This window comes from Panthera onca, chromosome B1 (assembly GCF_046562875.1).
Source record: "Panthera onca isolate mPanOnc1 chromosome B1, mPanOnc1 haplotype 2, whole genome shotgun sequence".
Classification (NCBI taxonomy): domain Eukaryota; kingdom Metazoa; phylum Chordata; class Mammalia; order Carnivora; family Felidae; genus Panthera; species Panthera onca.
This window is the reverse complement of record NC_138342.1, coordinates 24,592,624-24,664,712: the sequence shown is the minus strand read 5'-3', so window position 1 is coordinate 24,664,712 and position 72,089 is coordinate 24,592,624. Positions and strand designations below refer to the sequence as shown.

Below are 72,089 nucleotides of genomic sequence, written 5' to 3'. Positions count from 1 at the left end.
ATCCACAAACAAAGCTGATCCAAACACACCTAAAAGCTTATCATTACTAAATTGATTAGCAGTTTTTTAATTTAAATTTTGTGTAGGCTAGCACAATAGATGGTTTAGGAATGACAGGTGTATCAAATTTATAAAGTCCCATAAATTTATAAATTTATGTTTACCCTATCTCCTAATCTGCTCTCCCTGCTAGACTTTCCTATTGAAATACCTGTCACTGCCATTGGCTGTGGGCCAAGGTAAAATAAAACAAAACAAAAACTAAAACAAAAACAAACTTGAAGTCTGTCTTGATTCTGTGCTATCTCCTCCACTCCCCACACCTAGTGACCAATAAATCTTATTATAGATATAAAAATATGTACAAAAATATCTGACCACCTTTTACCACTATGGTATATTTACTATGATAAATATACCATAATTGCAAAGGTAAATATAATGCACAAAATTGTATGTCATACATGTGTATTCAATGATAGTTGAATTTTCTGCTATTCAGGTTAGCATTGGTAATCATTTCTTATTTTGTAGAGCCAAATATAGTGATATAAGTTGCTATTAATTAATAGGAAAGACAAGGGATATATAATGAAGCAGTAAAAGGAAATAAAGGAAATAAGGAAGGGTGCCAGATAAAATTAAAAATGGGCAAACAAAAGAAAAGAAAGACTATAGCCAACATTGTATATGTCCCATGGCTTCAATGATTTTCTGCTTTTACGGATAAACAAAAATTGCTTCCTGGTGGAATGAGGGAATGGAGAGAGCAAACAGACATCATCCCAAACCTGACATTCATTCATTCATTCATTCATTCATTCATTTTTTATTTATTTCCAAGCCTGACTTTCAAAGTGGACATCTGATTTGGTTAAGATGTGTTGTCTCCAAGTTATAACGTATCTGAATAATTTTGGCTTAAACAAGTAGGCACTTGCATGGTTTCCTTTAACGGAAATTCTAGAAGTAGGAAACATCACAAAGGATGCTTCAGTGATATAATGACTTTACGGTTGTTCTGCCCAGGATGCTGGCTATTCTCAGGTTCGTAAGATGTCACCAGAGTTTCAATATTGAATACCATCTGAACATCTGAAACAACAGCATCTGAAGCAGCAACAACATCTGAAACTTTAACAACAACATCTGAAAGCATCTAGAGAGAAGTATGAGAAGATCTCTTTTCTTGCTACCTTCTCTTTTCACCAGGAGGGATATTGTTTCTAAAAGCCAAAGTATTTTCCTCTCATGGCTTCTTCTAAACCAATCACTGGCACACTAAGCAATTTTGAGTATACTTCACTCTGTATTTTTGGGTCATCTTCCCTGACCACATTGGCAGTCCTTATTATAATATTTGGGGCTTTCTTAGCAGGAAAGCGGGGTGACGGACAGGCTGTTGGGAGATAAAGTGTTTTTATTTGTTTTTGCTATTGTTTTCCATACATGCTTTTAATAGCTCTAAACAAGGCCTGTATTACTTGTGGCCTTCACAAAATGGTCTAGTTCTAATCACCTCCCTTCTCATTTTTACACTATCTTCCCCAGCCCTCTCTCCTCGCAGGGACTCGGGGTGGGAAGATAAAGCCCCTTCTCTGGACGGGTTTTACTGCTGGTTTTTGTATAAATAAATCTGATGACCACACACGGAAACTCATTTTTGGACTCATTATGTGGCAGTACACTTAATGCATTTTATGACTTTTTATTACTGTAAATGGTGGATTTTGTTGGTCAGCACAAAGCGAAGAACAAGAAGTGTGTACAAATCACTTATAATGCATTTTGTGGGGAAAAACAATGTCCTGCTCTTTAGCCATAGGTTTACCAATCATTTCCCTTATGAAATAATTTTGGGCAAATATGAGGCCTTCTTTACCTTATTTGTCCAAAAGTGATACTTGCCACTTCCTCCAAAGAATTTCATTAGCATTTAAAGAGACGATGCATGTATGCATGTATCTCCATATATACACATATGCAAATGAGCTCTCTAGTGGTCTATAGTGAGTCCTACACTATTACATATGCTGTATTACTGTTGTGATGTTTTATCAACGTAAGTTAAGCTTTTACATATCTTAACATCTCTGAGACTGGGATGTTTCTTTTACTTGATGATCTCTTACAATAGTTCTTGCGTCTTAAAATTTTTTTTTTAACGTTTATTTATTTTTGAGACAGAGAGAGACAGAGCATGAACAGGGGAGGGGCAGAGAGAGAGGGAGACACAGAATCGGAAGCAGGCTCCAGGCTCTGAGCCATCAGCCCAGAGCCCGACGCAGGGCTCGAACCCACCGACCGCGAGATCGTGACCTGAGCTGAAGTCGGACGCTTAACCGACTGCGCCACCCAGGCGCCCCAGTCCTTGCTTCTTAAAAGTTATCGGTGTCTGGGGCACCTGGGTGGCTCAGTCGGTTAAGCATCTGACTTTGATCTCATGGTTCGTGGGTTCGAGCCCCGCATCAGGCTCTGTACTGACAGCTCAGAGCCTGGAGCCTACTTCAGATTCTGTGTCTCCCTGTCTCTCTGACCCTCTACCACTTATGCTCTGTCTCTCCTTGTCTTTCAAAAATAAATAAATGTCATGAGCACTGGTTGTATGGAAACCAATTTGACAATAAGTTATATGAAAAAATAAAATTAAAAAAATAAAACAAAGAAATAAATGTTTAAAAAATTAAAAAAAAACTTCTTTAAAAGTTATTGATGTCATTTGTTATCACCGGTGTATGAATAAACTAGGTTGTTATTTCTAAGGTTACAAGTGGACGTCTACAACTGTTTCAAGTTTCATGAAACAAAACACTTGAAGACCATTTGAGAAAGAAATAGGAGCTCTCCATGCTATCTGAAAATACAACATTGATGCTTTTTGCTAAAATACATAAAATGTCAGCATCAAAACTAGCAGAATTAATGTCATCATAGTACAAGAAAACGTGGAGACACCTTTCCGATGGAGTTGAGAGCTGTATTGTGAGAAGAAAACCTGAACATAGACCATTCTTCATCAGAAAGTGTTATTTAAAATATATGAGCTTTGAATGCACAGATTTAGAAATACTTTAACCGATGTGCTTTTCTTCTATTTTTCTTTGTATGTACATGTGAATAATATATGGTACCACTAAGTACATCCAAAGAATTCTTTCAACAAATATATATATTTTTAAAAAAACTCGTGGGATTTCTTCATTAACTTTTTTTGAAATGATTTTTTATTTGTTTAAAACAATTTATAGGAAATAACTATTGAATTATTGAATACCAAGAATGGTTATAAGCCTTGAATATATCATAGAGAACAAGACAGAGAATAGAAAATGCATACTCTTGTGCAACGTACAATCTAAGAAGGGACATAGACAATAGAAAAATGGGTATGTAATATAGTTACTAGAAGCTAAAAATGTAATGACAAAATATGAGAGCATGTGGAAAAAAAACTGATGAAAATAAATGTTCTAAAAATGTGGTTTTGGGGCACCTGGGTGTCTCAGTCCACTAAGTGTCTGTCTTTGGGTCAGATCATGATATCACGGTTCATGAGTTCTAGTCTCACATCAGGCTCCCTGTTGTCAGCACAGAACCCACTTCAGACCCTCTGTCTCCTTCTCTCTCTGCCTCTCCTCCACTTTCTCGCTCTCTCTCAAAAATAAACAGTAAAAAAAAAAAATGTAGTTTGGGAAGATCTCTCTGAAGAGGAGACATTTATACCAAGAACTTAAATAAAGATGCATATTTACATGAGTGTTGAAATTCAGATTTACCAGACTTTTTAAGCCCAAGAATCCCGTCTTAATTTTTTCTTAGTTAATTAGTAAGTGTATGGATTTTGTCACATTTATACTATTTTTAAATACGCTCATCTTTTACAATCTTTGATTTACAAACTAAAATATCAACAGTGAAAATCTTTCTGAAATTCTTACGCTGACGTCAAATTTTAGAAAGACTGAGGCAGTTGAAATTTAAGTTAACACAGTGGTAAGTTGCTGGTAATGTTGGTGTACTTCCCTAATATTTTACATTAATTGGAGTTTGTGCTAAAATTGTCCATAACATATGTACAAAAAATGATGTATTTCTAGATATGCTATTTCCTTTTTAAGGAGTATGTTTTACTGTGTGTGTGTGTGGGGGGGGGAGCTAAATTATTAAATATCAGGGCTATTGTCAGTTATTAGAATTGTGTATATTATTAAAATTATATATATTATTAATAATAAAAAAGTTGTCTATAAAAGTAAAACATTTGCTATAAATTTTTGTTTTTATTAAATCACAATAATTTATTAAATAAATAATACAACAGCTAGATATGTTATTACCTATATATGTTATTATAACTATATAACCAATGACTGTATAATTTATTATTAATTATATTTTTAAATTTTGAATTTTTTTCTGTTTTCTTTTTTTATATATATAATTTATTGTCATGTTAGCTAACATACAGTGTATTTACAGTGTGCTCTTGATTTTGGGGGTAGATTCCCGTGATTCATCACTTACATACAACACCCAGTGCTCATCCCAACAAGTGCCCTCCTCAATGCCCATCACCCTTTTCCCCCCTCCACGACTCCCCATCAACCTTTACTTTGTTCTCTGTATTTAAGAGTCTCTTATGGTATGTCTCCCTCTGTGTTTGAAACTATTTTTTCCCCTTCCCTTCCCTAATGGTCTTCTGTTAAGTTTCTCAAGTTCCACATATGAGTGAAAACATATGATACCTGTCTTTCTCTGGCTGACTTATTTCACTTAACATAATATCCTCCCGTTCCATCCACGTTGTTGCAAAGGATTTCATTCTTTCTCATTGTCAAGTAGCATTCCATTCTATATATAAAGCGCATCGTCTTTATCCGTTCATCAGTTTAAAATTTTTCATTTTTAAATAATTTTTTTATTTTTATTTTTAATGTTTATTTTAGAGACAGAGAGTGTGCAAATGCAAGTGGGGGAGGAACAGAGATGGGGGGGCAGAGGATCTGAAGTGGGTTCTGTGCTGACAGCAGAGAGCCTGATACAAGGCTCGAACTCATGAACTAAGAGATCATGACTTGAGCTGAAGTCAGACACTTAACTGACTTAGCCACTCAGGTGCCCCTAACTAATTTTCTAATGTGTTCAAAAGTTTTATTGTTTGAAACATTGAAAGATTATCATTGAATATATAAAAAAGGCAAATAAGGGTAAACAAAATAACAGATTCTTAAGTACTAGGTAGTATACAAATTGCATGCTGTGATCGTAACCCCAGGGTTTCAGAGATACGGGGATATATTACAGAATGACAGACATAGTTTTAGTACATATGTTTAGGATTTTATTTTAAGTGTTGATATTTTATGGATTCAACTACAATCTCATTCATATCTTATCATTTCATGAACAATACAGATGACTTATAATTAACCAAGTATGTTATTGTAATATAATCTCTATCAATATTTCAACAGTATTTTTTATAGAAGTGGAAAAAAACACTCCTAAAATTTATATGGAACCACAGAAGAGCCTCATTATCAAATAAAAACATAATTTTAAACTACATGAAATAACAATGACTATTATATGACTACCATCAATTCAGAATTCCCTGTCATCACATATTAAAGAGTATTTCTAAAAATTACATCAGTACAATGATTTTTAAAACAGAACAGCTCATGTTCAGCTCTTAAAATCACGTTTATATGAGCATATTACATTATTGTACAGTTTCCAGTTAAATGATTGTTTCTTCCTTTCCTTCTAGTTTGTCAGTCAGGGATATATTTGAAATGTATAGCTTAAACCATCAAGAGTTCTTCAAATGAGCAGCCCATTTAAACCAAAACATACAAACAGAAATAATTATAATGGGCCTCTGTTTTAAGAGAAAATCCATACAAAATGTATGAAATTATTTAATTCTAAAGATATCTTTATAATTTTGGCACTTCGAAAGTCAAATAAGGGTTCAATTTTGAATTTCTCATATGCCCTTGGTTAAGCTACTTAAACTATGTTCATGTAACTAAGATAACAATTATAATAGATAACAAGCAGTCCTCCTTCTAATGATTGTTAGTTTGTGTTGGCATTGTTTAAAAAGCAGTATTGTGTTAATATTTCTAAATAACCCAAAGGAATGCCAAATAAATGCAAGCTCTTCCATTTATCACTATGTTTTCTCTCTCATAAGGGATAAGTTCTCTGTGAAAACAAAATTCTTTTTAAAACTACTATATAATTGCAGTATTATTGAAAAGCCTCATATTGATTCTAGATACCTGTGATTGTAAATCAATGTGATACATGCTTTGGGAGCAGGAAAATATGCATAGCTCCCCTTCAGGTCCTGAGGGTGATTATAATTGTGAAAATGACAAAAGACGAAACTCATTGTCCTGGATGAACATACCAGTAATTTGCTGTGTGACAATCTGTTTTTGAACCACTTGTGTGGGATATTGTGACTGAATGGTATTGCATTTCTACATGAGCGGAATTTTATTAACTTATTCTCCAACCCCCATATTCACAACAAATGGCAGAGAAAATATTGAATCAATCAGTGGTTATTGATTATCTCATTTATATTGCATTAATGGGTTTCACAAAAACACGTAATTCTGATACTCTTTGCAATTAAATCTTGATAAATGCTCTATCCTTGGCCACACTCCGGAAAAAAAAAAATTATTGTGAGAGAAGTCATTGGTATTTCCTCGTATGAGCTTTGCTTTGCAACTTGTAGCTTAAATGCCAATGTTTGTATTTTGATGCCAGTTTATTAGCTATAAGGTCTTAGGTAATGTTCTAAACTTTAAGTTTCATAATGTGTAAAATGGCTAACTTATTTGTCCTCAACTAGCCAAATATGTGCTCGTGGATTTTTCATCTTTATGTCAGAATTAGAGAATCTTTCCTTTCAATTTAATTAAAATTAATTTAAAAAATAGAAAGGTTAATTTTAGGTTTATCAAAATTTCTATAATTAATAAGTTATTAAAAAGTGGGTAATTTGGGGGAAAGGTAAAATAGTTGTTTTATCTGGATTATTTATCTCTGTTCAAGAAATGTGCCATTAACCTTTTAAAATACTAGCAAAATTTGGGGCGTCTGGTGGCACAGCTGGGTAAGCGTCCGATTTTGGCTCAGGTCATGATCTAGTGATCTGCAAATTCAAGCCTTGCAACAGGCTCTGTGCTGACAGCTTAGATCCTGAAGCTTGCTTCAAATTCTGTCTCCCTCTGTCTCTGTACCTCCCCACTCACACTCTCTCTGTCTCTCCCTGCCGCTCTCAAAAATAAATAAACATTAAAGATTTTTTTAAAATAACAGCAAAATTTTAGAACACCCAAAAGTAAACCCATGCTTATATGATCAACTAATCTACAACAAAAGCAAGAAAAGACAACACTGGACAGCTATATGCAAAAGAATGAAACAGGACAATTTACACCATACACACACACACACACACACACACAACTCAAAATGAATTAAAGACATAAATGAGAGATATGAAAACACAAAACTCCCAGGAGACAACATAGGCAGTAATCTCTTAGACATTGGCCTTAGAAACATTCTTCTAAGATATGTTCCTTAGGCAAAGGAAACAAACACAAAAATAAACTAGAGGGAATCTATCAAATAAAAGCTTTTACATAGCAAAGGAAATGATCAATAAAACAAAAAGGGAACCAACTAAATGGGAGATATTTCAAGTGTCATATCCAATTAAGGGTTAATATCCAAAATATATAAATAACTTATATAACTCAACAGCAAACCCACAATCATATTGAAAAATGAGCAGTATACCTCAACAGACATTTTTCCAAAGAAGATATACAGATGGCTAACAGACACATGAAAAGATGCTCAATACCACTGATCATCAGGGAAATGCAAATCAAAACTGCAATGAGATATCACCTTACACTTATCAGAATGGTTAGAATAAAAAAAAAACAAGAAATAACAAGTGTTGGTGAGAAGGTGGAGAAAAAAGAACACTCGTGTGCTGTTGGTGGAAATGTAAATTCTTACAGCCACTGTGGAAAACAATACAGTTTCCTTAAAAAAAAAATAGAAATACTATATTATCTAGTAATTTAACTTCCAGGTATTCACCCAAAGAAAATGAAAACACTAACTGGAAAAGATCTATGCACCTGTATGTTTCTTGCAGCAATATTTACACTAGCTAAGTCATGGAAGCAACTCAAGTGACCATTGATAGATGCATGGATAAAGAGGTGGTGTATATATATAATGAAATATCACTCAGCTATAAAAAAAAAAAAAAAGATGAGTTCTTGCTCTTTCTGACAACATGGTTAAACCTAGAGGGTATTTTGCTAAGTGAAATAACTCAGAGAAAGACAAATACCATATGATTTCACTCATTTGTGGATTCTAAAAGAAATAGAAGAATAAACAAACAAACAATAAGCAGCAACAGATCCACGAATGCAGACACCAAACTGTTGATTGCCAGAAGGGAGTAGGCTGGGGGAAATGGGAAAAAAATGTTTGAAAAGGAGTGGGAGATACAGGCTTCCAGTTTTGAAAGGAATGTCACGGAAGAAAAGGTACAGCATAGGGAATATAATCAATGGCATTGTAATAGCATTGTAAGGTGACAGAGTATAGCATAACTCTGGTGAGTATAGCATCACATAAAGACTTGTTGAATCACCATTTGTACACATGAGATAATGCAGCATTGCATATCAACTGTACTTCAATTAAAAACGAAAAATAAAAGGATTAGAAAATTTTTTAATTTTTGCTTGAAAGACTGAACTGAAATTCAGTAGGTTGCTCCATAAGTTAAGTGTTCAACTCTTGATTTCAGTGCAGGTCGCGATCTCACGGTTCATGTGATTGAGCCCCACATCAGTCTCCATGCTGACAGTGTGGAGCCTGCTTGGGATTCTCTCTCTCTCTCTCTCTCTCTCTCTCTCTCTCTCTCTGTCTTTCAAAATAAATAAATAAACATTTAAAGAAGGAAATAAGAAGAAACTGTGGTCATAATTGAAATTATATGTTGAGAAGTGAAGATAATGATCACTTTTAAGTACTAATATTAAGAAATTTTGGTGATGAAAATAATATAAACGTATAGTATGAAATTCTAAACAAAATGCTAATAGTTTTAATGATTTCATCCTGTTAAGCCTTCCTAATAATCCTATGAAGTATTACCATTATAAATCCAATTTTGCAAGCAAAGATAAGGACACTGAGAAGTTAACTTACCTGTCCAAGGTCATACTACTTATCAGTGACAAACATAGTATTATAACCTAGGGATCCTGCCTTTTTACGCTATGTTGATACATCCTTTTTGTGTATGTCAATGTTTCTCTAGACATCTAAACATCATAACTCCCTCTGCTTTTTAGTCTATATACTGCTTTTAGCCTCTCATTTTTTGAATATTCATGAACCAGAGTTTAGTTCTAAGATACTATATTCTCACTTTCCACCGAGTTCCCTTTTTACTCTTAGGCATAGTAATGTGCTCCAAAGGACAACGGTCTCTTGTAGATTAAGATATTTCTACCACCTATTATTCCGTGGCTTCTGGAGAAGACTTCTTGCCCATGGGATCACATCTTATGAGATTGAATTCTGAAGTCACCACTTAAGGTAATACAGGCAGACTTAAATTTGCATATCACTGGGCCTAAGCCTATTGGAACTATGCAATATTTCTGCTCTGCTTTAAGTAAAATCTGATATAAATCAAACCCTTCTCAAGCTTCATTCCAGAAAAATTTGAAAGGCTTGGTGTATGAAGTTTTTCTCTTTAATGCAGCATGCTTGTAAGTAGCCTGGGAACGTGTCTGATGCTAAGCTCTTTTCCAAGGCAGGGATAACTTCTTTGATGAGGAAATTCATTTTACAAAAGCATAAAGCCATAAAAAATGCACTTTATAACATGTTACCGTTAATAACTATAACTATAGAATGTTTAAAGCTTTTCCTAAATGTTTTCCTCTGCGGAATGTGGATAAATTGTGCATAACATCTCTTTCTTAGGAACCAACAGGATGAATTTTCATTCTTTAATTTACTAGTGCCTGCCATCTAATTATCCCCACTAACATACATACTCTACTTTCTCCTTCACAAGACAGTAAGGATGAATCGTCTGTATCTAGAGATAATAGATCATGGAATAATAGCCCTGTTTCAAAAAAAATCAATAATCACTTAGGCTCACACATATGGATATATGCAACACAGTCTTGAATACATAATGTGTTTCAAAAATAGGATGCAGCTAGTATAGTATCCATATGTAAAAGAGAGGTTTTTATATAAGTTTATAAATATATGAAGTGGATGCTTTGTGTGTGTGTGTGTGTGTGTGTGTGAAAATAAGTAAATGTATTTATATATATACATATATATGTACTTTGTGATGTTCCAGAGGGTAGACTTATTACCTACATTTTTTAGACATGTTATAGGTACAAGATACAAAATAAACGTATTTCAATAACATCAGTCCGAACATCATATTCCCAAGTGTAGAAAGAAAAGCTTACTAATTTGTTTACATTCATCTTTTATGTCGCTGAAAAAGCTGCCACATAGTGTTAGATATTGATGAAATTTGGTCCATTGTGATAGACCACAGACACATGGTCTTACTTTCATTACTAAAATATTCCCAGTATCCTGGTCACTCTTCAGATTGTCACCATAATAGTCTACCACAAGCAAATACTGAGAACTTACTTCACTGTGCATTGTTAACTGCAGAATAATTAGTTGAAGGGTTTTGTGATTTACATGAAGTCTGTGATCCCTATGGTTTTATATACTATGTGCACAATCACAAAGCAGCCTTAGGAAATATAGGTAGGAAATGCTAAATAAAAACAAATATGTTTGGATAAGTACTAGAACCATATAAAATATATATCCAAGTAGCTTTTCATATAGGAACACTTTATGGAAGAATGAGAAGAGATTTAAAAGATTTTGAAAGATTGGAAAAGTTTGGTGGGTGCGAATTAGATGTACTTTAAAAGGCAGAAGGGAGATTGATTTGGATATGGATCAAACATCTATTTCATTATATGATTCAAAAGGCTTTTCAGCATTGCTTCCTCCATGGCTGATTAAATTATGTATGAGAACACCAGTATCCTGTAACTCTGGTCAATTCACTGAGGAACCTCATTTTAATTCTACCATTAGCTTACGTATGAGTTATCAGTATTCAGCAACATAGCCAATCACCTATAAGAGTTATTGTGGATTATATATTAAGTAAATAAGGAACACAGAGGATAGCATACAAGATGAGTTGTGTAAAACCTATTTCAAAATTATCCTACTTGAGCGACAAAGGAACTGGGCAGTTTTATGCCTGGGATTTTCATCTCAGGCTCATAGAAATTGCTCAAAGCACACTGAAAATTTTAAAGGCTAAGGGAGAGTTACTGACAACATCGTCTCCAAAATATAAAATGGGAAATGAGCAAAGCATAGCATTAGTATGATATTTAATTACAATTATCAAAAGTGGAAAAGATTCCAAAAACATTTGGGGGTGGTGATGAGTTTGTTAATGAAGGTTCCTTGTCCCCATTTTGTATTTTCATTTAAGTGGGTGTTGTGTTCTTGTAATGGTTATGTTTGCTTTTTAGTAAGAAAGAAATCTATTTCTCATCCAGTGATTAGTGTTTCTCATTATCATCTGGTACTGTACTTCATTCATCAGCAGATGGATATTTGTTGATCTCATATTATGCATCAGGTACTATTAAGGGTACTGGGATACAACCATGAACATTTCAGGAAAAAACATATCATTAGAGACAAGAGCTATGAAGAAACTAAAAAGGGAGATGTAATAGAAAGTGACATAAATGGTCAGAAAAGCCCTCTTGGAAGAGTTGGCATTAATGTGACCTTTACAGGATTAAAAGAAGGAGCACCCCAAGCAAAGGTTTGGTAAAAATCTCATCCCAGGAAAGGAAATGGCATTCTCTTAGCAAGTTTTCTAGCTTGAACAAGGACAATGTCATTGGTAGCACTGGATAACAGTGTGAAGGTATCTGGTCACCACTGCAGATACCGAATCAAATATCTGGAAATGGACAGTATCTGCATTTTTCAAGAAGCTTTCAATGTAATTTTCACCTATGCTGAAAATCTAAAACAACCTGGATGATTCATTGAAATTTTCTAAAAACATTTCTATTTTATATAATAGAGCACAATGATAGTACTTTAAAAATAGGTGTAACATGAGAAAACTTAGGTTATTGATAATTTGATCATTTTTTACACTATGTTTTTATGGAAAGAGTTAGAATGTGTTTAGTACAAGAATAGTTTACTAAAATGGTCAAAACTTATTGTGATTTCTTATGAAGTATACAAATTTTGTTTAGATGAAAAATGTATAACATTTTTGCTTTATGGGTCATGGAATACACATTTTTTGAAGAAGAAAATTGAACCACTATTTAAAGTGTTCACCACAGTTTTCATAATATGAAAATGCCAAAGCAATCAAACCTAAAAACCCAAATTTCTAACCATTTCTGTTATAAAGAGCTTTTACCTGCCAATGCCATGAATCATATATAATATTCGGTTCAAATAATGAAGAGTAACACAGGCAATAGCCATTTTGTTTTGACTACAAAGAGGGTTGACACCTTTCTTTGTTTGGTGGAGAGTTAAAAAAAAAGTCAGATGAGATTCAAAGTATTTTCCTATATTTTCCTTTGTTGTCCAGCCTCCTGGGCTGGGTATCATTGTACCTCTTTCTGCCAGCTGTAACGCACAACACAAAATACTATTTAAAGTTTAGGAAATTTTGTATTTTATGTATATATTATATGTACATGAATTATATATATATTATATGTACATATATATGCATATATATTATATATATATATATATATATATATATTCAAGATTTGAAAATGAATAAACATCATATATAAGAGTGAGACCTCACTGATGAGATATTTCATGTGTTTCCATCTGTACACTCTATAGTTAGCCAAGCAGCCATGATGATTCTGCCCTGGCTTCAGTCAGACAATAAGCTTAAAGGTAACATACAGCCCCATCTTCTTTATTCCTATGCTTCTAGTTCTGCCTGAAGTTACTTTGCACTTTCAAAATATCCCTTTCCTGGTTTATGGATCTGTAGTAATTTGGGGGAAAGAAGTAGGCACAATTTAAGATTACCAGACTCTTAATTTAGAAGCTGATCCATTATCTCAGGAGAACTTGGAACACTTTTCAGGGTATAGATAGGAAAAAGATAAAACAAGCTTTTTGAGCACTGAATCTTAGTCTAGTATTTTTATGCGTCTCCATTCTTTTTATTTCATGTTTTCTTATGAAGAGGCTTAATTGGCACTCACTCTTGCTTATGTCTACACTCCCCCATAATTCCTGAAAGGCAAAAATTATATTTTTGGTAATTAGGGATCAGGTCATGGGCATTCATACTTAATCCATTTTCTTCCTTTCTTCAGATTATGACTGACTGTAGACAGGACCCAGTTCTTGGTCATGAAGTTCAATTAATTTAATTTAAAAAGTAAATTAATTTAATTATAAAAGCAAAGTTCTCACCCTCCCCCCGCCCCTGAGATGTGTCTGTCATTATCCATGTTTGCCTATCATCAGACACATATTGTCTCACTTGGTACCACAAAGCCCATTGATACTACACATTAAAAAAAAATACTTTGATTCTGTGTTTTCCATAATAAAGATTCCATTTGCACTTACTTTTTTTTTCCTGAATCTTGAGTGTTTCTCAGTTAAATTTTGTGGGAAATAGAAGTGACTTTTATTGGGCTGTTTCAAATCCCAAATACAGATGATATTAAAAATGTCTTTCTGAAAGACTCAAATAAATAAAATCAGAAATTAAAGAGGAGAAATTACAACTGGAAGCACAGAAATACAAAAGATTATTAGAAATTAATGCCAACAAGCTGGGCAAAATAATACAGATAAACAAATTTCTAGGAACCTACAATCTTTCAAACCTGAATCTATTTCTATAGAAAATTTGAATAGAACAATTACTGGTAACTAAACTAAATAACTATTTTAAAAACTATCAAAAAATAAAGGTTCAGAACTACGTGGATTAACAGATAAATTTTACCAAACATTTAAAAAAAGTTAATACCTATTCTTCTCAAACTAGTAAAAAAATAAATAAAATAAAGAAAGAAAAAAGAAAAGAAAATGAAGAGGAAGAAAGCTTCCAAATACATTCTACAAAGCCAGCATTACCCTGATACCAAAACCAGATAAAGACAGTACAAAAAAAGAAAACTATAAGCCAATATCACTGATGAACATAGATGCAAAATTCTCAATGAAATATTAGCAAACTGAATTCAACAATACATTAAAAAAAATTGACCACAATCAAGGGGAATTTATTCCAGAGATGCAAGAATGGTCCAATATTCACAAATCAATCAACATGTTGATTTCGATCTTATTGATATACCACATTAACAAAATGAAGGACAAAAAATTATAAAATCATATCAACAGATGCGTAAAAAGCATTTGACAAAATTTAACAACAATTCATTGTAAAAACTCTCAATGAAGTGGGAATATACCTCAAGATAATAAAGGCCCTGCATGAAAACCTACAGTTAACATCACATTCAATGATGAAAAACTGAGAGCTTTTTCTTCAAGATGAGTACAAAACAAGAATGTTCACTCTCATCACTTTTATTCAACAGTACTGGAAGTCCTAGTCATAGCAATCAGTCAAAAAAAGAAAGAAAGAAAGAAAGAAAGAAAGAAAGAAAGAAAGAAAGAAAGAAGACACATCCATATAGGCAAGGAAGAAGATAAATCATCATCATTTGCAGATGATATGATATGATATACAGAAAATTCTAAAGACTCCACCAAAACAAGTAGAAGTAATAAACAAATTTAGTAAAGTTGTAGGATAGAAAACTGATACTCAGAAATTGGTACTGCTTGTATACACTGATAACAAAGTAGCAGAAAGAAAACTTAAAAACAATTTCATGTACTATTTCACATCATAAATAAATAAATAAATAAATACCTTGAAATAAACTTAACCAAAGAGGTTAAAAAATACACTCTGAAGACTGTAAAACATTGATGAAAGAAACTGAAGACAACAGAAATAAATGGAATAATATTCCATGCTCATGAATTGGAAGAATTAATATTATTAAAAAGTCCAAAGCAACCAAAGACATCTACAGATTTGATGCAATTTCTATCAATATACCAAATGCATTTTTCACAGACTTAGAACAAATAAAATTGAAACTTATATGGAACCATAAAGGACTGTGAATAACCAAAGAGATCTTGAGAAAGAACACCAAACCTGGAAATAATGCAATTTCAGATATCAAGATATACTCCAAAGCTGTAGTAATCAAAAAAATATGGTATGGCACAAAGGTAGACACATAGATCATAGAACAAAACAGAAAAACCAGAAGTAAACCCACATTTGTACAGTCAGTTAATCTTCAAGGGGCAAGAACAGACGAAAACAAAGCTTCTTCAATAAATGGTGCTGACAACACTGGACAGCTACATGTGAAAGAATGAAACTGAGCCACTTTCTTACACTATACACACAGAAAAAAACTCAAAATAAAGTAAAGACCTAAATGTGAGATATGAAACATAAAACTCCCAGAAGAAAACATAGGCAGTATCTCTTAGACATTGGCCTTTGCAAACCTTTTCTCGGTATGTTCCTTAGGCAAAGAAAACAAACACAGAAATAAACTAGTAGGACTATATCAAAATAAAAAGCTTTTGCACAGCAAAGAAAACCATCAACAAAACAAAAAGGAAATCAGCTGAGTAGAAGATATTTGAAATGATATATCTAATTAAGGTTTAATTTCCAAAATATATAAATAACTTACATAACTCAACACCAAATTCACAATCATATCGGAAAATGGCAGAGCACCTCAACAGACATTTTTCCAGAGAAGACTACAGATGGTCAACAGACACATGAAAAGATGTTCAGTACCACTGATCATCAGGAAAATGCAAATCAAAACCAAAGTGAGATATCACTTTACACCTGTTAGAATGGCTAGAATAAAAAACAAAAACAAAAACAAGAAATAACAAGATGGGGAAGTGGAGAAAAGGGAACATTTGTGCACTGTTGGTGGAAATGTAAATTCTTACGGTCATTGTGGAAAACAGTGTGGAGTTTCTTCAAAAAATTAAACATAGAAATACTATATGATTTAGTAATTTCACTACTGGGCATTTATCTGAAGAAAATGAAAACACCAGTTGGAAAAGATATAAATACCTCAATGTTTCTTCCAGCAATATTTATGTTAGTCTCAAGTCATGGAAGGAACCCAAGTGACCATCAATAGATGAATGGACAAAAAAAAAAAAAAAAAAAAAAATATATATATATATATATTACATATATATGACATATATATGACATATATACGTGTATACATATATTACATATATATTACATATATATTACATATATATTACATATATATTACATATATGTGTAATATATACACACATATATATATATATATATATATATATATATATATATAAAGATATGCATATATGGGCGCCTGGGTGGCTCAGTCGGTTAAGCGTCCGACTTCAACTCAGGTCACGATCTCGCGGTCCGTGAGTTCGAGCCCTGCGTCGGGCTCTGGGCTGATGGCTCAGAGCCTGGAGCCTGTTTCACATTCTGTGTCTCCCTCTCTCTCTGCCCCTCCCCCGTTCATGCTCTGTCTCTCTCTGTCTCAAAAATAAGTAAACGTTAAAAAATTTTGAAAATAAAATAAAATAAAATAAAGATATGCAAATAATGAAATATTAGTCAGCCATTAAAAAGGATGAATTCTTGCTTTTTGTGACAACATTGATGGACCTAAAGGGCGTCATGCTAAATAAAATAAGGCAGACAGACAAACAAACAAAACAAATGAATAAACAAAAACGTAGAAAGAAGAAGCATACCTGTAAGTATAGATAACAAACTGTTGGTTTGCAGAGGGAAGCGGGTTGCAGGGACGAGCAAAATGGGTGCAAGGGAATGTCAGATGCAATTATGGAATGAAAAAGTCATGGGAATGAAAGGTAGAGCCTGGGAAACATAGTCAATAATATTGTCACTGCACTGTAGGGTGACAGATGCTAACTACACTTGCGGTGAGCGTAGCATAGTGTATAGAGATGTTGAATCACTCTGTTGTGTATCTGAAAGTGATGCAACATTGTGTATTAACTATACTCAAATAAAAGAAACTTAACACAAGAAGTTCTTTGGGTTCAAAGTTGTACCTAGAAGAATCCCAGTTGACCTGGCTCTCATCTGGGAGTATGGTTTAACTGTTAATTTGGTTAAGCTTACATTAGGGAGTGGAGGGAAAGAACATTAAGACGTGAAAGCATCTTTGTTTGAGACGACTCAAGCCTTTTGGATTAAGGTATAAAAATATGAGTAAAAGATAGATTTTCTTGACATTAACTCTCTTGATCCATCGATTTCAATAGATGCAAGTATTGCCACTCCCACAGCACAGGATCTTGCGTCTTCTTTCTTCTAAACCATGACAATAAGCTATGGCACCATCATCACTTGGTTATTGGACTTGCTCAGAAATCTTGATGTATTTTTTAAAAATGTATTTTAATGTTTCCTTATTTTTGAGAGAGAGACAGAGCTTGAGTGGGGGAGTGGCAGAGGGAGACACAGAATCTGAAGCAGGCTCCAGGCTCTAAGCCGTCAGCACAGAGCTCAAAGTGGGGCTCGAACCCACAGACGGTGAGATCACGACATGCGCTGAAGTTGGACGCCCAACTGACCGAGCCCCCGAGGCGCCCCCAGAAATCTTGATGTTTTTGTTTCTTAGTTTGTTTTTGTTTGTTTGTTTTCTGATTTAACAACTGGTATCCAAAGAGCTTTCTATCCCACTCATTTGGACCCTTTCCTCCCTACTGTATGCCACAGGCCAAATCTTTTCAAATGTGATTTTACACAGGTGGAAATTAAGGGCTGCCACTTTGACAACTTTGGCTACTGTGTTGGTGGCATATCGACAACAGAACTTCCCAGCCTGGCTTTTCATTTAGCTTCTCCTTAGAAGAATTTGTGGGGGTGTTGTTGCTGTTGTTGTTGTTGTTGTTGCGTTTTTTGTTTGTTTTTGGTTGGTTGGTTGTTTTGTTTTGGTATGAACATAATATATAAAGGGATGGTATAGGTAAATCAGCCTCAACTAAAGAAATAATTTTACAACTTTTTAAATGCTCCAATCTACAATCTCCTTTCACTCTTACATTTGAAACTCAAAACGATGTAGCGCATTAGGGAGGACATGGTCTCTTCTTCCAATTTGGCAGATAAGAAAAGGGAGATTGGAATCATGAATCAGACATATTTGGTTTCAATTTCTGGCTACGTAATTTACTAACAGTATGAATTTCAGTGAGTTACTCCGTATCTCTATTTAGAAAATGTTTTGAGCAGTTAAATACAACACGGAAGCTAAAGCTGTTAGCACCATTTAGCAATCAGTAATTACTTAAGAAATAGTAGTTATTTTGCTTTCAATTTAACTCCAACATTTCTCTACTTTATCAAGATGGACACTAATTCTCAGTCATTCAAATATTTTAGAATTTCTGTATGTTGGCGAGTGCATTAATAAACATTCCTGTAATTTCACTTTTAAACCCTGAGCCATATGTTTTGCATAAACTCTGTTCCTTACATAATAACAAAGATATGCCAACACCATTCATCAAACATAGTTAGAAAAGGCAGAAAGGGAAAATGGCACTGAATATTTTCATGTAATTTTTGTGAACCACAGATGTTTAAGTAGAGTTGTATTAATAATTTCATCATTCATAATAAATTAATTTATTGGAGGTTACCACCGCCAACTGTTTTATAGATCAAAGTGTTAAGCTGTATTTAATAAATCATTTTCATTGTCTGAGAATATGTAAAAAATTTAGCTGTCATATCAATCTATATTGAAGATCCACAAGGAAGTTTCGATGAAACATAACTCCCTAAATATACTAAGAAATTTCATATATCAGAAAACAGCCTTTCAAAATATATGTACCATGTTATTAGATAACATATTTAAAATAAATTTCATCTTTTTCACTTTATGAATCTGATCAAGTTTGTCCAAATATTGGCCAAGAGAAGAACCATGGTTAATTGTCTTATTCCAACCTCCAGCTCCTGCTAAAGTTTTGGTTTATTTTCTTTGAAGATCTCTGTTGAAGATACATTTTCTTTTCAACAATTTTTTTCCCTTCTCTTTATATAGTCTCTTCTATTTTATGTTTATGGTTTTCTTATTATCCTTGCAAGAATATTATGAGCCAATTATTCAGATTGGGTTTATAACCAAGTAACTTAAAAATTTATACTTGAGTCTGACTAGACACAAATCTAAAACCCAGAAATGCTGCTAAATAATTGATTCTGTCTTAAGTGACTTGTTCGAATTGTGATTGTTGATTTTGTTGGAAGTTTCAATTAGATCTCCTCTTAGATAATATGTAGCTATTCCGGTAGTTTCTTCTCTCTCCCTCCTAATTTTTAAAATGGTTTTCTAAACAAATAATTCGCTAAGTTTTTTCTATCTATCGATTCCTTCCCTTATCCTACCCTCCCCCATTTCCATCTATTATGGGCTAAACCACGTCTTCCTAAAATTCCTATGAAGTCCTAACCCCTAACGTCACTGTATTTGTAGATAGGACCTTAAGGGAGGTAACTAAGTTAAATGAAGTCATAAGTGTGAAACCTTAAACCCACAGGACTTCTGTCCTTATAAGAGGAAAAGAGACCAAGTCTCCCTCTTCATGCATGCACAAAGAGTCCACGTGAGAACACAGGGGGATGGTGGCCATCTACAAGCCATACACCGTGACCTCACCAGAAAGCAGTCTGTTGGCCTCTTTATCTTAGACTCCCAGCACCCAGAACTGTGTCTGATATTTAGGCCATCCAGTCTGTAGTGTGCTATTACAGCTCGTTCTGTTGCACCCAGTTTCATTTTCACTCCATTACTAGACCAGGTGCATTCTTAAAAAAAAAGTTTATTTATTTTGAGAGAGAAGGAGAGAGACAGAGCACAAGTAGGGGAGAGACAGAGAGAGAGAAGGAGACAGAATCCCACGCCGGCTTGCACTGTCCGCACAGAACCTGACACACAGCTTGATCTCTCACGAACCCCGAGATCATGACCTGAGCCAAAGTCAAGAGTCAGATGCTTAACTTACTGAGCCACCCAGGCACCCCAAGACTAGGTGCATTCTTAATAGGTTCTCATCTCTCATACTATTTTAGATTTCTGTTGCCCTGACTGGATTAGGAGTTTCCTTAATTTAGACACTGCTTACTGTCAACTCAACACCCTTTAAAATCAATCAAAGGGAATGGTGTATGGTAGGATACGAGAAATGCTTGCTGAAGCACATTTTTGGAGACAGATTATCGAAGACTGGCCACCATAAAGGTGTCAAATAATTTTACATTTTCAATTTAATATGAATTGAAATTCCACAGTGCTTTTGTATGTGATAACATTGTGGGTATATCTTCTTCAGTGGAAGAAAATATCTATCAATTAGGGTGTTAAGTATAGAATGATGTATCAACTTGATGGACATTTATGCAGACGCCGAAAATCATGGTTACGAACTCAGGGAGGCATTATGGGATAGTTATAATCAAATCTAGGTAAACTGTGTGTAACATGATGGAAAATTATAACAAAACGTGAAATGAAAAAGCCAGGAAATGAATTTGCTCATGTACTATGATTACAAGTATTTACAGATGAAAGCATATGAGAATATTTAGAGAAAATAGTTGTAACATGGCTAATATGATTATTTTACCCATTTTCCAAATTTCTTCTGTTTTTTTCTTATTTTCATTATTACAATACTAAATTTATATTCAAAAATACAAGGAAGCATTTAATACCATAGACACATATATTGAAAGAGTCCACACAAAAGGGCAAAATAGCATGGTAGCTAAACATATGGGTAAGGGCAAACTGTGTTCACATGTCAGTTTTAAAATTACTAACTTGGGGACCTTGGGAAAAAGAAGTAATTTACATGCGCGAAGGCTTAGTTTCCTTATCTTTCAAATGGAATGAATATTAACAATAATGTCCACCAAAACACTTAAAATCCAGAAATACAGTAAGTGCTCTTAAAGGCTAGCTAATAATTTCCAAAAGAAAGTAAGCTCTGTGAGGTTACGGGCTTGCTTAATTCATTACTGTAGATGAGGATCTGGCATTTAGTAGTTTTATAATAAGCATTTATTAATGAATGAATGAGTGAAAGAGAGAATATAATAAGCTAATAGAAAACTTAGGAAGGGTGAGGAAAACAGCAGAACTATATATAATGAAACGGATTTTTTTTCTTAATAAATTTCAATATTTGGAAAATGTCTAGGCAGTTTAACTATAATAACACTTTATATTTCCTAAAGAAGATTAATACAATTCTCCTACCTGTATAAGGTGTTTCCTGAATAAAATAGATACTTTATTGCAGAAACTACTTTGACCCATACCTTGTAGTAATTTACCATGTTTCTGTTCAAAATTATTTCCTTGTGGATAGTTAGCTCAAGCTCCAGCAGAATCAGCCACAGTAAATAAGTAAAATAAAATTACCATAAGAATGGTGAATAACATTTGATAGGGTCCTTCAATATTTTTGGATGAGAAAAAGCAGAAATTGCCCAACGTTCAGAATGCCTCTGCTGAAAAAGCTGTGTTCACAGCTTTCAGAATTCATCTTGCTACTTCTGCTCAGTGATGTCACTAAAATTCACTGATACCCCCCTTTCCACATACACACATTTTTTTTTCAACCTCACGTTGTATTCTATTCTCGGTTTGCTGTCTTAAAAACACAACTGAAATACATCCCAGGGTATTGATTATCTCTGTGATTTAAGTTAAAAAAATATAAAGGACTTGGAAGGCAATAAACAAAGTGGTAGGCAGTTTTTTCTATCACTTTTTCTATGAGTAGCACAGCAGCTATGTAAAGATGTTTTAGGATAAAAGGAAACCTGAATGAGCCATCTAGTGAATTGATAATAAACTTCCTTCCCATGCACATAGGGGAGTATAGCACTGACTTAGATGTGTTCTGGGAGCTAAAGCACTCACCCATTCTTTGTTTGAGAAATAAGGGTGAATGAAGTGAATCAGAGATTCTCCCTACTCCAACCTGTACAAATGTGTTTATCTATTGATTCAAAAGGTTAGTCATTCCAAAATATGTATGTACGTATGTATTCATTGAGCATTTACTCTGTACCAAAGGGCTGGGAGATTTGTCTTCTAACAACTTACATTCTAATTGGTGGAGAGGCACTCTAAATAAAAGACTGTGAGTCATGTAATTTCAGAACATGAAGAAATGCTAATAAAGAAATAATGGGGCAGTGGGATAGTGAGTATCTTAAGGAGATTTTCATGGTTACTTTAAAAACGAGTTTTTTGAATGGCTTCTCTTAGGGTAACATTTTTAACCCAAAAGGTTACTCATGAACAGTCAGCCATGACCATAAGGGAAGAAGAACATTGGAGGCTTGGAGGAAATATTTCACAAATTTCCAAAAAGGTCAGTGGCTTGAAATTTTCAAAGGATTAAAGAAAGCAAGAGAGCAAGGGAAAGAAAGAGGAAAGAAGAAAAGGAAAGCAAAGCAAAGAAAAGCAAAGAAAAGAAATAAAGAAAAGGGAGAGGAGGGGAGGAGAGGAGAGGAGAGGAGAGGAGAGGAGAGGAGAGGAGAGGAGAGAAGAGAAGAGGAGAGGAGAGGAGAGGAGAGGAGAGGAGAAGAGAAGAGAAGAGAAGAGAAAAAAGAAAAGAAAAGAAAAGAAAAGGAAAGAAAAAAAAAAAGAAAAGAAAAATGTTAGTGAGGCTGAAGAAACAGGGAAGGGCTGTATGGGGAAAGGGTAGACAGAGTATAACATGGACTCAAATTGTCCATGAAAATAAAAGGTCTGAATGTTCTTCTAATTTCACTTGGTGGCCAGTAGAGCATTTTCTCCAAGGCAGTGATAATTATCTGCTTGATAATTTCTCTACATGTACACACTATTCAATATCTTACATCTTAAGGAAAAGTTTATCATGGTGTCTGGACACATGAGCACTAAGCCCCATCCCGGGGTCAGAGAAAGATGTAGAAGGAATCAATGTGGGAACTGAATTTTGAGAGATTTAATGAGATAAAAGAGAGGAAAGGAGGTAGCTCTCTGGTCCAAAAGAAGAAGAGGAAAAAAAAAAACACTGAACATGGGGTTCTTGTCACAGAGACATAGATTTTAACAGTTTGTATTCATCTAATCTCTGCACTGAAGTGGTATCTTCCTAAGTCAGTGACCAATCCTTTTATCTTTTTACCATGACACTTGGCCTACTTTAACCATTGTCCCTGTAATCGAGAGGGTGTGAAACAATCTTTTATTTACTTTCTAGGAGTATTTATAACATGTTTGGCAAAACAGAATGTACACAGAGGTGAAAAATTAATGTTAACTAGTTTATTCTTAAACATTGCATTAAAAATGTACCAAATCGGAGCTATAACAAATCGGAACTATAATTTAATGTTTTCTGAGTTCAGATGCTATTGTATTAATTTCAGAGATGTGTCAACACATATCAAGTATTCTTGATAGCTCGATGCCTTGCAACTCTTGGCTTGGTTTCCTTTCTCATGTTATGAAGGGAATTATTAAATAGTTACTATGTGAGTCATAAAAGTATAGTTCGTCTTTGTTATCAGTAATACTGATTACGCTTTTGATTGTTTTTTTTTTCCTTTGGTGAGACAACTTTACATTAACATTCTTTAACTCTTGATTTTGCCAAAAAGTATGCAAATATAAATAAAAAGAAACTGAAACTCACTGGTGTCCCTGTAGCTTTAAGCAACCTAGCCACATATGCTTAAAGAAAACACCCAAGAAACTGATAGTTTTAAATGTATCTACTAGACATATATTGTATTTACTACAAATATAAAAAATCTTCATGTATCCTATAGCTAGCATAGAGAGGTGTTCACCAATTTACAGAAAAATATTAGTGTGTATTTGTAAGTCACCTCCCATTTACTGGACTGTTGTGCTGTTTGGGAAAGATTCATTTTTCAACAAAATAAAATTCGACATCGACATTGATAGGTAGCTGTTATAATGTCTCCATTACCAATGAAGAAAAGGAGTATCAATGAGGCTAAGCCAACTCCTTTCAGTCAGTAGGGTAGGACCAGACCTGAGCTCAAGACCAGCTAATCATGCTGTGCTCCAATCTAAACCTCGGCTACTTTCAGAGCATGCTTGAAGATTCAGGAACAGAATCTGGGTTTCTTTTATTATGCAACTTACTCTGGGAAGAGTAAAAGAAAATAAAATTATGAAAGAAGGGGAAAGAAAATTCAGACATGGCTATTTTGTTCTTTTTATTCTTTTTTTTTTTTTTTATACTACCCTATGCCATTTCTCTCCTCTTATCCTGTTTTCTATTGGTGTGTGTGTGTGTGTGTGTGTGTGTGTGTGTGTGTGTTTTATTTCAACCCCAGTTAGTTAACATGTTGTGTAATAATGGTTTCGGGAGTAGAATTTAGTGATTCTTCACTTACCTATAACACCCAGTGCTCATCCCATCAAGTGTCCTCCTTAATGCCCATCACCTATTTAGCCCATACCCCACCTACTTCCCCTCCAGCAACCCTCAGTTTGTTCTCTGTATTTACGAGTTTCTTATGGTTTGTCTCCCTCTCTGTTTTTATCTTATTTTTCCTCCCCTTCCCTTATATTCATTTGTTGTGTTTCTTAAATTCCACTATAAGTGATATCATATGATATTTATCTTTCTCTGCCTGACGTATTTCACTTAGCATAATACACTCTATTTCCATCCACGTTGTTGCAAATGGCAAGATTTCATTCTTTTTGATCTCTGAGTAGTATTCCATTGTATATAAATACCACACCTTCTTTATCCATTTGTTAGTCAATGAGCATTTGGGCTCTTTCCATAATTTGGCTATTGTTGATAGTGCTGCTATAAATATTGGGGTGCGTGTGCCCCTTTGAATCAACATTTTTGTACACTTTGGATAAATGCCTCGTATTTATTGCGATTGCTGGGTTATAGGGGAGTTCTATTTTTAATTTTTGGGGGATCCTCCATACTGTTTTCCAGAGTGGCTGTACCAGTTTGCATTCCCACCACCAGTGCAAAACTGTCCCTCTTTCTCTGCATTCTCACCAACAGCTGTTGTTTCCTAAGTTGTTCATTTTAGCCATTCTGACAGGTGTGAACTGGTATCTCGTTGTGGTTTTGGTTTGTATTTCCCGATGATGAGTGACGCTGAACATTTTTCATGTGTCTGTTAGCCATCTGGACGTCTTCTTTGGAAAAGTGTCTGTTCGTGTCCTTTGCCCATTTCTTCACTGGATTATTTGTGTTTTGGTATTGAGTTTGATAAGTTCATTATAGATTTTGGATACTAACCCTTTATCTGATATGTCATTTGCAAATATCTATTCCCTTTCCATTGGTTACCTTTTAGTTTTGTCGATTGTTTCCTTCACCGTGCAGAAGCTTTTTATCTTGATGAGATCCCAATAGTTCATTTTTTTATATTTTTCTCCTTGACTCCAGAGACATGTCTAATAAGGAGTTTCTGTGGCTGAGGTCAAAGAAGCTTTGTGCTTTGTTTTTAATGGCATGTCTTTCTCCTTTGATCCACAGCTTTGTGACTCTAGTACCTTTGGAAACATATTTTATCTCTTCAAGAGAAAAATGTATAAAAATATATGATCATAGAATAGCAAGCTTAATATGACAAGGTCTATAATTTCATATGAACATTTTTGTCATTTTTAAGCTTCTCAGCATAATCCCCATGTGAATAATATGCTTGCAAATATGCAGATACCACACATAAAATTATGTACTGCTGATTTTTTTGTTGTTGAGCTTAAAAGCTATGGAAATACACTAGAAGCAAAGTGCTTATCATTGGTGACACTGCAGAGAAAAAGTTATGTAGTTACACATAACATAAGTTACACAGCCTCAGAGCCTCAGTTATATAAACCAAAAAGATTTCTTAAAAGATCCTGGGAATATTAATTCCACTATGATTCCCTCTAAAATGAAATGAATCGTTAGAAGACTATTACAATAAGCTGTGCAAGACTGCACAGTAAAATATTTATTTGATTTCATAAGGAGAAACATATCACTTCTGTTCTACCATCAGAAAACATTCAAATACCAAGAATTTGGAAGGCTGGGAGTAATGGAGAGAAAAATAAGTAGGGAAAAGATTAGTAATCCATTTTCCAAGAAATAGTGCCCTTTTCCAAGGTTTGCCAATTTGCAAACATATAATCACGTGTGCCGGCTTTTCAAAGAAAATAATTTATAAACATAGCACGATCTTAAATCATAAATTCCATAGCTCCAGCATTCTCTAAGTTCTGCTAAAATTAAAGATAATTTTCATCTGAAAAAAAAACCCTAGTTTATTTATTTTCAACTGCAAAATGAACGAAATAAAAAACTTCAATGCTAAATTACAAAGGGCTAAAATGTTTTATGGCACCTCCCATGAAGAGATGGAATCTCTACCTGAATTTGTTGACTCTGGGCTTGTCTGTGACTTGCTTTGACCAAGAGAATCAAGCAGATAAGTAATGTGGATGTTTTTAGCCTTGGATTCAAGACATCTTACAGCTTTCTGTTCTTGAATGTAAACAAACATACGCTAAATTGAGTGATGAGGCACATGTGCCCATTTGCTCGTGTCATCCCAACTTATAGCCAGCTAACCCCCTGAAGAGGAACTGGTTGACCTGCAAATGACCAGAAATGGATGACCCCTATGCATAAGTGAATCCAGCTGGCGCCAGTAGAAGAACCATCCAGCTGAATGCAGCCCAAATATTCAACCCACAGAGCACTGAGCTAAATAAATGTTATCCTTTCAAAGTCACTAAGCTTCTGGATGGACCTTTTTATTCTGCACAAAATAACTGATATAACACCCATAAGTAGGGATTGGACAAAATCATTTCAACGTGTTTTCTCTAACACAGTAAATATCAAGTGATATGTAGATATTAATTTCACTACCTGTGCCCTCTGCCTGAATGTGGATTCCTTCAGGTGTCTGAAAATTCTGGAGACTCAGAGCTGTGGTCACTTCTTTAGTGATGGAGATTGATAAAAGTGGATTAGCCTGCTTGTTGAGCTGGCCCTCTTTCAGCCACATCTGAAGGTGGCTAACTCGTCTCTAGGTAGGATTCTGCAGTTGCTATCTATTATTTTCTCCAGGGCAAAAACTTTGGACCTATGGGGATAGGTGATCACATTCCTCAAACATCATTCAGCTCCATGAAGGACACAGCACCATGGACTTCTAAATAGATGTAAAATTGGGGCACCTGGGTGGCTCATTCGGTTGAGTGACTGACTTGGGCTCAAGTCATGATTTCATGGCTTGTGAGTTCGAGCCCCGTGTTGGGCTCTGTGCTGACAGCTCAGAGCCTGGAGCCGGCTTCTGATTCTGTGTCTCCCTCTCTCTCTGCCCTTCCTCCACTCATGCTCTGTCTCTCTCTGTCTCAGAAATAAATAAACATTAAAAAAAATATAAATAGATATAAAATGTAAACAAGCATGGTTTGTTAGCAAATAAGGGTCCTTAAGAGGGATTGAGCTCCTAGCTTCAAATATGAAACAAAGGGCTGTTGGAGGAGGTCATCAAGAAGATGTGATCTCTAGTTGACCCTCCAGCTGGGCCCAGGCCATCAGAAGTTCCCCACCCGCTCCCCTGCCCTTGAAATGTGGATTCTGCTCGCCTTTCCCAGGAACTGTGAACCGTTTTCAGGGACACAGCCTTGAGAAAGTAAGGTGTTGTTGAGACTATATGGATAGTGTATGTGATAGAAACCACTTAAGGTCTCTATACAAACTTTGAAGGTTCTTCCAGATGGCTGTGGAAATCTACTCCTCTGGTGCCACTCAAGGTAAGTATCGAGAGTAAATTCCCTTGCTTACTAACCTGTGATCTATCAAGCTGGAGTGACTTGCCTTGTTCTTGGGCCTCTCTCTGATCTCTGTATGCGGGCCAGTTTGTGAATCAACAAGAACACATTTAGTTCTTTAACTGCATGTCTGTTAACGGAAAACACAGATTAAATAAAGAAAATACTGTTGCCTCATTTACCTTAGGGGTGGAGGGAGTAAATGATAAATTTTCCCTGACTTAAGTCCCATGATGTTTGTAGAAAAGAAGGTTGGTCACCGCTTGGTAGTAAGTTCCTGGATGGAGTCGCTCAGCTTAGTTACTTTAGACAAAGCCACCCATTTCATTAGGGGCTTCCAGAACGGGAAGCCACCCCGGCACCGGTGAGAAAGCCTATGCTGTTGGGGCACCTGGGTGGCTCACGTGCTTAACCGTTCAACTTCAGCTCAGGTCATGATCTCACAGTTCCTGGGTTCGAGCCCCGCATCTGGCTCTGTGCTGTGTTCAGATTCTGTGTCTCCTTTTCTCTCTGCCCCTCCTCCACTTGTGCTCTGTCTCTCTATGTCTCTCAAAAATAAATAAATATTTAAAAGAATTTAAAAAAAAAAAGAGAGAGAAAGAAAGCTTGTGCCATACCACAAAGTTTGCAAGAGGGAGGGCCTGAAGGCCTATGCTTTTAAGTGGTTAGTTGGGTTGCTCAGGAAGTTTTTCAAAAACGGTGCTTGTCAACCTGAGCAATTTCTCCCCTATGACATTTGGAACTATCTTGAAAAAATATTGTTTTTAATGTTTATTTATTTATTTTGACAGAGAGAGAGAGAGAGAGAGAGAGAGAAAGCAGAGGAGAAGGAGAGAGAGTATCCCAAGTAGGCTACATGTTGTCAGAGCAGAGCCCAACATGGGGCTCGGTATCAGGATCCTGAGATCATGACCTGAGCTGAATTCAGGAGTCAAGCACTTAACCAACTGAGCCACCCAGGCACCGCCATCTTGCAAACATTTCGATTGTCATATTGGCAGTGCAGTGTCATATTGGCTGTCTAGGGGCAGCGAAAGGTTCTGCCAAATACCCTAAAATGTACAGGTCAGTGTCCCCCTCTGCCCTTAGCTCCATCCAAGATGTCAGTAGGGCCAAGGCTGTGAAACTCTGCTCCAGAGAATCCAAGCCTTCGACAGAAGAGTGAAAACTCGGATACAGCTTACTCTCGGCCCTTCAAATTGTGTCTTTAAAGTCCGATGACAATCTTAATTGAACATAATTGTTGTGCTTAAGTTTAAAGTATTCTGTTATAACAAAATCATGCTATCCTCTTTATATTTTACAAACTACAGGTTTTGAATCATTTAGGGAAGAATCTTTTTTTTTTTTTTTAACGTTTATTTATTTTTGAGGGAGAGCGAGACAGGGTGCTAGCGTGGGAGGGGGCAGAGAGAGAGGGAGACACACAATCCCCAGCAGGCTCCAGGCTCCAGGCTCCACCCAGGCGCCCCTAGGGAAGAACCTTTTATTTAAAAGGAAACAACAGGCCCAGGCCCTTAACGCAGGATCCCCTGAAACAATTTACCATCATAAATTCACCCTCTATAATGATAAATCCTCCCTTACTGGGGCACCTGGGTGGCTCAGTTGGTTAAGCATCAAACTTGGCTCAGGTCATGATCTCGTGGTTTGTGAGTTCGAGTCCCGCGATGACAGAATCTGACAGCTCAGAGCCTGTTTCAGATTCTGTGCCTCCCTCTCGCTCTGACCCTCCAGCTCACACTCTGTCCCTCTCTCTCAAAAATAAATAAAACGTGAAAAAAATATTTAAAAAGACCTCCCTTATTATACAATTTTTGTTTCACAAAAGAAACGTCTGAGTACTTGTGTTAACAATAGGCAAAATCACTTTTTATGAATTGCATCTGTAACCAAGGTCAAAAGTGAATCGTTGCGAGATGGTCTCAGGAGTCTTGGGGGCTCTACAAGATATTTTTCTGAGAGTCTTCCATAGCACACAAATATCATTCAACATATGAAAACCAACACAGTACCCTTGCTTTTTGGGAAGTGTTAGAAGAAATTACCTACTTCGCGACATCCTCACTCAGGGTTTCACCCCTCATGACACCTTATACTAAGATATATGAAGCTTAATTAGGATTAAACTGACTTTGTTTTGAAGGGTTATAACTTAAATCATGATTCTAAATTATTTTTTTTCTAAATCTACTTATATTATTTTTACGAAACGTACAGAATTAAAGGGACATTTAATTGTATAAAATGTATTCCCCTCATTCCTCCTAAAATAGAATCAGATTGAGGGTTGTCAATCCTTTGAAAGTTAAAACCCAAACGATAGATTACTTTGCTTCTCCTTATGCTCTTTACTCCTTTCCCTTCTCCGTTGTGAATTTTCCAAAAGACAGCGGTTAATTTAGGAGTCTTTCCATCATCTCATGTAGAGAGTGGAAGGATACATAAGTGAGATAGGGGAAGCTGGCCTAAAGCACAGATTTTGAGAAGAAGTACATGCCAAAACTGTTGTAGTAAAGTTTTATGGTTGGATAAATATTGTATGAAATGACAGAAAACCAATCTTTATAGAAGTTCTGTATCACTGAATGTATACTTTAAGTTTTTGAAATTCTTGAATTTTGCTTTTGTAACATATAGATCAAAGTTTAGAATATGAGTACTTTTTTTTTTTCTCCTTTCTGAAAGCCATTCTGGTGGTTAGTAAACGTTTTACAGTATTACTTGATTTTTAAATTATTTCAGACTTCTTCGTTATCTTGATTACATTATCTTACACAGTGACCCCCCCCAAAAAAAAAAAAAAAAAAAAAAACAAAACCTGTTTTTACTTCTTTTACTTATTGACTATGACAGTGAATATACTTGGGAGAGTTTTTTGTAGAAAATAGTGTCCCTATGCATAATGCATATGGAAGAGAAAAATAGTTTAATTTTTATTTATCTTAGAAGTGGAGTCCGACATTTATGCTGTCATTCAAAATTAAGCAATGCCTTCCAAATTCTCTCGTTTATTCGACAAACATTGAATACACACATGTCAAAATGCCCCTAGACAAAGAGATACAATGATTAAAAATGAAATGTAGTTGCTTTCATAGAATTCTCATTATAACATGTTTATTCTGTTTATTCTCCCTCTATTCTTTGGATTACGACATTTCTCTTGACTACTTTTCAATCTATGCATTCATCTTTTTAACAAATATTGATAGGGTGCCTATTTGCTTGGCTCTGTGCTACATGCTTGGTACATAGTGGTGAGATAATTATCCTCTTCATGGATCTTAAATTATAATGGGGGGAATAAAAATTATGTAATAAAGGCAGAAATGAATACAAATTAATGAGATTTTTAAGTACTAAGAAGGAGACAAACACAATGCTCTGTAAGAAAACAGCTGTGTGAAAGTCATCCCAGTACCCATTGGGCAGACCAGTAACATCCTCAGAGAACCAAAATTAAGCTGACAGCTGAATGAAGGGAAGAATCTAGCTCTGCCTAGGAATTCAAATTTAGATTTTTCTGATAGACCGGCATTATGCATAAGTAGTGAGGTGGGTAAGAGGCACAGTGTTGAATACACGAAAGAGTCCAGTGCAGCTGAGATTCAGTGAATAAAAGGAGAGAGAGATACTTAAGCAGAGATGTTGGGTAGAGAGTTGAGTATAAGTCAAACCTCTGAGGAGGCAATCAAACTTGAGTCAGATGTAGAACTAATCTTGGGCTGCAGCTGAAAGTCATAGAACAGATTAGATTCACTCAAAGAGAGAGTGTAGAGAAGATAATTCCTGTCTAGATACAACAGTAAAAATAGGGTAAAGGACTAAAATTCGGGAGCATGTCCTAGATGTGGGGATCCAGAATACACAGACAAAACTTTGCCTTTTAGAAGATTAAGGCCAAGATGGAGAGATAGACAAGTATTTGGATAGTTACATGATAGAGGTATACACTAGGTCCTGATGGGACACAATGGCACAAACATTTAATTCTGCTTGTGGGTAGTGCGGAAAGACTAAAAGAAGTATGACATCGAGCTATTCTAAAAATCTTCAAAATGCTTCAAGTAACAAGCTAATAGGATATAGAGAAGATCATTCTGGGCAAAGGATTTAAGATAAAAAATTCAAAGCATTTGAGCAACTGTAAGTAGTTCAACTTAATGACATGGTTATGGCTTCTTCTGGAATTTAAGATTTAGGTTAACCTTCACTGATGTACCTTTTCTCCTTTATTTTACATTCTTATAGTAATTAAGAAATCATATTGCTTTTGCCCTTTAATTGTCTGCATTAATATGTTCTCTCCTGATCTGCCCTTAATCTACACAGGGAAAAGAGGAGAGTCATTCATTTAATTTTTTTTTGTTTTGTTTTTTACTGTTTATTTATTTTAGAGACAGAGCATAAGCAGATGAGGGGCAGAGAGAGCCAGAGACAGAATCTGAAGCAGGCTGAAGGCTCTGAGCTGTCAGCACAGAGCCCGACCCGGGGCTCGAACCCACAAACCATGAGATCATGACCTGAGCCGAAGTCGGACGCTCAATGACTGAGACACCCAGGCGCAACGAGAGTCACTCATTTTATACAAGCCAAGCCATCATGCAGTTCTATGCACAGAGCAGGTGGTCACCAAATGTAATATTTCCTAAACAACTGAATTCCTGTCCCTCCATCCTTGGTAGAGATGGAAAGAAAACTTTTATCTAGTGTGAAAAACAAACTAACTGTAGTCACAACATTAAAACATATCATTCCATCCGTGATGCCCTGATGTAAGCAAAGCACTTCAGTGACCTGAAATTAGCCTCGAATTAAAGTGTCAAGAATCATTCTGTACAATTTAGCTTTCATTAAATTCAAACACACGCAAAATTGAATCAATTTCTTAAACGTACTTATTTCCAGATCCCCAACAGACACAATAATACCAACATGTAACAATTTCAGACATATAAACAGTTTTCCTATCCCCGTTACTGAAGAGAGACTACTACTTCCCAGCTAGACGGTGATACACTCTAAATGCAAATTGAAAGCAAAACAAGACTCTCCAAATCTGAGAACTTCTGGCTGTTGGTTAGAATGTCTTGAAGTATTTTTCTTGATCTCTGCGCAAAAGTATGGGAACATACACTTGTAAAACAAAAATACAGGGTTCAATCTGACTATCTTGTCCTGGTCCTCCTGTTGTAAAATGAATAAAGCATTTTTATCAGGAATTCTGCAGTAATATCTTAACTCAAACACGAAAACAAAAACAATCTTGTTGGCAAAAAGCCTGTGTTTCTGAAGAAGGAAACCACCTGAAAGAGACGCCTCCTCCCCTCCAACTTTGATAAACAGATCCTCTCTCTCACTTACATTTGGAGGAACTTTCCCAGAATCACGAATTATGAAAATGAATTGTGCACAAAGTTACCAGCAGCCAAGAGTCTTGAAGTTTCTAAATGATAATTTTCAAGACTACATTTAACTAAATGCAACCAATGTGTGAATAAAAGAGTTGTCAATATAGACCGTTCAGTAGTGTTTAAGTAATCATGGCGGACCTTTTTACATTCAATCATCCATTTTCTGTTATATGATAATGAGTAAGCTATCAATCATTCGTTAACAACAATAAAGTTTGTTAACTTTTCTTTTGAACCACTACCATGATGGTAATGACTTCACCTGCTTTTATAAGGATCAAGAAACCAGTGGAATTAATCCACAGTGCATTCAAGGCTCTTTTTCCAAAAACCTACAGAATTTTTGACAGGTGAAGAAAAATGTATACTAAGAACATAACAGAGATCTTACAAAATTCATATTAATAAATATCTAGAAAAGTATTGCATTTCATTGCTAAATTTAATACTCAATTGAAAAAAATTCCGTTGGTTACACATCTCACTGAAGTGTTGGTAGGAATACTCTGTGACTTCTAAGAAATGATGGACAACCTGAATTAAATAGCCAATTAACCTAAAATAAAAACTATAATAAAGTACATCTTTTATAAAAAATAATCTGGTAAAATGTGTGCTTGTCACATTAATATAATGTAAAATGAGATGGCCAAAACTATGGGTGACTAGGGCCTAATGAGGTGATAAAATGGTCCCACCAGCTAGTAAATTAAATAAGTGGCATAAGGGAGGTATAAGATGGAAGCAAGGAAGGAGGGGAGGGAGGAAGGATGAAAGGAAAGGAGAAAGGAGGAACAGAGGAGTGGAAAGGAGGATTTGCATACTGTTATATAGCAGGCACTAGACTCAATTATTTCCTTTTTTGCCTTAATTCTCCAACACTGGTTCCATGATCCCCAGAATTTAGTTGTTTTTTTTTTTCAAGATGAAGATATCAAGGTTCCTAAAGATTAAATAAATTTTCCAATGAACGTATAGAGTGTAAAAGGAGAACCAGGATTTTAAGCCATTGACTTTTGATTTTTGTTGGATAAGATTTTACTTAAGCATAGACTGACTAAACAAATATTTATTACTCTTTATTTTTATCATTTACCTACTTCCCTGATAAATATTATAATCACCAGCAAAGATTCAGTACGTAATGCCTTTCTACTTCTCATTTGTATCAGGAAAGATTGAAAAAATGATGTCTCTACAAAATATTTTATTTTAGGGATGTTTTCTACTCAGCATGCTGAATAAAAATTCAATTAATGATAGTTAAAATTAATAAGGAAGAAATCGAAAGGGACAAAGGCCTAATTGTTCCTTCAAAGGTTTATTTAATAACCTGTTCTAGATGTCATTTTTTTTTTCATCACATCTCTTTGGAACATCTCTTAATAACAAAAATAGTTATTTTTTCCCATATATTCTTTGAAAAGCTGTGATATTATAATTCTAGGTTAATGCTATTTATACTTAATTGCATTCATGCAAATTCTATAACACAAACACGAGGTCAGCTTTGTTTCTCAATACCAAATTAAACCATACTAAATTAAACCACACGACAGAGAAGTGCTTGGCTAAGGAAGTTTGGCCATCTCAATAAATGACTATCATTTATGCAGTTTGCTCATTTCCCTGCAATGCTTTTGTGTGTTCAATAAAAATTGATATGAGTGAAAGGATATGAAATCTCTACCAACAAAGTAGAAAAAAAAAATAACACACTAATTTAAAATATACTTCAGCTACCTGTCAGGAGCAAATTAAAAAAGCCTCTAATGGAAAGAACCACAGCACTTGGCAGCATTGTTACTCGCTTCTGTAGATGATTCAGCTTATTGAAGTCTTAAAAAGGATTCAGGTATCTCCGTGTCTTCCTATCTGAATGCTCTGTGGTTTCTCTGTGGAATTCTCTCTGCGTTTTTTGCAGTTCAATAACTCGCGCCGCAAAGAGTGAAATCCTCTCACAGTTTTTATGTTTTGGTATTCAAAACAGTGTCTCTTGCCATAGCCAGGCCTCCTATTTTGCTTTTGTTTATGTTGTTTATGTTTGTTGATGTGTATTTATTTATTTTGAGAGCCAGAAGAGAGAGTGGGGGAGGGGCAGAGAGACAAAGGTAGAGAGAGAATTCGAGGCAGGCTCCTCATGCTGTCAGTGCATGGCCCTGATGTGGGGATCGATCTCATGAACCAGGAGATCACGACCTGCCGCCGAAATCAAGAGTCAGAAGCTTAACTGAGCCACTCAGGTGCTCCAGCTTATGTCGTTTTAATTTTGAGTCATCTTTTGCAAATATTTTTGCACAGATACTTCTTGTGAATAACTGAAGTGAAGCAAACACCGACATTGCATCTGACTTTCCGGGACTCAGAACTGGATAAAGGGGGTGGATGATGAAATTCTACCATTTCACCAGGGATTGCTCTGCAAGGCTGACTGCAGAAGACTTTCAACTGCTTACCCATGCAAACTTTTATCACTAAACTGATAACGTCAGTTGCCTTTATTTACAGGCTCCTGTCGTTAAACATCAATGAACTCATTGATTGAATCCGTGTGATTTTAAAGGCTGCCACATGGCCAAGATCCTAACTACAACTACAGAGAATGTCTCTGAGAAATTGAGATCAAACACTAAGAGCTCACACTTTCAGGGGCAGGATTCATTTACATTCTTTATGTCTCCTTAAGCAAGCACGACAATTTTTGACAGTCACAAAAATACTAATGCACTTACACTTGGTGTTATTTGTTAAGAAAGTGTATTCCAGATAGGAGGCTGGCAAAAATAATAAACAAAAAAGATAAGCATTGGTTATTTCATCACTTTTAATTCAGCCAATTATCTATTTAACCATTTATCAACTGATAGTGATAATATTTTGAATATGTACTATGGAAATAGAATTAATTACTAATAAGTCAAACAACAAACGTTCGCCCATAATCATAATTCATATGTACTGAGATACAGTCCCATTTCTCTAAAATACACCCTTTTAAAGTGTGCAGTTCAGTGGTTTCTAGGAAGTTCAAAAAGTTAGGCAACCATTACCACTTTCTAGTCCCGGAACGTTTTCTGTCACTCAAAAAGAAACCATATTGTAGTTATTAACATGCTTCCCTCCTCTTAGCCCCTGGTAATGACTAATCCACTTCCCTCTGTTGACTCGGCTATTAGTATTTCATATAAATGGAATAATAAAATATATGGCTCTTCGTGTATGGCTTCTCTCACGTAGTATAATGTTTTTAAGGTTTAACCATGCTGTAGCATGAATTGGCACGAAAATTTCCTTTTTACTGCTGCATAGTATTTTATTCTGTGGATATGTCATATTTTTGTTTATGCATTAATTAGTTGGTAGACTGAAGCTTGCTTCCATTTGGGGACGCATTAGAAATAACGGTATGAATATCTGTGTATAAATTTATGTACATATTTTTAAAGTCATCTTGGGTATACATCTACGATTAGAATGGATGGATCATATGGCAACTCGTTAATTTTTTGAAGAAATGTTTTAGAAAGTAACTTCGGTGTTTTATATTCCTCTCAGCACTGTAGGAGGGTTCCAATTTTTCCACATCCTTGCCAACACCTGTTATATTGCCTGTCTTTCTTATTATAGTAATCCTAAGTAGGTGTGAAGTGATATCTCAATGGAAAATAATTTTCTTAGCATGTGCAAGTGTGTGATATGTGGCTAGATATGAAAATAGATTCATGGAGACATAATAAGATGATAGACAAAAACATATAAGGTATATTTATAGATATAGGAAGGAAGGAAGCTTCCAAACAAATTATTGTATTTTTTTTTTTCTGACAGCTAGCATACTCAAGGTCAGATATTCTTTCGTAGAATTAGTGACTCCTTCAAAGTCATTGGCTTTGACTGGCTTTTAAAGGATGAACACTATTCATATGAAATGAGAAGAGAGAGAGAAAAATTTTCAAACAGAATATTTAAAATAATATTTCTGGAAGTCAAATTATACAAGGTATCATTATGAAACGCTAGGTAGATCAATTTTGCTTGGGTATGAAGGTTAACATTAATCTAATTGGGACAATGAGATTGGCAAAATGTATAACTATTGCAACTAAAATAGAAAAACAGAAGTAATAAGAACGATTGAACATATAATATTTTGAAACAATGCAAGATGCTAATAGGTTGAAATGTCATAGGGGTGGTACAGAATAATTAATGAGACTGTGCACTGAAATGTTCATGAAAATCTTCATAAAGAGATGGTATTTGAGTGGGTGAGGACACTTATGTCACGTTGGCCCAATGTAAGAGGGAATTATTTAAAATTAGAGGGGCGCCTGGGTGGCGCAGTCGGTTAAGCCTCCGACTTCAGCCAGGTCACGATCTCGCGGTCCGTGAGTTCGAGCCCCGCGTCAGGCTCTGGGCCGATGGCTCGGAGCCTGGAGCCTGTTTCCGATTCTGTGTCTCCCTCTCTCTCTGCCCCTCCCCCGTTCATGCTCTGTCTCTCTCTGTCCCAAAAATAAATAAAAAACGTTGAAAAAAAAAATTAAAAAAAAAAAAAGAGATGGTCTTTACTTACTTCTTAAAAAAAAAAAATAAATAAATAAATAAATAAATAAATAAATAAAATTAGAGAAGATTTGGGCCACCTGGGTGGCTCAGTCGGTTGGGCGTCTGACTTCAGCTCAGGTCATGATCTCGTGGTTCGTGAGTTCCAGCCCCACGTCGGGCTCTGTGCTGACAGCTTAGAGCCTGGAGCCTGCTTCAGATTCTGTGTCTTTCTCTCTCTCCACCCCTCCCCTGCTCATTGTCTCTCTCTCTTTCTCTTTTTCTCTCTCTCTCTCAAAAATAAATAAACATTAAAAAACTTAAAATAAATAAACAAAATTAGAGAAGATTGGCGAAACCTCTACCTCCTATTTGGCTCATAGGAGGCAAGGCCTATGCTGCACAGTAGTATCCCATTGGATCCTGGCTTTCTGGGGACTTTGGAGCTGCGATTACTTCTTGACTCTTTGTTTTGCCAATCTTTTGAACCTAGCTAGACTACCAGCTACATCATGTTTATTTGAAAAAGAAAAAAGCATTTAACATGACAGTATTAATTAGCCGTATTATAACCAGAAGCAAAGTTATATATTGACAAAGGAATTAGGGAACGGCAATATTGGAATTCACATGCTCTTTAAGGTCACAAAGTGCTTCTTCCCACTGTGGGAGTAGAACCCTGTCCCCAAATGCCTGTTGAAACTGAAGTTTTAGGGAAATATCTGACCTGGATCATGTTCCTTCCTTGTACACAGGAGATGGAACTGGAAATCAGAGAACAGTTAAGATGTTAGAAAATGACAACAACCAGACAAAATGATGAGGAAGGGGATGAGAATATGTGAAACGAAAGAGATAGAATCAGGCCAATCTGATCCTAGTTACTTAGAATAATAAGCCAATGTCAGACTGCAAACGTTGGGAGGTGAGTATTTCCATTTCCCACAGTAGAGATCACTAAAAAGGAACTCCTAAGTTAGGCTTGGAAAAGTTGAAGGGATTCGATGAGATAGATACACGGAGTTCTCTGGGGGATACATCTGGTGATCCCATCTCTAGGTGGGGAGGTGATCAAACTGAAATGGCAGCTCCACTGTGCACAGGGTCAGGAACCAAGACTTTCTCTCCTGTTGCTTTGCTGTTGAGAGGGGCTGCGGGATGGAGTGGGATTCCATTCTCAAGGCTCACCACCAATGGCCGATTCCTCAAGCATTGCATACATATCCTGGGAGCAAAAAGACGAGGAGGAGAAAAGAAAGTCACTACTATCCTTTAAAATAATTCTGAAAGAACTTGTATTTTACCAGCTACAACTTAGTCACCAAGTCTAACTGCAAAGCATGTCGGAAAATTGTCCCAGAACACCTAAGTGTTTGTTATTTCTACCCAGAAAGTGGGCAATGATGTAGGGTGACAGATAGTGCCAGAGTCTCTTCCATATCTCCTTTGATAATCAGTGCAAATCCTCTTACAAACCTGTAGTTTTGTGACACTCCACTCTTTTCCAATGGAGACAAAAACTGAGTTTCATGGCAGGGAGTAGCATTTTTTGTCTCTCCATATGCTGCCCCATTTCTCTTACTGTGGAAAAGTCAGCCGCTCGTTACAATGAGAAAATATTTCTCAGATGCCAAAAGCAAAGTTGATCTGTTGTGTAGAGTTAAGGTGTGATCTATAGAAACTTCTAGCTGAGCCCTAGACACTGATGGTCCTCAGGGTGTTCTGTGATTGTTATAAATATTTCTGGTTCCTTTGGGGCACTGTGCTTAAAGTGTTGGATATATAGTTATGTTTTAATTTTAAATGTATTTCCATGATGCTTTCCATTGAATAAATATTTGTTGAACTAAATGCATGTCAATAATTGTGTTAATCTTGATAAGTCCTTTAACAGAGAACAAATATAGATAATATTTTATCTCTCGGACCCTCAGATGCCTAGAGGACAATGAGTGGATGACAAGTGTATCAACAACGAGGGAATATTTCAACATGAACAGTGTCACCACACACCCCCACTATTATATCATATATTTAATATATCATATTAAATATTATATCATATTTAATGTGTATATTCAACATATTTTGTATTATATTATATTTCAGCATATGTTCGAGTAGAGATGAGTAATATGTTCTTTCCATTTTCCAAAAGATATTTAGTAACTTGCACTTAAAAGGAAAATAGGGGCACATGGGTGGCTCAGTCTGTCAAGCCTCCGACTTCAGCTCAGGTCACGGTCTCAGTGTTCGTGGGATCAAGCCCCACGTCGGGTTGGGTTTTGCATTGACAGTGCGGAACCTGCTTCGGATGCTGTATCTCCTTCTCTCTCTCTCCCTCCCCTGCTCCCCCTCTCTGTCTCAAAAATAAATAAACATTTTTAAAAACAGGAAAATAGAGAAGAACTGCTTCTACCTGTTTTGGAAACGAGAAGGGATATAAATATATCCCCCAAAATTAAGGCATTGAGGGGAGCTTCTTCTTTCAGATTTTCTTAAGTGTAAGCCCGTCTGCCACTAACATGTCCACCTAAGGATGATGCCGGATGAAGGTGTTTTTCATTGAAAACACCACAGCGTACTCAGCTGGAGAATTCTGCCCCTGGCTAGAAGGACGACGGTAGGGAGATTATCTATAGCATTAACAATATTTAATTGTCCCTTTCGTACGTGATAAATGGAAGTGATGCTTGTTACCTGCCGCAGCTTGCCAGGCAAACAAAGCCATGAGCCCGCACTATTAGGCAGTTTGGGCACAGAAAGCTGTGGAGTGCAATGTGATAGGTTAGGTATTACTCTTCTTGCAACATGGACCCCACAGTAACACCATAAGCCACTGACTGCACAGCACAGCATATGTCCTCAGATATTTGGTTTAGGTACAGAAAACCTTCAGGTACATTTTACATTATTCTATCTAGCCTGTCCAACAGTCTGGTGCTGCAGACGAAAAGAACAGGAGTTAGACACATTTCGATGCACTATATCGGGACAAATAAGGCGTTTGAAGATGGGAAACTGCACAAGTTCAAACATTTAATAGTAATCTTTAAGCGGTGTGTCTGCTTTCAGGGTTTGGAAATAAATACCTAAGGCTTGTGTGATTGAAACACGATTGTGGTTTCCTATTTTTTGTGGTTCATCATTTTCATTACTTACGCGCATCTAATTTAATCAATCATTTTTGTTGGAGTTTTCTGATTTAAGAAAGGATATAAAACTACATTTTGTTGAGTTACAAATGTGACTACAATAGCTATTAATATTTCTCCAGGTCTGGTGTCCACGTGCTCAGAATGAGATTGTGCTATTTTATTAAATTCAAAAATGTTTCCGTTTTCACTGCCTGCTTCGTTCTGCACGATCTGTGTTTCCAGTGTTGTTCATAAAGGTTTCTTAAGATCTGTTGCTATAGTCACTATTATTCAACAAATATTTTTACAGTAATATACTCTGTTAATACTTTAAGGAAAAGGACGTAGTATTTCAGATAAATGAATGTGTTTCTAACAATCCTTCTTATGCTCTAGCAGCAGAAACGATCTAATTCTGCATTTTCTAAATGCCCATATATACTGTAGAGCTATCACATATAATTTTGAAATGCAGGAACATAAGGCTTTGAATACAATGAAGCTGGTCATATAAAAAAATATATCCAATACAGGGGCGCCTGGGGGTTCAGTGGGTTAAGCGTCCAACTTCAGCTCAGGTCATGATCTCACAGCTCATGAGCACAGAGCCTGGAGCCTGCTTCAGATTTTGTGTCCCTCTCTCATTCCGCCCCTCCCCAGCTCATGCTGTCTCTTCTCTCTTTCAAGAATAAATAAACATTAAAAAAAATTAAAATATCTCCAACATATAATAATTTGAAAAAAAGTACTTTTGGCAAATATAATCATTTAACTTTCATAACATTCTGGTAGAGCTGGACCATGGTCTACAATTTAGAGGTCAGATAAAGGAGTCCCAAACAAGTCAATACATTCACTCAAAGTTACAGCTTGGGGACTTGAGGTCCAGGACCACACAGCAGATCTTGGACTCCAATCTGTGTCTCATTCTACTATCCCAATCTGCATGCAGAAATAGAATTCTTCCAGACCGGCAAGGTCAACCTCCTTGAGGCTCTTTATCAAAAGAAACTTCATAGTAGGCCAAATTAAGCCACACGTCAAAACATCTATCTTTTCCTGTGTTTATTAAGAGAACAAGCTTCCTCTTCTAACTGCTACTTTATATTTGGCCTTCATTTCATATCCAAGTGCTTTTTTAAAGAGGAGTTTACATTCACTTTATCTAGGTGGTAGTTTTTTTTTTGTTTTTTTTTGTTTTTTTTTTTTTTGAGAGTGAGAGAGCATGAGCAGAGAGAGGAGCAGAGGGAGAGAGAGAGAGAGAGAGAATCTTATGCAGGCTCCTGGCTCATGGGGCTCGATCCCATGACTCTAGGATCATGACCTGAGCTGAAATCAAGAGTTAGGTACTCAACCAACTGAGCCACCCAAGCGCCTGTTTAATACACACCTTTAATCTGCACTTTACTTCGGAGGTATGATTTTTTTGAAAACTTCCTTTTCTAAAATCCTATTATGGAAAGAGCCTAAATGTCCATCAACTGATGAATGGATAAAGAAATTGTGGTTTATATACACAATGGAATACTACGTGGCAATGAGAAAAAATGAAATATGGCCTTTTGTAGCAAAGTGGATGGATCTGGAGAGTGTGATGCTAAGTGAAATAAGCCATACAGAGAAAGACAGATACCATATGGTTTCACTCTTATGTGGATCCTGAGAAATGTAACAGAAACCCATGGGGGAGGGGAAGGAAAAAAAAAAAAAAGAGGTTAGAGTGGGAGAGAGCCAAAGCATAAGAGACTGTTAAAAACTGAGAACAAACTGAGGGTTGATGGGGGGTGGGAGGGAGGGGAGGGTGGGTGATGGGTATTGAGGAGGGCACCTTTTGGGATGAGCACTGGGTGTTGTATGGAAACCAATTTGACAGTAAATTTCATATATTAAATAAATAAATAAATAAATAAACATAAAAAAAAAATAAAATAAAATCCTATTATGGATTGACTCATGTCCCTCTAAAATTCATATGTTGAAGACCTAATCTCAACTACCTCAGAATGTGACCTTACTAGGAATAGTGGTGTTGCAGATACAATTAGTTAAGTTGAGGCATACTGGCCCTTAATCTGAGGGACATCCTTACAAAAGGAAGAGATATGGGCATAGACTTATATGGACACAGCGGGGATACCATGCGAAGATAAGGGCAGAGATTGGAGTGATTTGTCTACATACCAAGGGATGCCATGCCAAGAACTGCCAGAAACCATAAGAAGCTAGGAGAGAACCATGGCAGAGATTCTTCCTCATGGAACTTACCAGCTCTGCTGACACTTGATCTCAGACTTCTAGCCTCCAGAACTGTGACACCATAGCTTTCCGTGGAGGAAGCCACTCAGTTCATGGTACGTTGCTATGGTAGCCTTAAGCCAACAAATTCACAATTTTCTTTTCCTTTAGAAAATCGTTATTCTTTCCAGACCCTTCCTTTTTGATGTATTTATTATGATTTCCCTACTTATTTGTTATTTATTTATTTATTTTTAAAGATTCTTTAGGAGTCCCCAATAATGTAGGTTTCCCATCCTCTGTCAATGATTCAAGGGTAGTTTTTCACCATGGTCTGTTCTTGTGCGTTGGTCTAAGCACACTTTTTTTGGAATAATATCAAAACCTTGTGGTTTCAGCTATCGCCCACTTATATATCCCAACCGCATATCTTCTAAAGTTTAGGCACAAATTACTCAATGTATCTAAAACTAAATTTATTGCATTTATTACATTCCCCTATCTTCTTTTCTCTCTTTGTTCAGTGCAAGCCACTCCTTTAACTCAGTTACACAAGCAAAAATAGTGAATGAAGGTCAATCTGTACTCATCACTTAACTGCATGTCCTACACTTAAATAGTGAATAAGCTCAGCGAATTCTACAACGGGAATAGTTCTTAAATAAGTCTATCTTTTGTAACCATTTAAATTCTCTTCTAGTCAATTGCAGTAGTTTTGCAACATGTCTTCTCAGTCTCCTGCCTTGTATGCTTCCCCAATTCATTGCCTGAAGACTGATGAATTCAAGACACAAATCAAATCTTGCCTGAAGTTCTTATTTAGTCCATTATTCAGGAAAGCAGTTATTTCTGGAATGGAGGTACACACACCCCCACGCCCATTCTGTTCTATATCATAGTAGTGTATTATAACTTTTTAAAAATTTTTTTTATAGTTATTTGTTTTTGAAGGAGAGAGGGACAGAGGGCGAGGGGGGAGGGGCAGAGAGAGAGAGAGGGAGACATAGAATCCGAAGCAGGCTCCAGGCTCTGAGCTGTCAGCACAGAGCCCAACACAGGGCTGGAACTCCTAACCAGGAGATCATGATCTGAGCTGAAGTCAGAGGCTTAACCGACTGAGCCACCCAGGTGCCCCTATTATGACTTTTTTTTTTTTAATGAGTTTCTTTAACTTCATTGAGAAATGCCTGGCCAATGTGGTTGTGATCCTTTTTTTTTTTTTTTTTAATGTTTATTTATTTACTTTTGAGAGAAAGAGAACACAAGCAGGGGAGGGGCAGAGGGGGAAAGGGAGAAATAGAATCTGAATCAGGCTCCAGGCTCTGAACTGTCAGCGCAGAAAAGGATGCCATGGTGCAGGAACCCAGGATGGGTGAATGAATGGTGAGATCAGGACCTGAGCCTAAATCCTATGCTTAACTGACTGAGCCACCCAGGCCCCCACCCCACCCCATGATTGTGATTCTTAATATGTGTTAATGAGGATACAGTTTTTGAATGCATTTTCTTTATGTGACACATCTTTATACATTTTAACATCTAAGTAAGTCTCTTTAACCAAAAATAAGAATGCAGTTCAATTGCTGTTCTTTGGTGGTAATGCAATGTTGCAGTTTTAACTGAATTTACATCAGCATTTTTATCATCTGTCAAGGTTAAAACACCCTAAACAGGACTCTTTGTTCCTTGTCTACTTCACCTTCTAATCTGCCCCTCCCCAAACACATACACACACATAGAGCCATCTCTCTCTCTCTCTCTCTCTGTCTTTCTCTTTCTCAATAGGATCAACAGCACTTCACAGAGATAGTGAGCATATTTCTTGATCAGTCATTTTGTGAGTCTGGATGAAGTTCTTATTTATCTGTAGGTAACTCATTAAAAAGAAAAACTTTGATTTTATATGAAAAGTGGTAGAAAGTTTTTTTTTTAATAGCATTTCTTTTATTTTTTTTAAATCTTTTTTTTTTAATATTCATTTATTTTTGAGACAGAGGGAGACAGAGCATGAGCAGGGGAGGGGCAGAGAGAGAGGGAGACAGAATCTGAAGCAGTCTCCAGGCTCTCAGCTGTCAGCACAGAGCCCAATGCGGGGCTCGAACTCATCGACTGATGAGCTGACGACCTGAGCCAAAGTCAGATACTCAACCGTCTGAGCCACCCAGGCGCCCCTTTGTAGTAGCCTTTCTAATGTTGAAATGGAATTTAGACATTTTTGCATTTAGCATTTTATATCTTATAACAATTATTAGGCAAGTTAACATGCTTTTGTTGCCTGGCATTTTCTATCCTATCCATACACGTCCGGGTGGTACAAATTTCTTCTGCAAAGAAGGATAATAATAGCAGGGAGATTAGTTGTATTCTTGATATTGAGTTTGGTAACTTTTTTTTCATATATATATATATATATATGTATATATATATATATATATATATATATATATATATATATATATAGTTTTGTTGTTTGGGGAGTAGGGGAGATCAAAAAATCATTGGCAGCATTATAAGTCAGATGTTACCTTCTTTTCAATGTTTTTTTGAATATTGTAAGGAAACTGATTTATTAATTTCCATTATTTTACTTTTTAAATTCATTTGCCACCATTAAAATCCCTAATTTTTCTAAGGAAGCAACATTTCTTTTGGTGACTCGTTCTTAGAAATTGGAAAATCTATTTTCTCAGGCTGCCAGGGCTTGATTTCATCAGCATACCTCTGCCACACGTAATCATTAAACTGGCACCTTTGGGGACTATGTTAATTAATTACAAAATGGCAATTAATGAATAGATTAAAATGAGAAGAGGTAACATGGAACAGGTTTAACAGTACAGGAGAGAGATTTGGATATCTTTAGTCCATGCTTGACACAAAGTTACAGTTTTCTTAAACTGAGAACAAAAGACACTGTACTTTGACATCTGGTACCAATTCTGCTGCTAAGGAGATTTGGACCTTCGTAGGTTCTTTAACCTGATGGGGCATCTCTTTTCTCATAAAAAAAAAAAAAAAGAAAGAAAGAAAGAAAAAGAAGAATAGGACCGGATTAGGTGATCTCTAAAATCCGTTCCTGCTCTAATATTCTATGTTTCTATGCATATTAGTAACAGCTGTCAAACTATCAGCCTTGGGAGTATATGCTGTGAAGAGTTCGTGATACAGAGAATGATATTGATGGTGATAATGAAGACTAATATTATGAGGGCCATATGCCTGCAGTAATGACCTCATTTGCTCCATAACTGTTCTGTTATTGCCTTCCATTGTATAAATGAGAAAATTGAGGCTCTAAAAACTTAAATGTGCCCAATACCATAAAGCCCTATGCCTGTCAATTATTTCAAATACTAGGCTATATGGAAAGAATATTGTCGGTATTCACCAGTATGTCATTTTTCCTCCCTTTCTATGCACCAGTAAGACTGCATTATTGATGGGCTTGAAGATGTATGGACTTATGTTTAGCTCTGTCCAATGGCTGTGAGCAGAATGTGCACGTATAACTTCTGGTCCAAATCATGGACAAACTACCCGTGATCTGACAGGTGCCTCCTTCTCTGAGATCACCAACAAAGCAGGATGTTCCTGATGGGTGTTGCTCCAAGATGGCAGCACTTACCCGCTTCTGAAAGCCTGTCATACTGTTTGTGGGACAGTTAATCTTGTTTCTTCTCTGGATGCAGACTCGGCTAGAATAAATTATAAACCCTTGCTGGGTAATCCACTGAAATGTTGGGGTTTTATGTTACCAAAAAAATAACCAACTTTATTTTGGCAGAATCAAGATGTTTTCCTCTTCAGTATATGTTAGGGATGTGGAGCTTTGAGTGTTTTCCATATTACGAGTTTTATCAGTATTTTCTGATATAATCAGCAAGCTGGTCAACACCATTGGCTACCATGGAAACATCCTTAAGCATGAATCATTCTGTCCTGCTAGATTCTCCCACATTTTCTCTCTTCTATTTTCCTTAAAACCTTTCATCCCCCCTCTCTAACATCCTTTTAGTAAACACATGCCCTAGATCCCCTGATTTTCAAAGAAATTTTATTCTTCCTTTCAACATTGATTGATTTCAACTCAAATCTGATTTCTGGTACTGACATTTAATAGCAGTGTGATCTCATCAAAGCGGTGTCTCGGACTCAGTCAGAAATCTAAAATGAGTATACATATTGTGGAAGGAGGGGGTTATTATATGATATCACTTCCCCTGAATTGTGTATATTGCTGGGGTCATAAAGTTCTAAAAGGGAAAAGTGGAGTGTCAGACAAAAGTCAACAAGCAGCCCTTTTAAAACAAGGCCGTTCTGGCTGCCCAAGTGGGTCTGCAAAGAAGACCTGGTAAAGACCATGGAGAGCTGCTATCTCTACATATCTGATGGGCCTGGGTTCCTCTTGTTCAGCAAGGTTCATACTGGGGGAGAGAGGTGGTCATGAAGCCAAGAAGAGCAAGAACTAGCTAGAATCTGCCAATGTCTTTTCATTTGTGATTCATGGCCTCTAATACAAGAGATTTCACAGACTGAAGACTGACTGCTCAATCACTTTTACCGTCTGAAACTTACAGGAATTTATCTTTGGGGCCAATTAACAAAGTACAGGATAGAGGATTCTAGAAACAATGCTAGCTTAGCCAAGTCAACAATGCAAAAAAAAAAAATGCTGTAAGTCAATTATTTTTTTTGCGCTTTAATTCCTTTATTTCTAAGATGCTTGATTTTACTTCAACAACTCAATGTTATAGTTGTGGGGATAATATGTAAATATACACTAAAAATCAAAATAATGATAAAATCTATTTTGTTTCCAAAATAATTATGACAACATATTTTAACTGGTTCCTTTAAACAAATCAATCTGTGAAAATAAATATTTTATGCTATTTAAAAATAGTGGCCTTACCAACAGTGTGGGGTGTGCTTACCTTACCAATTCTGTATCTCCTTGTTCTATAGCCTATGACTATAGATTTCAAATTTATAAAGTGCAGTACATACATTTGAAATGCAAAAGTTCAATAATCATGTTACCCAACTCTTTACTGATGACTCCTGAGATAACGCGTCCTTTATTTAATATTTATGACATATACACACAAAGAGGCGGATAGCTTCCAAATTCTATCACGTAGAACTTCAAAGTGTATGTGACATCAAGAAAACTACAAGTGTGGCTTTGAATCTTATATAGGTAATGATCTTATGAAATTAGTTGGAAAAAAAATTCAGTGCTTTGGGCTTTAAATAGTCATTATCGTAAATATTTATTTGCTTCCATTTTAACTAATGAATACTGAAAACTAACATACATTTAAACCAGTAATTTTTACTTCAGACCAAAAACATATAGGTAGTGACTATAAGAAATAACACTATTATGGGGTGCCTGAGTGGCTCGGTCAGTTAAGCGTCCAGCTCCTGGTTTCAGCTCACATCATGATCTCACGGTTGGTGAGATCGAGCCCAGGACGGGGTTCCATGCTTACTGCATGGGGCTTGCTTGGGATTCTCTCTCCCTCTCACTCTGTCCCTCCCCTGCTCATGTGTGTGCGCTGTCTCTCTCTTTCTCTCTCTCAAAAAAATAAAACTTAAAAAAATAAGTAAAATAAAAAAGAAAATATTTTCATTTTATAGATTTTTATTATTTTTTTAATGTTTATTTAAATTTGAGAGAGAGAGAGAAAGCAAGAAAGCAAGAGCAAAGGAGGGGCAGAGAGAGAGGGAGAGAAAGAGAATCGCAAGAAGGTTCCCCAGTGTTAGCGCAGAGCCCAATGCAGGGCAGGAACCCATGAATTGTGAGATCATGATGTGAGCTGAAATTAAGAGTCAGACGCTCAACCGACTGAACCAGCCAGGTGCCCCTCATTTTGTACAGATATTTTTACCATATTTCTTTTGGAAGTAGAGAGAACTTTCAAAATTATTTTTCTTAATCCCTTTATATAACAGACAAAAAAAGGAAGTTACCTATATAAAATAAGATAAATTATATAGATCATAAATAAAACATCTGCATAACTTACTAAATCGTTCACGTGTCTGTTTTATTATTATCATTTTTTCTAGTTCAGCTAAATACTTACCCCAACCAGTGTACTACATATTTTACCAATTGTACACATATTTCTGTGATCCAAATCATAAAAATGTTGATTATAGGGTGTTCAAAATCCATTTGGGGAAAAAAAATATGTTTGCAAACCTAATCATAACTAGAGCAAACTGAGAAATTGGAAATTCACTTCAGACAAAAATCAAAGGACATTTTGGAAGAGACTATCCAATTAAATCTATGGATTTATTTCAGAAAACAAGTTTTAAGGAAGTAAGAGCAAGGTCTTGTGATGGACATTGTACATAGACCACGATTTAAAACATAGGTTCTGACTTTGGGGATACATGATCTTCAGATAGTGAAAAACACATAATCAGTCATTAGAAAGCTGTGTAAGGATTTGATAATGATTATTCCAAAAGAGAGGAAGTGAAGAAAGCATTCCTGTGGTTTCATCACAGATATAGACATCAGAATAGTGACTTTGGTACTAAACATAAGGGATTTTATAAAGTCAAATAAATAGTGGTAAAGAGGGAAAAGTAGATGTAGTGTGTTTGTGTGTATGTGTGCACTCACATGAACATATATGTGTTGTGGGAAAAGATATGTATTATTAGAAAAGTTATCTCATCTAGCTTACACTGAAAAACTGGGACATAGATCCCAAGTCACTTTGAGTTCTTTACTAATAATAACTATGAATAGAAACATTGGCCAAATGAGCTAAAATTACAGAATTTTTCAGTTATTAAATTCAAAATCCTTATTTATTTTTTCAAGCCACTTTTATTCTCAATGAAAAGGAATAACAGATCCTGCCTTACTCTATAATGAAAGAATAAAGTGGATTTATGATGTGACCTTTTATTAAAACGTGAAGTTTGCCTTCCTAAGATCCTCAAAAATGAGTTATTCTTCCCTGAACAAAAATGGTCCTCTGGGCATTGACTCATATGGGATAATTTAATAGGATTTCACACACTGTATAACTGAAACTATATATTCATCTAATGACACTAGATTCATTAAAACAACAACAACCACCACCACCACACTGAATCCTCAAATCTCAATCCCCTGCCATGATTATTCATACCTCTCAGTTGATTATGGTCCCAAATGACAACACAAATCAAAGTAAATTTTCATATTATGTTTTTGCCATTAAGTAAATCTAATTAAATATCTGACAATTAATACAAAGTCTTCTAAAAGAGTTAATACATTGGAGACTGTCCATGGAAGATGAGTCAGTGGGAATTACTTTCATTTCTGCTCTTCAACGTGACTTATATATGTGTATTTCTTTTTGACTTGTGTGGAAAAAATGTTTTTCTAGGTACAAGAATATATTTCTTCTGGTTGGACATTATTATGTTGGTGGCATATAAATGTGTCTTATACCATGTCACCCATCCAGCCAGTCAGTAAATATTTATAGAATGCCTAATATTTGGTAGGTACTATGCTAAAAGCCAGCGATATAAAGTGTTAATATACAGACCCTGGAGTCAAAAGACCATTTTTTTCCATTAATCGCTATTATAATTCATCTAAACCTCTAATATTTAGTGGGGCCTTTTGAGTAGGATTCAGAAAAGGTGGTTATTATGAATCATGGTGTATAATGTTCTTTTACATTCTATTTCCACCTGAGGAATACTTTTCTCCTCTCCTTATCTTTGAACTTGTAACCCGGTCTAGCCCATGGCGTATCAGCAGATGTGACGCAAGCAGAGGTCTGAAATCTGCATACGCACTGGGGTCTCTCTCTTGCACTCTATCTTTACCATAGAGACATGCTGAGTAGCCTGAGGGTCCCAGAAAAAGAAAAAGCACTCGCAGTAGGTAGATCTGGAAGGAACCCATGGCCTGGAACTAATCCTAACGGAGGCCAGCAGAGGTCAGTAGAGCTGGGCCAGTAGATGAGCCGTTTGAAGCAAAGACACCCTCATTGAATAATCAGCAAGTGAGTAAGAATAAATGCTCACCTTTATAAGGCTCTCAGTTTGGGGGCGGTTTATTATAGGCCGATAGTTGACAGACACAGAGGAATCTGTGCTTTATAGTGGTTCTAATTCCAGATTTTTTTTTTCTTTGGATCTAGTATTTAAAAATATTTACTTACAAAGTTGTAAATGTGTGTTCTGTGTTAAGGAAACAAAGAGTAGTGTGGCTGTGAGTCTTGTTACCATTTTACTTTCATTTAAGAACCAACTGATAAAGGCAGAAACGCAGCAAAGACATCAATGGTATAAATGTAATGAGATGAATAATTCTATTCAGCAAAATTTATCTGTGACAATTTCTTAAGTGATCATAAAAGTTATAAGCAAGTTACTCTCCTCGGAATCTTTGTAAGCTCCCCTGGGTGGTTAGCCTGATTATATAAACATGGAAGATGGTGATGGAATGATTTCTTGATTAAAAAAAAAAAAAGAGTTACGTGTCTGTATATATGGGTATTTATTTAGAATTGGATTTGTTTTTCATGCTGAGTTGACTGCAAGAATCACAAATAGGCAACATTCATATAGAAATTCAAGGCCATTGAGACAGAAACATACTCTAGAAGTAAAACTGTTAACATGTCACTGTTAACTCGTTAAAATAAAACAAACTTAATCATGTCATATACCTCTAGTGCTTATAGCAATGCCATACACAATGTTAGCACATCATGAATAAACAATAAATAGTGTTATATGATTAAAACAATGATGATACATATATATTTCTGATAAAAATTTAGATGTTCAGGAATTTTCTCACCTGCCCTGAGGGACAGTGAAAGAACCAATAGCTAATACGTTAGAATTTGCCAAATCAGTGGCTTACTCAATGACAAATATGTCCTTTAATTCTTTTTTTGTGTGTAAGTTTTATTTTAATTCCACTTAGTTAACATACAGTGCTATATTACTTTCGGGTGTACAATATTGTAATTTAATACTTCCATACATCACCCTGTTCTCACCATGACAAGTGCACTGCTTATTCCCCATCACCTATTTAACCCATCCCCCTACCCACCTCCCCTCTGGTAACTGTTTGTTCTATATAATTAAGAGTCTGTTTCTTTTTTTTAAGAATCTCTTTCTTGATTTCTCTCTCTTATTTTTTCCCTTTGTTAGTTTCTCTTGTTTCTTAAATTCCACCTATGAATGAAATCATACGGTATTTGTCTTTTTCTGACATAGTTCACGTAGCATTATTTCCTCTGGCTCCATCTATGTTGTTTCATATTCTTTATTTCTGAATGTTGAAGTCAGAGATCTAATTTATGGTGATAATGAAATGGACAAACATGTAGAAAGTAAGTCAATCAGAGTGAAGAGAAACAGATTGATCATATCTCAGTAAATGTATTGAAGACATCTGCGACCTAATACTGTGTTGGGTAAACATTTACAAGACACTATCATTTATCCCTTTGTCCCCAAAATATACCATGTGTAGCATGGGAAACATGTTCATAGTAGGAAAGAGCACTCTCCGTAACCCTTTATTTCTGAGTATTAGCCAAGAGCCAGGGCAAAGTTTTTCAGAAACCATGTTTCTGGTGGAAAAAAAAAAAATAGCTCAGATCCATTGTGCCTCCCTTTTCAATGACTGCATGAAGCTGAATGAAATCTTGTTTTGTTCTAGGGAAGAAAAAAAAACCTGTAACATATAGATTGATGCCTGTAGTTGCTTTTCATTATGTTCCAACTTTTATCCCTTGAGGTGAAAGTCAGATGGCTCTATAACAGTTTATTAAGTGAAACCATGACAAAAAAAAATTCCTATTAATGCACTGACTGCAGTAAAGGATCTATAAAAAAAATTCAAGCTTTGATAGCTTTTACAATATTCACAATGACCATAAAGCCCATAAAATTAATTAATACATAATATGTTTAAGCCAAAATTTGCATCTTCATGTGTATTCATGATTTCCTAAATGGGGATTAAACTGGTAGAAATGCCTCCTCAACACAGAACCCAAGTCCTCAGAGACTGTATAAAAAGGAATCAAGAAAAAGTGAAGGAACTTGATGTAAAATTTTTCTGGGGTAAAGTTTTTGGGTGAATACCTGTTGAGCTCTTGAGTTTCTTATAGAGTACGTTCCCATCTCTGTCTTTTTTTAATAAAAAATTAAGTAATTTATTTTGAGGTGGGGAGGCAGAGAGAGAGAGAGAGAGAGAGAGAGAGAGAGAACCCCAAGCAGACTCCATGCTCTCAGCACAGAGCCTGATGTGGGGAGGGGGGCTCAATCTCATGAACCGTGAGATCATGACCTGAGCTGAAATCAAGATTCAGACGTTCCACCAACTGAGCCACCTACACACAATGCCTCCTATCTCTCTCTTTATAAGAGATCGTTACTGGGGGTGTGGAGTGGCACACACAAAAAGCAAACTCTTCAAATGCATCCCTTTCCCCACATTTTATGCCATTATCTATGCAAATTTACTTGAATACTTATATGTCCCTTCATTCTTCCCGACCAGTGACCTACATTTAGGTTTTTAGGCCTTATTTCTTTTACTCACTCATCCTACCATTTCACCTCAAAAATATACCTACCATTTCACATATCGTCATTATACCTTCTTGTTTACCACATCCTTTTCATTAATATTCATATGTACACACTTCTCTTCTACCTGAAAATAAGATAATTAAAAATAAAAAGTTAGATCTCTGGATAGATAGATAGATAGATAGATGAGATGCATGGGTAGACGATAGATACACAAAGAAATCTCGAAGGGTGCCTGGGTGGCTCAGTGGGTTAGGCATCTGACTTTTGACTTCCACTCAAGTCATCATCTATTGGTTTGTGAGTTCAAGCCCCACATCTCTGTGCTAACAGTGTGGAGCCTGCTCGGGATTCTGTCTCTCTCCCTCTCTCTCTGCCCCTTCCTCTTTCATGCTCTCTCTCTCAAAATAAATTAAAAAAAATACATCTCTAGATAGATAGATGATAGATAGATGTTCTATAATGGATGGATATCTCTTTTTTTAAATTCTTAATGTTTATTTTTGAGTAAGAGAGAGAGAGACAGACAGACACACATAGCATGAGTAGGGGGAGGGACAGAGAGAGGGAGACACAGAATCCAAAACAGGCTCCAGGCTCTGAGCTGTCAGCACAGAGCCTGACGCAGGGCTTGAACTCATAAGGTGAGAAATCATGACCTGAGCCGAAGTTGGATACTTAACTGATTGAGCCACCCTGGCATCCCTATAATGGATGGATATCTCTTTAGAGATAGAGGAGAAAGAGAAGAGAGAAGTGAGAAAAGAGAAAAGAGAAAGAGAGAACAGGAGGTCAATGTTAAACTGTTGTCAGAACAAAAGAGGCAAATAGATGCACGTTAGACCTGTATATGCACAAAGTGAAGGTTCTAGAATTTAGGGCAAATATTAAGGATTTAGGTCTTGAAGAAGAATATGATAAAGAAGTCTTAAAAAACAAACTGTTATGTGATTAGTGCTTGAAGCTAAAAAAAAAAAAACACTATTATTCTGGGAAGAATGTCCCTTCTTCCACATAAAGCTGCATAAAATTAATAATGTAGCGATTTTTATTAATTAAATTAATTAATATTAGTTCTTACAGAGGTCAGGATGCTTCCTGCAACCACCCAAATGAGAAAAATGGCAAAAAGATATAAAAATATAGTGGGACACTTTGAGATAATATTTGGTGGAATAGATTTAAGGTCTTCAAATAAATATTCCATGAGGCACCTGTTATATATTGTTGATATACAGAGGCCCTAGATAAAAGGGAAAAAAACGGATCAGTACAAATGTACTTTGTCAAAGTAAATAGTAGCTTAAGTTCAGTAATAATAACATTGAAGAACAAGAATGTAGAATTGGCTACCCTATTTATACTCAAAGCCCTTCCGTGATCACTTTGTCCATTTATAAGTCACTTAAATGCTCTTACAGGGGTTACTGCGTGCAAACCACCATGCAATGTGTTGGGCATGTAGTTAGGAATAAAACTCAGCTCTCATTTGACATTACTTACATTATGATAAGGAGAACAGATGAGAAGGCAGCCACCTCAGAACTGTTTCGTAAGAGCAAGAATAGAGGGGCACACAGTGTATTGTGGGTACATGAAAGGGAGCATAATTCAGCATGAAAGGTCAAGGAATGTATATCAGTCAAGATCAGAGTTGAGGTACATTTTAAAGGCTAAGTAAAAGTTCACCAAGAAGATGAGGTGAAAAGAGCAAGAGTAATAACATGAATTTACTCGTCACTGATTAAGCAACTCAATAACCTCAAATACGACACAGATATTTACACTTCTGGCTATGTTCTCTATACCACAATTATCTAGTAATTTTAAGCAGTGTGCATAATTAATGCAGATATTGAACTTAATAAATTATTAATAAAACTGGCAATACGTTGGTATGAATTTTTTTGCTCCCTTGTACATATGAGACACATGAGAAAGTCTATTGTTTTTGTAAGTACCTTTTCCTCGTCCCTTGACTACCGATCCTGATACACAGAAACAGTCATTCTGTCACTAGCTTTGTGCCAGACCAGAGAGAAGGTGGTCTCCAAGGAAACAATAGAGCAAATAATTAAGAGTTCTCTCACACTGGGGGGGGGGCATCAGATGACATTGAGCTACAGGTGGTCACTGCTATCGTGACCTACAAATCTGAAAAATGTTAAGGATCTTTTCATGTCCTGTGTGTAACCCATCAAAAATGTCAGGAAGACAGAGCGCTCTTTGCACTAATATTTCTAAAACAAGGAGCCATTAACTGCCATATTTTGACAAGGAAATGTTCACTAGAAATTTGACGGTCCAGGCAACAGCTATGACTCTGCCACCTGCTACCACACAGAGCAGTTGTGTCTTTTTTTATGTTTTTTTAAAAAAGTTTTATTATTATTATTATTGAGAGACAGAGATAGAGCATGAGCATGGGAGGGGCAGAGAGAGGGAGAGACAGAATCCGAAGCAGGCTCCAGGCTCTGAGCTGACTGCACAGAGCCCACCGTGGGGCACGAACTCACGGAGCATGAGATCATGACCTGAGCTGAAGTCGGACGCTTAACCAACTGAGCCACCCAGACGCCCCGTCATGTCTTTTTATAAATATGAACATCATTTTCTCTTCAGCAAAATGAAGTTGGATTGATTGATCTTTAATTTTCCTTCTGTATTCTAACATTTCATATTTCTGCAATCTTATAATGGTACAGTTAAATTCATACAAGTTTTTTAATGATTATTTAGTTATTGAGAGAGAGAGAGAAAGAGAGAGAGAGAGAGAGAGAGAGACAAAGTGAGCCAGGGAAAGACAGAGAGAGACAGAGACAGAGACTCTTAAGCAGGCTCTGCCCTGCCAGTGCAGAGCCCAATGTGGGGCTCGAACTCATGAACCATGAGACCATGACCTGAGAGGAAACCAGGAGTCAGACGTTTAACCAACTGAGCCACCCAGGTGCCCCTCCTGCAAGTTTTATAACAACCATAACAGCATATATCATATTATTTTGTAATATATTTAACATATAAAAAATAAATTATGGACTTATTTTCAATATATTTAAACTTTCCTTAATAATTCTAAGGATTATTAAGCAGAGGTCCATGGATCATGCCTCAGCGAGGTCTTATACATATATTGAAAACTGTTGGGAGTATATGTTTGTCAATCGGTGTGTGTGTGTGTGTGTGTGTATGCATATATGGGTATATATACAGCTATGGACCCCTCCCACAGCTAATGGAAGGGTCTAGAGCTGTCTTCAGATTCTAAAATACATTGGTGATCTCTACCCTCTCATTCTACTCCCCCTCCCAGCCCTATCACACACAAACACACACACACACACACACACACACACACACACACACACACATAAATTACGAACCACCGGTATGTTTATATCTCCCATGATTTTGCTTTTATATGTTGTTTAAGTCAAAGTCCAACCAGGAAAATAGAAACCAGTCTGTCATGTCAAACTAGGGGAATTTAACACAGTAAATTTTTCACACCACTCATGAGAGAGCTGAGAAGCCAATAAGGGACAATGAGGTGATCTGCTGATTACATATCTGCACAGGAAGCCACTATAACCATAAAGTATAACCACAAAGGAAAGAAGTCGTTTTGCCAGAGCCCAGCAGTGAGGGGCATCCAGTCAAAACTGGAAGCCCACAGGTCTGCCCAGAGGAAGCTGAAGGCACACAGGACGTACAACTGGAGACAGTGCCTGCGAACCTGAAGACAGAGGCTCCTACTGGCTGAAGAATTAGTTACCCTTTAATACTGCACAGAGCAAGACAAGGGAAAGGGGTAGCTTTGAGCATAAACAAACCAGGTAGGCAGAGAATTTAGAATTAATTAAAAATATAGAAATTATTTTCACACCAGATCTTCTTTCTGTTTTCCTTATTTCTTATGATGATAAAACAACCATTTCTAGCAAGTATGCAGGTTCAAAAATTTGAGTACTTTTTCATTTTTCCTCTTTCCCTTGTTTCCGGAATCATAATCATATTTATTATGATATCTCAGTGTTTACCTGTGAAACACACACACACACACACACACACACACACACATATATATATATATATATATTCCCAGTTTCTTCTAATATTTGGTTTTTGACTCTGGTTCCTGATACAGAGGTCCTAAATTTTTAAATTTCGTGATGTGATAAGAGCATCTTTGTTCTAATGAGATGATTCTCGATGGGTTCTGGGGTAGGGGTTGATCACTAAAAAGACAAAAACCATGATTAGAAGCTTAGAACTTTCAGCCCTAGCCCCCATCTTCAAAAGAAGAGACAGAGGCTTGGAAATGAGTTCATAGTTGATCATGTCTGCTCAATGAAGCCTCCATTAAAATCCACGAAGTACGGGGTTTGGAGAGCTGCCATGTTAGTGAATGCATCAACATGCCCGACGGGTGGCACACTCCAAATCCACGGGGACAGAAACTCTTGCACTGGCAACCCTTTCAGAGCTCACCCTGTAAATCTCTTTATCTGGCTGTTCATTTGTATCCTTTAAATTAGACTCTATGATAAATCTTCAAAGGTAAGCAAACTGTTCTTCCTGGATTCTGTGAGCTACTCTTGTAAGTTTTTGAACCTGAGGTGGGGGGTGGGCAGGAGTGTGCTGTGGGAACCTGTGATTTGTAGCCAAGTCAAACAGAAATTCTAGGTAATGTGGGCACCTACTACTTGTGATCGACATCTAGAGTGGGAGGCAGTCTCAGGATGGAGCTCTTGACCTATGGGGGTCTGTGCTAACTCTGCTTACTATCCAAGCTAAATTGAATTGTAGAATGTCTAACTAATGACACAGAATTGGTCGGTGTAGGGAAAAACCCACATGGCTCGTGTCAACAGTATTGCGTAAAGGAAAACAGTGAATAATGAGTTTTCACCGGACAATACCCTTTCACTTCCTAATAATCCCCTGCAATTTGTTCACTATCATCCATATTGGCCATTCTCCTAGTTTTGTTTCCTTCCTAACTCATGATACTAAAGGCTCCACACCCACCGTCTCAAGTCCAAATTCAGATCATATGACTTGCCCACTCCAAAAATTTTATAAAAGTCTGGATGTAGTAACTAGGTACATTTACCCTCTGATCTGATTCCTACCATTTTTCAGTCTTATGTTTCCGTCAGAGTGACCTATAAACCCCATCACGGCACAGAGGATTTGATCAAACACTGAGCTAAGACACCTCACCCCACTTTAGCCTGGAGTCCGCCAGCACTAGCCTGCGTCCCTAAAGATGACCTTCAGCCCTAATGCTGAGTTTTGCCTCAAAAAAATGCAGTGCTTCCAAACTGCAAAATGTACATTGTCCCAACCCACAATGCCACATCATTTTCACGGATTTTCCACTTGTTGCTTTTGTGCAATGTTCCATTTTCCTGTTGTTTCTTTGTTTCCTCTATGTTTCGCTTTGTCACCTTTTCCTGGTGGAGCTGTGTGTAGGGTAGAGTGGTGTCTCTTTCTCCAAGAAAGAGACCTGTGGGCTTCCAGTCATCGTCTGAATAAAACCTTCCTTCACACCTTTAACAAGGGTCCAGTGCACTTTTTCTCTGACCTCAGTCATGAACCTGGTTGAGTGACACTCCTAACACTTCTCTGGACACAACATGCCCATCTTTGTGTTTGTACTCATGATGTGCAGTATGTTTGGAAAAACCTTTTCTCAAACACCACCTGTCCACATTTTTGTTCACCTTTGAAGATCATATCCAATGCAACCTCTTGCTATACTACTGCTTAGTTAATTATGCTTAATTATTAATCCGTCTGGCTGTCTGGGTCCACACAAGCCTGAACTTCCTGCTTTACTTCTCTTTTGCCTGGGAGGATTCCGTGACTATTTGCGGGCCATATCTTCAAAGGAGACTTGGGTCTTTTCTGGGTCAGATCATGTAGTAGCAGTTCAATAAGTGCCAGGTCCACAGTTTTATTTTCCTCCTGCTGTGATAGGCAAAGGGGCTAAGAGTGGCTATTCTGTCAAGCTGGCTCTTGGAGTTGGAATAAAAAATAGGAAAGCTCCTAGCTGTCCCTCAGGGAGCATGGGGGCCTTTCATGTATCATAGAACTGAGATTTTAAATATTTTGTTACCACAATACAACCCAGCCGAACGCCTTTATTTTACTGTACCTCTCTTAGGTAATTTAAAATGTCAAAAATAAATCATAATTATTTGTGTATTTATAAGGTTTTATTTTCCTACTGGATTAGAAAGCTTTAATGATAGAATTTGTTTCTGAGACTTGATAGATGTATGTTTTCTGAAGATTGCAAAAATAACGAATTAATATGCAACTAGATGAATGCTTTCTTCCATCAATAGTTTTGATCTAGAATTGTACTTTTTAAATGAGTCCTCTGAATTGAATAATCCTATGTGCTCTCAATGAGGCAACTGTACATTTTGCTTCCTAAGGGATTCTTTGTACTGTAAAGGGCATGGGCAAATCATTATCGATATACCCATAAGTTTTTTGTACAACATTTCCGAGATGTGTTGGCTGGTACAAGATTGGCCTTGATTATGCTTGGAATGAAAGCACCAATACAGATTTAGAAAGTGCTGACACAGTATCACTGGCTTATATATCTATAACCAGTCTGTTTCCAATTTTACAAGAAGGTCTAGCTGGCAGTGTTAGCATTTTTCAAAAGTTGAAAGCAATAGGAAATAACCTTAGGTTTAATAGGCTTGTTTTGCTAACAATGAGATTTTTTTCTGTGAAAATTATTGATTCATTTCAACGTTCCACCAGAGATAGTATTGTCAAAATTGTTTACGGTTTGAAAATAGAATCAACACTCAATAATTGACAATAAAGTAGAAGGGTTTGCTATGGATGATTCAAATATGCAGATAATTATTAAATCAATAGTTTCATATTTATGAAAATATATTTTTTCTTTTACATTTTATATATATTTTAAGGTGAACACTTTTCAACAAAATGACCTGATTACAAAACAACCTGATTATGTTAAACACTACCACCTTTTTCTGTGTGTTCCATAACCAGATTTAGAAGCTTTTGCTGTTTGAAATAGAAATTCACTTAAGCTTGGGGCACCTGGGTGGCTCAGTCAGTTAGGCAATCGACTCTGGCTCAGATCATGATCTCTTGGTCTGTGAGTTCGAGTCCTGCATTGGGCTGTGTGCTGACAGCTCCGAGCCTGGAGCCTGCTTTAGATTCTGTGTCTCCCACTTTCTCTGCCCCTCCCCCATTCGCACTCTGTTTCTCTCTTTCTAAAATAAAGATTAAAAAACTTAAAAAAAATAAATAAAAAGAAAAGAAATTCATTTGAGCTAAACCCACATCAGTTGGGGTTTGGGGGAAGGCTTTATTCAAGTCATACTAGGGACTGGTAACATAACTTAGGTGTCCCGCGTGGGATGAAGAGGCTGACTCCAAAATGGTAAGTGAATGAGGCAGTTATTCGCTGGTTTTCTCTTTGGCACCAGATGTACTTGTTTTTCATTACCATTCTCTATGCCTCCTCCTTTCTCCTGCTCCCTGGGAATATGGGTTAATCTCCATTGTTGAAAATCACTTCTGCAAGCCTTGTCGATGTAGCCCCCAGTTAATGCAGTCACAACTTCTTGTCTACTGTTTGTGCGTGTGTAGGTGTATCTATTAGGTCTTTTCCTCAAGATATATTTATTTCTTACAGTCTTTGGATGTTCATCCAAGAACCAAAAAGTTCTAGCTAGAGAATAGGGATATGGGTGAATAGATATCAGACACTTTTCCAGATGTTCTGGGTAAAGCTGATTGTGCTCTTAAGGAACTGAATGGAATCATTTCACTTGTGTGAGTGTGTGTGTGTGTGTGTGTGTGTGTGTGCTTTTGTGTTTTAACTTGACTCATAGCTAACGTAGTGGAAAGATTCATCACTGATTTTAAAAGAAGAAAGTGTTTCCTACAAAATGTCTGTTGAAGTTAAAAATAAGAGTTAACTAGAATGCTTAAAGATCATCCAAGGAAGATAATATGATATGAAAAGCCACTTAGCATGAAAAAAGTATAATATGGACTCTTCAACCTTTATATAAACAAATATTTACTCAAAATGTTGAATTAATTTACCTTACCAATGGATAACACTGACAACTGGCATTATTATAAAATTATTTTTAATTTCCTGAAAAACTTGCATTTTGTGTGTTTATGTTTACAATAATAATTTTATTGTATGTACGATAAACATAGATCTTCTCCAAATGAATTATTAAAAATATTTATTTAGCACTCACATTTATTGAATCTAAATGTGCTAAAATTAGAACTAATTCAATTGATAAACTGAGAGTTTTTTTCATTTATAAACAAATATGCATACCTAAGAAAATAAACAAATATATTTTTTATGAATACATAGGCTTTGTGTGTGTGTGTGTGTGTGTTTTCTCTGAAGGGGATTTTACTTCTTTCTAGTTATTGATCATTATAGCATGAGTAAGTTCTAAATGAACAGAATATCATGAAATTAATTATCCATAAATGTTTCCTTAGAAATATCTGTCTCATATGTAATGCCAAACTTAGGATACAAATACTCCATTAGCTATCATTTATGGGCAATGATATTTGGGACTCCAAAGAGGTTCATATTTCTGAGAAACTAACACAAGAAACATAGTAATAACAGTAATGCCTCTAATGTCACAAAGGCACTAGAGAGCATCCGAGATACATTTTTGTTTATGCCTTTTACCAGCTGTAATTTATCATGTTTTGCCAGAGCCAAAGTTAGTGGCTGCCTGACATAAGCACAGAAAGTCTGAAACAAAGCAAATATTTTTGAGACTTCAAAGAAGGAAACTTTACACTATGCAAAGTAGCTCAGGGCGATGTCCTGAACTGTATAATTAGTCAATGAATGTTTATTTTGATAGAATAATGACTGTATCAATTTGCTAGAAAACTTGAAAGCAGTGCTCAGTGAGAAAGCTGTTGAATTCTATTGCAACATGTACTCTATTCTCCTTGATAATGATATCTGAATTAAAACCTCATGAGAAAGTCCCTTATTTTTTTTTTTAAGTCTAAGCTCCCTTTGAATTGCAAATTATTACTTTTCTCAACATAACTATGATGGTCGCTTTCAATTTCTGCTGTGAAACAGCAGTTCCCAATGCCAAATTGACATTTAGGAGCATTGTGGGAACCTACCACAGGTCTTGTGGAAAAATAGTATAGATTTGTTTGGTAGGGATTTATAGAGGAATTATAAAGATCTCCTCAGAACTTTCAAAATTCCTGGCAAATCACCCCAGTATTGACAAGTATTGACCCTTTACTCTCTTGAATGGCAGGAATGCTGTTCCAGTCATCTATTTTTTTTTTTTTACCCTATAAACTGGAAACTTAAAAGCATATTCACCAGACGCAGAATAACTTGCCCTTCTACTGAAAAATGCCTACATGGCCACTGTAGCTACCTAATGCTACCATGAAATACAATACCAATGTGACTAAAATCCCTCTCAGGCAATTTCCATTATTTTCTCTCAACTCAATATACAGATTTTTTTGTCCATGCTATGTTGTTTGACTACTTTCTATAGCACAGTTCCATCAAAATCAGAGATTTTAATATAATCAAAAAAATAAAGTCTTGTGTGCAAATTTCCCCCAGGGTTTTCCAGCAGAATGATCTATTCTCTAGAAACAAAACCAGTTAGTGTTTGCTATGTAACTCACCACCCTAATTCTGGTGACTTAAAATAGCTACTATTGATGGCGGTGGGGAATGATGAGGGAAGGCCAGGTATATCTTCTAATTTTTGTTGGGCTGGGTGGACAAGGGGCTGGATGGTCTGGCTTGGTGTGTGTTGGGATGGCTCATTTCGGCTTCAAGATGACTCTTGCCCTCCTGCATACTTGTGCAAGTTTCTTCACTTGAGAGATCCTCAAATTTCCAAAATACTGAGCAGAGACGCAAAAGAGTCTTTTCAAGTCCTAGGAAAGAGTACATCACTCCTCCCAAATTCCGTTGTCCAAAGCAAGTCACAAGGCCGGCCCAGATTCAAGTGGAGGGAAAACAGACTGTGCACGGGAGAAACTTTAAAGCCACATTCTAAAGGGTGTATAAACAGGGAAGAATAAAGCATGTGGGCCACTATTGCAATTTACCACAACTCTCATTAGTCCAATGGATACTTTCAGTATGGAAAGTAGCAAAGGCACACAGATGCAATATGGGAAGTCACAAAGTACTCTGATAGAATATGGAAAGTGCGAAACACTTTAAAACAAAAGGAGGTGACGGCCGGAAATAGCTGCTCAAAATTGGTTCAGGCTATAACTGGAAGCCCATGTGAAATCACCAAAAATGATTATTATTCTAACTCCTTAACTTGTGCCGCGCGACTTTGGCCAACTCATAATCTCCCGGAGATTTTGTTTTCTTCTTAAACAAATAGAAAATTGGTACTTGATCCAATCTAAGTCTGAGTAATTTCTAGGTATGTGGAAATGGATACATTTATAATAGCTATCATAAAAATTAGAAGCCCATGACAAGGATACTTTTAGTCTACATGATGAAAAAGAGGAAGTTAAATTTAGAAAATAAATTATTGATGATAAATAATGCCTGCTAGAGAAAAAACCCTGCAAAAGCAGCTGGCAATGTGCTGGTGAAAGTTGCTTTTTAAAGTGAGGACCGAGTTCTGAGACTTCCTGTCCTGTCAGCTTCCTGTTGTGCGTGCTCTCTTGTTCATCTATCAAGCCTAATTTAGGTGGATAAAAGCCCATAAATCCCCACATTGCTAATAGGAATAATCATGACAATGCCAAAATATTTGGTTGGTGAATAAACATCCAGTGATAGAACATATAATACTTTGAAACTCAAATTTGATTTTTGTATGAGATAACTTTTTTCTTTAAAATTTTTAATACTTATTTATTTTTGAGGGGTGGGGAGGGGCAGAGAGAGGGAGACACCGAATCTGAAGCAGGCTTCTGGCTCTAACCTGTCAGCACAGAGCCCAATGCGGGGCTCGAACTCATGAACTGTGAGATCATGACCTGAGCCAAAGTTGGATGCTTAACCCACTGAGCCACCCTGGCACATCAGGAGAGAATATTTTTTATTTATATTAGATTTATACTTTCTTGAAAAGCAAACTTTTTTAAATGTTGGAAATATAAATAACACCTATAAAAAGTTCTGAAGTTCAAGGAATTACTCTTATATGACACATGTGTTCCAGATGTAAATTACACCTTTCAAACAGAAAGATTGAGGAATACTTAAGATCTTTACAAATTCTCTCTCTCTCTCTCTTAATTTTTACTGAGAAGGAAATAATGATCCATAAAAGTAGCTGATTTGGTCAAATACACACAGCTAATCTGTTGACAAAGCTGAGATAAGGATGTTTCTCACCTCCAGCACAGAGATCTTTCTGCTATCCCATTCTGCAAGATATTATTTAATGCAGATAAAATTGCATGATCGGCCTCCAAGTTAACGTGTGTGTGCTTGCCTTTGTGTACCTGCGTTTGCCTGTTTGTGTGGTGTGCGTCTCTTAAAAGAATAAAAATTCGATCTTTTTTCATATCATGTTTGACTAAATACTGCTCCAACAGTCTTAAGTTCCCTGCCTTAAGAAAATAAGAAGCTTTGGGAACATAAACAATAATAAGGTGAAAATATCCAACGAAGAAAAGAAGGGTAACATAGTATGAACAGTCCTCAGGGCACACAGCAGAATGTAAGAAAATGTCTATGTTACTGTAGAGTGCAGAATAAGATCAAGATAAGTCGTTGTTTACTGTAAATTGTTACTACATCAAGGCAAGAGGGAGATTTGGGCACCAGATAATCTTTAGCTGACCCTTGATTCACCTCCAATATATAGACATCACTTCTATGACAAAGATATCACAATGGTACCATCTTCCATGTAATTCTGCTTCTTGTTTACAGATCAGCAATTTGCAGGTCACAAGTTTCAAGAGCTACATACATTTCCCATTATTTTCTAATACACTGATGAAAATAAATGCCCTGTGGTTCCAACGTCAGTGGCTTTTTACCAAACAAGAATTTCCACTGAGAAAAGTTGCGGTTATTACCTTAAAAGAGATGTGTTATTTTATTTTTCCGACAACAGAAGGCCTCTATAAGTCCAAAGTCGCATACAATTATTTACTACAGAGCAGAATAATAGAACACTACACTAGGATAAATTTTGTGCCCACTTAATTGAAACACTTGCCAAGGAGCTGGGTGAAAGCAATGTATTTCAATCACTCTAAACAATGGATAAATGAGACACATTCCTTCTAAATGACACATTTTAGCTGTCTGGAAGCCTATTCACAGTTGTGCCTGGTAACATAAGTTTGCCACTCTGTTCCTTACAATTGGTCCATTTCAAGCTGTGCTTTGAAGCTGTTTATTCCAAGGAACCTTCATAATATTAAGAGGAAAAAAATGTTTTTGGATGTAGCACTAAATATTTTTAGATGTGGACCAATATTTTTCCACTCCCTCTGGAATATATGTATGTATATTTATTTGTATCTTTTTTTTTTTTTTGTCTCTGTTTCTCTGCCTCTGTACGTTTCTCTCTCTGTCAATATATAATATACATATACATACATAATTTAAAATACGAATGGACTTTATTATTTTTAATATTAAACAAAGCCAGTCTACATTAAATATTTTTCTTATAATCTTCAGCTGGAATATATTTTATTTTATTAAACTGGAATATAACGACAGGGCTATGCTAGTAATTCAAGGAGAAACTAGTATAAACTTGTTTCAACAGCAATATTTAAATACATAAATAAGTCTCTTTTTATATTTCTGAAAAAAAAAAACTGTCGCTAGAAATAAAGAAAACGTAATTTGTTCCTGAAAAAAAGCTAAGGTAAAAATAAAGGAATATAGAAGCAGAAAGCACTTGTTTTCATGAGTTATAGGCAGAGTGGCTATATAATTATCCAAATCATGACGTTTTTCAGAATGAAAGAGGGTGTTATTAATAACTAAGCTAGAACCACAGGTATACATTGCAATTCTCCCAGGTAAATATGGTTACTCTGGCCACCCTATTTATAGGTAGGTGGCCAATCTCAATCCTGGAGATTTTTTTTTTTTTTTAATGATATGATACTGTTCAACCTTTCTTATATTTTTACCTGTGGTTTCACAATTGTTTTCAAACAAAGGCTTGAGATGAATATATAATCTAAAGCATGGCAAAGTTTACAATAATAAACTAATATACAAAAGATTTCCTCTACTTCTGTACCTTTCAAACTGAAAGCTCTCAAGGGAGCTCTGATCTTAACATCCTTACAGATTAAAATAGACTAGGGTTCTCTCTCTAAAGTTTTGATAGAACACATTTAAAAAAATTACTATGTTAGTAATAGTAAGTCAACAAAGAATGAGAAACGTTTCACAAGTATTTTCTGTCTTGGATGTTTTCTGTTAAAACAAAACAAAACTCTACCTTCTCCTTAAACCTGGTAAAGTGCAAATACAGAGCTCACCTGAATATAGAGGGTAGGAAAACGTACCTCTTGGTGTCTTCAGAAATCTATTCGCTAAACCTATTTATGTCCCTAAACGCGCTGAAGAAGTATCTTTTTAGTTATTTGATGTAGCTTATAGTAGCAAAGTTTTTGGTTTGTTTTTAGAAATCACACAATTCATGTGGGAAATGTGATTACCCTTTTTGAAATCAGTGTCTATAACAACTGTACTTAACTTGCCTTCCAATCCTGTGATATGTTTGTATGGACCGATCCTAGGGAGACCGCTTAGTGTGGGGAGGCCACCGCCTCTAGGATAGATATAGAACAAAAGCAAACAAATACAAGCAAGCGAAGCAGTTACATGGCAATGCATTGGTCAGATGGCATTTTGCTACATGTGGATAGATTTACCATCAGTTTCAGAAGGTGGAGGTTGGTGGGAGTGTGGTTTAGAACATGATCTCAGTGACTCAGTTCAAAATAACAAGTGAAAAGAACAAAGGGAGGGGTTTCTGAATAATGACTGAAAAGTCTTGCCGGTGAAGCTCCCTAGATCAGAGAATCTAAGCCCCAACATCCAATTTATGCACAAGTGTTTCTAGGAGGGGGAGTGCAGAAGGGGTTCAGAAGGTAAGTAAGCTTTTGTGTTTTTTTCATTTCCTTGGACCATCACAGCTCTCTTCAGTGTAGGAAGAGTGAGCAGTAGCAAATTCCTGGCCCCTCTCCCTGGTAGCCTGTTGTTAACCCCCTGAGTATCCCTCCCAAACAGTTGCATTGCAAAAGAAGGGGGTCAGGAGGATAAGGAAGCTACTTTCGAATAATATTTACTGCTATTTTCCCTCAAAATCTGGAATTTCCTAGCCTAACATATTTCTTGAAAAACTGAAAAGAGGCCTTCTTCCTGTTTTATGTATTGGGGTGGTGGTGCTGGGAGGTGGGAGGACAATCAAACGTGTGACACAAACCAAATCTTACATTGCAGCTCGCTTGTGTATATGTCATTCTCTAACCGTGAGTACATTTTCCCTGCTGATGGTTACTGAAGTTCAAAATCTAATTGCAACTAGTCCAAGAAGGCTCTCTGTGGGCAACATTTAAAAAAATGATCATACATTTGTCTCTTTTTGTTATTATATATATATATATATATATATATATATATATTATATATATGTTATATATTATATATAGCATTTTATTATATATAACATATAATATATACCATTTTATTACATTTATAGAAATGTTATTATATATATATATTATATATATATATATATATATAATTTTTTTAAGTTTATTTATTTATTTTGAGAGAGAAAGCACACAAGAAAGGGAGGGACGGAAAGAGAGAGGGAGAGAGAGAATCCTAAGCAGGCTCTGCACCATCAGCACAGAGCCCGATGTGAGACTCAAACCCACCAAATACAAGATCATGACCTGAGCCAAGATCAGACGCTTAACTGACTGAGCCACCAAGCTGCCGTTCTCTCTCTCTCTGTCTCTCTGTCTCTGTCTCTCTCTCTCTCTCTCTGTATATATGTATACATATATACATACATATACACTCTATGTGTGTGTGTATACACACACACACACACACACACACACATATATGTATGTATATATATATTATATTTTTTCTTTTAAGTAGGCTCCATGCCCAACATAGGGCTAGAACTCAGGACCCAAAAATCAGGAGTCACATGCTCTACTGAGTGAGCCAGCCAGGCACCCCTGCTGGTGGCACTTTAAAGAATATACTCAAGTAATTCCACATACTGTTTACAGATCCAAATTCTATTGGGGATCATGTACACTAAACTTTTACATTGCACAAATATGATTATAACTTTTAAGAACAGAAGCTAAAACAAATTAACTTGGGTTCTACATTGTTCTCAGTTTCGTGCATTTTAATTAACACATGTCATAATGCTCTATGTTAAAAGGCATTGTGAAAACCACAGAGGATATGAGATTGTCCAGGCTCTCAAATACATCACTGAATCTTCTCTATTCTCTTGATGTAGATGAACTTCCTCTTATATTAACTGTTTGGAATTCTGTGAAAATTTGGACTATACATGGTGCTATTATCTTCAATTTGTTATTTTGATTAATGCAGAAAATTTCTAAGTAGAAAAACTGGGTAATTTATTATAAGCTCATGAAGAAGTAGGTCTACTAAATTAATATTTGTAGTTTCTGTCAGATGCTATAGTTGTTAGTTCACATGAAAGATAGTTCTAAGAAAACTAATTTAAATTTAAAAATTTTTCTGCCCCAACTAAAAAGGAAAATAAGCAATAGTATTTCCACAAGCATTACTTTAGACACTTATTTCTAAAGACAATTTGGGGCCTTTGTACCTCTCAAGTGATGTAATGGAAAGAGAAAAAATGTAGCATACATATTAATTTGCGTAGTTGTTTTTTTTACAAATATTCTATGGACTATGGACAATTGGAAAGAACACTTTTTTAAAATAAGGAATCCAATAGAAAACCTGAAGTAAGAATGATCCTCAATAATAAACTGCTAACTATGGTAAAGCAATTTCAAAGTGTGTTATGATTTTCCCCCACATTTCCTAATAATTAAAACCTACATTTTTTTATATCTCACTATAAATCACAAATTCTGTACTAAATAACACATAATTGATAATATGGAATTTTCCCCCAACCCTTTAGAGCTATTTACACTTCCTGTATTTGTCTGCTTTTATATGACAAATAATAATTATAATAAAAATCATAGTAGGGAATAATAGTAATAATAAATGAGTTTGCTTCATTCATAGTGGTAATTATAAGTTTTTTTCTTCTTCTGTTTGAAAATATCTATGAAGCTCATTGTAAAGTATCTTCCTAAAAGTAAGTTAATAAGAGCTAAAAAAATTTATCACAGTTCCAACCTGTGCTTTACTTGAAGAATCTAAGCTATAGAAGGATTGTCCATCTGTTAGTTTTGAAAAACACTAAAGTTCTCAATACTTAGTTTTCAAACATACGGTTCCCAAAGGCGGTCTTTTCATTTTTTTTTTATTTAAAAATTTGGAGAATATATTTTTCTGAAACTAACATCCAGTGCAGTGTCCTTGATCTCCCATCTCATCTGACTCTTCAGCAACACTGAATCTGAGATTCAGTTATTTAAAAAAATATTAATAGTTTATTTTCACTTAAATAAACCTAAATGCTTATACAAACGCACATGCATGCATATACCTAGAATTTCAGAGAAGTTTGAAGTGTGGGAAATGAAATGACAGTGAGGATACAATATCCGTTTCATTCAACAAAGACATAATTATTTACAAAAGGAATTTTGGTAGACTTTTTCTGTACAAAGAATGTGGAAAGTGTAATCATCCAGAAATATGTGTCTGTATAAGTTAAAAATGGAATTAGAGAAAATATAGCCAGACCATAATTAACCTAATACTGGTTAGTTGTATTTGGGTGTTGTAAAATGAAAAAAAAAAAAAGTATTGACAAGTTTTGTGCTATATAGAAAGATTTAGACCACCGGCATCACTGTACCAGGAAATCCAACTATTACTGGTGAAATACTTGGGGGGGGGGATACAAATTGTGGGACTGAAAAACCTGATTTGCTCAAATTTACAGGAATGATCTAGAATCATTCTTATGTCTTTTAGAAAATAAAATAGTATCTGTAAATTTCAATTGCTTGTATAAAATTAGGTAATTTTTTTTAACTTTTTTTTTTCTTATTATTTATTTTTGAGACAGAGAGAGAGCATGAACTGGGGAGGAGCAGAGAGAGAAGGAGACACAGAATCTGAAACAGGCTCCAGGCTCTGAGCTGTCAGCACAGAGCCCGACGCGGGGCTCGATCTCCCCGACCCTGAGATCATGACCTGAGCCGAAGTCGGATGCCCAACCGACCAAGCCACACAGGCGCCCCTAAAATTAGTGAATTTTTAAGATTAAAGGATAACATAAACAAAGCAATATACTAGTATTCAAAACATCTAGGTAATAAAATGATATTGATTACCACCTCTCCTGGCTCAATCCCAGAGATTTTTCCAAACACACTTTTTTTTTTCCTGTAGTGTAGTATCTTTCTCTCTCTCTCTCTCTCCACTAATATGTCTACAAATTTATAAAATTAGTCTTTGAGCAAGATTCTTTTTGAAGTAGGAAGTTTAATAAACCCAGGAGAAATTTGAGAAGCAGACATGTGTTATCATTTCTTTAGTAAAAATATTAATGCGGGATTTACACTTTGCAAATCAATTGCACATATGAGATTTAACTTGTTTTGCATGACCAAAATAGTCAGTGTTTTATGATCACTTTTCAGGTGAGGAACTGGGCTAGCAGCATAAAGAGATTTTTTTTTTTCCTAAAGCAATTGCAGAGTAGGTCAAACAGCAAACAAATGACAGAGCTTTAATCCAAAATTGAGTT

The 72,089-nt window shown here is 36.0% G+C and overlaps 1 long non-coding RNA gene across 1 annotated transcript; it reads right to left on the bottom strand.

Moving 5' to 3' along the window:
• Positions 1-38,574: 38,574 nt before the first annotated feature.
• On the bottom strand, positions 38,575-56,150 carry LOC132693343 (uncharacterized). The gene is made up of 4 exons (XR_013554928.2): positions 56,070-56,150; positions 54,153-54,232; positions 39,161-39,368; positions 38,575-38,907 (listed from the first exon to the last, which is right to left on the bottom strand). It is a non-coding gene; the product is annotated as an uncharacterized LOC132693343 (long non-coding RNA).
• Between the last annotated feature and the right edge of the window lie 15,939 nt (positions 56,151-72,089).